The sequence below is a fragment of the Fringilla coelebs genome, assembly GCF_963513975.1.
Source record: "Fringilla coelebs genome assembly, chromosome: 3".
In the NCBI taxonomy this organism is placed as follows: Eukaryota; Metazoa; Chordata; class Aves; order Passeriformes; family Fringillidae; genus Fringilla; species Fringilla coelebs.
The window spans coordinates 10298555-10361652 of record NC_140030.1 but is presented as its reverse complement, the minus strand read 5'-3'; the positions used below and the strand labels follow the sequence as shown (position 1 = coordinate 10361652).

At 45.0% G+C, this 63098-nt stretch overlaps 2 protein-coding genes across 2 annotated transcripts; both read left to right on the top strand.

Moving 5' to 3' along the window:
• Positions 1-10292: 10292 nt before the first annotated feature.
• Positions 10293-19826, top strand: LOC311151476 (b(0,+)-type amino acid transporter 1-like; the record flags this gene model as incomplete). The annotated part of the gene is made up of 6 exons (XM_084201956.1): positions 10293-11036; positions 12617-12750; positions 15524-15653; positions 17873-17997; positions 18425-18512; positions 19593-19826. The coding sequence occupies 6 exons, from the start codon at positions 10293-10295 to the stop codon at positions 19824-19826; spliced, it is 1455 nt and encodes a 484-aa protein (XP_084058082.1).
• A 22444-nt stretch (positions 19827-42270) lies between these two features.
• On the top strand, positions 42271-44656 carry RHOB (ras homolog family member B). The gene has a single exon (XM_084202341.1). The coding sequence runs from the start codon at positions 42571-42573 to the stop codon at positions 43159-43161; it is 591 nt and encodes a 196-aa protein (XP_084058467.1). The 5' UTR covers positions 42271-42570; the 3' UTR covers positions 43162-44656.
• Positions 44657-63098: the final 18442 nt, after the last annotated feature.

Sequence of the window (63098 nt, the reverse complement as noted above, 5' to 3'; positions counted from 1 at the left end):
AAAATTAGTGAATCTGAAATGCTGCAGTCACTAGACATGCCGCTAGATGTATTGCTGTAGGAATTCATTTGTATTTCATCTTTTAGTCTGGCAATGACCATAATACATAGTCAGATTTACTGCAGTAAGAACTCTGTCCCACTGAGCCAGGGCTCCCCCTTGGCTAATCTGTAGCCAGAGCCACAGAGAAACAGCCTTAGGAGCTGCAGACTCTTTTCACAGCAGGCCTTTCCCATTCCTACATCATTTTAACCCACCATTGCTTCACAAGCACAGCCTTTCCCTGCCACAGCCGTTCATGGGCTAAGTCAGGGCTGAGCTTCTGTTCTATTGCTGTTGACTACTACCCTGCTCAGCCTCTGCACCTTCTCCTTGTACTGATAATGTTGTCTGAATTCCCTCAATCTTCACAGCCTGTCTCAACCCTCTCTTCTGATATGGAAACATTTGACCCACATTATGCAATTGCATCCATTGTCTAGTTTTAATGTTTAAAACTACGTTTTAAGCTTTTAATCCCATATGTGGGAAGAACTCTTCTGAGTTATTTATCCTTCAAATTTTCCATTTAACACAAAAACTGGTACAAAAAGGCCTTCCCCTAGTATTATTCCTGTAAACCCATTTGACAACAGCTAGGCTCTAAGTATGCTGAAAAGGCCAGTCTGCTCTCTTCCTCAAAATTGTGGTATTATTTCCATTTGTTTCCCCCTACCTGTATGTGCACCTGTAAATTTCTTGAAGGAAGGCCACATAATCTGTTTTTTTTATGGACTAGATAGCAACTGGCATAACATACTGAGCTAGTGCACGTTAGTTTAGCACCTACAGAAAATTCACAATTGTACTATAGTAAATTTTGTCACAAATCCCATTTTTTAATGACTCGTTACTATACTACTGTTCTAAAATGCTAGCTTGCCATTCAGTTGCACACATGGCCATTCCTTCTGTAGACATTAGCAAGATAATTATGCAAGAACAAGAACAAGATGTTTAAAAGAAATGTATGAGAGAAGGTGTCAGTGAGTGGCGTGCACAGACCCACAGCACAGATCATCATGAACTTGTCCCAGGAAAGAAATGTCTCTCCTGGAAATGCTTTGCTAAGTCTATGCTATAATGGTGGAGGAGACTTGTTTCTCTTGCAGAATGGCTTTGGTCCCCGAGTCATTCATCCCCTCATAATTGGCTGAGGTCTGAACAAACTTCATAAACATACCTCAGAGTCACGGCCAGCAGAGACTGCCATTGTAACACACCAAGAGTCACTAATGGCATCACGTCATGTGCATGAATGAATGTGAATCGCTGTGGAGTGCAAAGCCAGAAATAATGCCAGCTGGTTTTTATATTCACATTCACTTAATTCACAACAAAGTGCCATCAATGCTTATCTTGGAAAAAAGAGCCTGCGTGTCTTAACAAAAGTATATTTTTCTTTCCAGCAGAGAATTAAGTTACAGGAACTCTCCATGACAGAGGCAGTCTGTGGCCCTTAGAACTGAAGATTGAATATGATACTCAGTACAAAGAATGAAACCTCAGAGTTGGGCATCAAATTAGTTGTCACTCATTTCATATATTAAGTAGTAATGAGTAAACATTCTAATTTCTAAGAGAGGATGAAAAGTTTCTAAGAGAGGGTGAAAAGAAATATCCAAGGCAATGGAAGCAAGCACAAGAACTCTGAGTAATAGGGAGGGTTTTTTTTTTTTGCACACTTAGGATCACATAATTCAGCCATATCAGAAAAAGGAAAAGTGGGAAGAAAGCTCTCCTAGGGAAATACATTATAAGAACCCTAAGAGCATATCCAGAAATTCTGATTTTTTTTTTTTGCATAAAGTTTCACCAGCTTAACTTGCATGAACTAGAACTTGTCTGTATCTTCAAAAATGTGAAGCTGTAATGCAAAGGATAAACTAGAAGAAAGATCTGCAACAGTACTTTGACTTACATAATTTCATATCTTAGGTTCATTAACACCCTTCTACCTCTTGCCATATCAAATACTGATCCTCCCAATTGCCAAAGGTTCTTCTGACAGGGCTCTGAACCAGCAGCCTTGACACTTAGTGGACTTTGCTTAGGGTAACATTTGGACATCTGCAGTCATCTCTACTCTTCTGATGTAATCACTAGGCTACAATTTTTTCTTCTATCTTAACTGCACCTGAAGCTCACAAGAATTTCCTGTTCTTACACAGTGTCAAGGGGGCCCAACTGCAAGCAACAAGATGACTGGACACATTATTTAAATACCAAACTGGAGCACAGATGTATCAGCTCAGAGCTGGTTCAGACCTCTGTTCTGACTCATCATTATAGCATGAAGACACACCCACTGGCCCCCATTTCCACACAGAGAACCCAAACCTCCTTCTGTGCCGAACATGCCTTCAGAGCAGCAAGGCACAGCACAGTGACTATAGAATGCCAGACACAGACTGAGGAAGGGAAATTCCATCTTGCTTCCTGAGCATAAACAAATGGTTGAGCACTGTAATACTGAAAAGTAGGTGTTGATGTTATGCACATATTACATAAATAATAACAATGTTTTCAGACCTCTGTGGGCTTACCTTTAATTATATCTGCAGGTTTTACAGACTTCTAAAGTACTTCTCTTGTTTCTGATGCATCCTTCTTCCTAGGCAGTTAGTCAAATACAGAATAAAACAAGAAATTAATTGAGCTGAAACAATATGTTTTTGAAATATTACAAAATTCAAGTTCTTTTTGTGAGTCAGCTCTCCCTCTCTTGTAGTACAGGACCCTTGTCTTCAGCTAATCTATTATCAGGGCCCAACAGCTGCTTGTGCATCTGCACCCCCAGTGCTGCTGTGGGAACCCAAGGGTGAGCCAGCATCTGGAGCTGAAAATGGAAAAGGCAGGGCAATAGGGAAGAGAATTGCTTTGTTTTCCTGTGGGAGCTGCTGGGGGAGGACCCCACCACCCAGCCAACTATACCTTTGCAGTCTCTGTGACACCTGGAACAAAGAGCTTTGTAAATCGGAAGCAGAGATTAGCACTTCAAATGGGAATAATCAATTCCCATTTCCCCAGCACAGGAAAAGTAGGCATGAGACCACACCCTGCAGCTTGCTTTGCCTACTGGCTTGAGCTGGCTCCAGACAGAAATCCAGTTTGTTTGGAAAACTGCTTCCCTCGTAATACATCCTATTAGTGGATTGCAAATCAGGAAGTTTTTATGTGTAAATAAGAGGTGCCTTTCCACTCATTTTGGCAAAGGACTAAGAATGAGAGGACATCATCTGTAGATGCATCCAATTTTCATTTAAGAGATCAATACTACTTAAGAGTGATTCCTGTACGCCCATGTTACATCATGCTGACTGCATCACTGACAAGGGTGATTAAGGAGCTATGATCTCTAGACCAGGAAGAGTCCTCCAAACCTTTCTTTCCTTCTTTCCAAACAGTTCTTTCTTTCATAAGATCTCAGGTGAAAATTTACCAAGTGGAATGAAAACCTGGTTCCCATCTCCCACGCATACATACTTCCCCTGGAAGGCCAAGAAAAGATCCTTAATCCATTTCATCCTTCCTTTTATTTATATCTATTTTTAGCTTTAACCAAAGCTTACAGATGGGAGGAATTAGTCCCAACACATCACTATCTTCCCAAGATCATTAGTTTTTCTGTTGGTAAAAATGCACAAGATGAAGCATTAGTTGGAAAATACATGTTTGTTGCAACTTCATAAAGCAGCAGCCAGAGATGTTAAAGACTGTCATAACTTACTTGAATTTTCCAGGCAAACATTGGTTTTTCCTTTATATTTGACAGAGTCCAAGTGATGTTATAGTTTAACAGCATTAAAGTTACCCCCTTGTCCTAGCTCTTTGAGAAGCCAAGCAGTTACTGGACACTGGCTGAACCCCCTTGACCCTGGCTAAGCTTATCCCACGAGATAACTTCACAGGGCTGGAAGCATGGATGGCCCAGACCCCATCATCCAGTTTATAGCCACTCCACAAGGAAAGTGTTTTGGGCATGTAGGGGCAAACTCTGCCCTCACGGTGGCCCTGACTGCGAGCTGAAGCACATCCCACCCCTGCGCGGGGTGGGGGAGAGCAGTGGAAGGGTGATCTGCCTCACACGTGTTGACAGCAGCAGTGCCAGGCAGGGATAAGCCACCCAGCCCCACCCTGCGCTCCCAACTCTGGCCCAGGGAAAGCAAAAAGGTGGAGGCAACTCACAAAACTTTCACCAGCTGCTGCAAGCAACCTTACCCTATTTTCCTTTCTGGCTGATGTTCTCCATGTGCTTTTCCTAGTCCCCTAGTAGTAGGGCAGGTCCTCTGCTGTGCCACACTACCAAAGCTGGTGCTTCCCTCACTTTTGTGATTAAGAAGAAAAGAGGCAGGTGGGCAACGAGCCCTTCAGTCCTCAGGGTTATTGGGAAGACACCGCAGCAGTGGAGCAGGCTGGGGAAGGGAGCTGCTTCTGTGTGCCCTAAATGTCACTTCTGGTCCAGAGTTTCATTCAAAAATAGGGATCAGTTTCTGTGAAGTTTTTAAGGAATTCGGTTTAATACCTGCAGTTACTATGTCCCCTTTTCACATCAGGAAAACTGGAATTACTTGGGTCACGAATTGTACAGAGAAAACAATTTTATTATAGAATGCTACCTAACAGAATGAATATAGATTTACATGTTAAGCTCTAAGCATGTGTTGTAAAAGTTTATCTTAAAAATAATAAAACTATCTTGTGTTAGTGAAGGCATTATTGTGCATCTGCTCAGAAATGTAGGAATGCATTTCAGTGATTAAATAGAATTTTGGCATGTTTAAGTTCTATTTTTAATCTTGTTTGCTAGAAAGTTTTCATGAAAATGTTTATTTGTATTCTGGTAATGATAGCATTCATAGGACAAGATAATCTAATCTTGAATTTGTCTTAATTAATAAATGAAAATTAATTCCAACATTTAAAAGGCATTCTTAAGAATACAAACTAATGCAAATAAATTATTAAGGCTAAATTCCTATGAAAAGAAAACAGGACAGATTGAGGAAGGGAAATTCCTATCTCACACACACACACACACAGAGGCATATTGTATACATATATAGCTATAAACCCACAAAATACAGAATGAAGGAAGAAATTTGTATACTTTCCTTCAGTTGCTGAAAGAAAAAGTACCAATAGCCCTTGATGGATTAACTCGACCTGTGCAAGCAGCCGTGGGATCAGTATTTTTCCCAAGTTGCAATTATTTCTTTTCAGCTGCGGTTCTCATTTCATCAGTGTTTCATCTTACTCCATCAGTATCTTCTAGAGAGCTATTATCATAGAATCATTAAGGTTGGTCCTCCAAGACCATCAAGTCCAACCTTGGACCAAATACCACCGTGCCAACTAAACCCTGGCACTAAGTGCCACAACCAGTTGTTTCTTAGTCACCACCAGGGATGGTGACTCCACCACTTCCCTCTGCAGCCCATTCCAATGCTTATAACCACCTCTTCAAAAAAAGGGTGAAAAATTCCTCATGATATCCAACGTGTACTTTCTTTGATGCAGCTTGTGGCCATTTCTTCTCATCCTCAACGCTCTTTATTATCTTTCACAGTGGTGGCTAGATAGAGTTCTAGCTGAGCTTTCACCTTTCAAATTTTCTCTCAATATGACCCAATGACATGCTTGTATTCTTCCTGAGTTGCCTGCCCCTTCTTCCAAAGGTCATAACTATCCTTTTTTTCCCCCCCTGAGTTTCAGCAAAACCTCCCTATTCAGTCAGGCTGGTTTTCTTTCCCACTGACTCATCTTTTGGCACATAGGGACAACCTGCTCCCTAGCCTTTGAGATTTCCTTCTACCTGGATCCCATTGTTTTTAAGGAGTTCAGTATGGCGCTAGCAGCTTCCTCTTGAACATAAAATATTCAGTGTCTAATTGGAAACATGGGATACCAAATACATTTTAATAAAGAATATCTTTAAAACAAAAGCAGGTCTTTCAGTGTCTAATAGTTGCAGAGCCAGAATATGCTGAGCCCTTGCTCAGCAGGAGCAGGGAGGATCAAGCTCAGCTGCAGGCTGTCTGCAGACCCAGACAGGGAGCACTAGCTGAGCTCATAGTAAATTATTTGGTTTAAGATTCACTCTTAACTCCCCCCCTCCCCACTCAGATCCGCTATTGTTACATGACAGGGAAAGGGAGCTACTCTCAATATAAACAAGCTCAGTTTTAGTGATGATTCTTGTTGTGAACCGTAGTGCTGTCCTGCATCCTCAAAAATGTCATTTCTACCCCACCATCCTACTCCCAGTAGCCCAAGCTGTGTTTTTGTTTTGCTAGCTGTAGCTCACATTGGGATTTTTAAAATCCCAGCCAGAGCTCTGCTGCACAAGAAGCCCTGTTTTTATGCCAGAGGCACTGTTGCCTTGGGGGCAACCACACACTGCTGGCCCCTGGGCACATCATGAAAGAAGCTGGGGGGTCCAGGGAATCTCCAGTGGGGTAGGGGCCCAAAGCTGCACTCTTTCAAGGCTCAGATGTGAGAAGAGCCAGGATGCACTGGGGATGTAGAGCATTAGAGCCAAACCCATGGCGCACCCGTTCCCCAGGCAGATACCTCTCAATGAGTCCTCTTTCCTTTGTCTGTTTTCACACAGGATATCTGGGGTGTGTTGTCTGTCTGCCCCAATTTTTCTTCTGGGCTTGAGACGTAGTTCAGAGTCCACTTTCCTGGCCGTTATTTCCTCTCTGTTTTCACTCAGGCATCTCTACTTATATGGCAAGCACAAGCATCAAGATCTGCCTGCAACTGCAGTTCTAATCTTGCATTTTGGAGGTGAGAGTATTCAAGCTGAATTTGTGGGTTTCTATGTTCTTAAGCAGAGAAGGCCATCAAACACACATCTTATATCCTGAATGAATTCTCTAACCTTTAGTACCTCTCATCCAACTTGATGTTTGTTGTTTGGTGGTTTTTTTTTTAATTCAAAAAGAAAAAATCTTGATCCCTGTGCAAATTTATAGGTATAGTATTGGTGCCTACCTTCTAAGAAAGTTACGGGCAATGGTTTTGGCTGCTCCACCCTCAGATTACAGGTTATTTTTAATCCCATCTAGAGATTTGTAACTCTTTTCCAAGCATGGGACAGGGAAACCAAGCCCATAACTGTGTTCCAAATATTACTTCTGGGGCCTAAAATTAGATATTGCAAAATATTTGCCCACATGTTTTTGCCTAGTTTTTACATTGACCTTTACTTTAAATTAGTTTTCTCTACTCCTCATAGTTACTCCTGAGATAAAAAACCCATAAAGACATTAAGGAAACTGTTAATTCCCAGCTCAAATATAGTCTATTTGTGCTATTTTAATGTTGAAGAAGTAATACTTACAGTGGGCTTTCTTTTCAGGCAGGAATGCAAAATACCAAACCCAAATGCGGACTGAGCCATGTTGCATTATTGCTCGGGACCAGTAGATGGCAACCACCCATTGCAGTGTCAAAGGTAAGTGAGAATTGTTCAGGTAGGAGATGTATTAGGTGACAGCTTGAGCAGCAAAGCTCTGCTACTCCGCACGAGGAGAAGGCAGAACTTGTATTTTTTACTCCTTCTTATACCCCTTTCTTTGGGAAGGGAGCAGTGAATTGCCTTTTCCAGACTCAGTTTTGACAAATTACAATTGTGACAATTCATTTGACTAAACTATCTGCTGCTGCTCCTATCTGAGGCTGCTCCTCACTGCTAATATCAGTCAAAAAAAGAACAAGACAATGGAAAAAAAAATCCAAAGCAATTAGACTACCTTAGCTTCCACAGGAATAGCCTCAAGTTCTTATCATTATTAATTAGATTCCTTATTACATTAGGTGGAAACAGTTAGAACTCAGTAACAATGAATCTGGGATTGGAAATAGACTTCCCTCTAGGAATTGACTGAGGCTATTGACATACCAGTTAATTAATTATAGGAGGGGCCTATAATTATAGGAGGGGCCTTACAGAATTTTTATTTTACATTATTAACTTGGAAGACATTCTATTTTTTTCCCCTACAACATTAGATTAAAAGTTTTTCATTTCTAGGAGCAAAAACAGTAAAGGTTTGAAAAATCCCCTCCAAGAACCTTGCATTTACACTTCAGAAAAGAAGTTCCTTCATTAAAACAGTAGAAGAGTTAGAGAAATATGTGTATAGACTTACTAGAAAGATACTTAACTAGCTGTAGTCATATGAAATTTTCCTTGGGTGTTGATTTAACCATATTTTGTGCCTTTGTTTTCAATAAGAATTGGTATACATAATACATGTGTTGATGCACACAGGAGTGTCAGTAGTGCAGGAAAAAAACCCAGACCTTTGGACCCATAAAGCATTCCTGCATTGCCTTACAGTGTCATTTGCAATTTAAAGAAGAATACACTACAAATAGCTAAACCAGACAAGAAGAGCGCTGTCACTTAGTATGAGCAAACCAAAATACTCTGCATTACTGGGATGCCTGCCTCCAAGTTCTCAACCACTTTGCAAAGCATTAACTTGAAATGTGTTAATTTGCACCCTTGCAGTACAAGGTGTATGTTTATTGTCAGAACTCACACCTTTGCTGGGAAAGCTTAAAAAACCTACTTGACAGATAAAGTACAAGCTTTCGCTTTTGTTACAGCTACCCCTTGATCAGCTGTGAATTTCTATAAGGAACTTTGAAATTAGGAGAAAACCAACCGGCATCCATTTACTAGTGAATACTAGAGAGGTGATATTAGGAATAGCTTCTGAAATCCTTTGCAAAACCAAGCAAACTTTTTTCAATATTTCCTTAATCTAATAATAACATTTATACTCTAAACCCCTCTACTTTTAAATTAGGTTTGAGAGCTTTTTTCTTCTTTAGAGAACTTAAAAGTCCTTCAACCAGATGATAAAATTTGAGCATATTTATTTGCCTTAGCATCAGAAATTATATGACTTGTATGTGTTGTTTTTCTTGTGGACCCACGAGTTTTGTTAAGGATCCAAGAGTTATCCTGGACTCTTTTTGCAGAGAACTGCCAAGCTAGCTAGATATATATATTTCTTTTTTTTTTTTTTTACAAAAAGGCAAAGAAAGAGAAGTCTAAATGTTTTAGAAGGAGTTTTTAGAGGAACAATAGAAATACTGCTCTGGTTATAGTAATGCTTTTTTTAGCTCAAATATTTGAGAAGGACAGATAAAGATTCAAGGTCTGTGGTTGCCAAGAAGGGCAGAGAAAGGTCTCACTGCTGGTGCTTATCACAACAGAAGTTTGCAAGAGACCTCCAAGGACAATAACTCTGCAGTAAAGTTTAGTTCATGTTCAAAGGAATCCGTGTGGAAGTTTCCTTCCACTCAATACTTCATACACATCTCAAATCACAAAATACACCCTCATGCACTGTAATAGTCATATTTATGGCAGAACCTGCCTCAAGGTCTGTCTGGAATTTTATGTGTTAGATATCTAAGTAAGGGTCAGGGGTATCTTCAAAAGCTTGTACCACGTTTCTGTCATGTGTGCATTGAAATGTGTGTACAATGACCTGTGGCAAAGTGCTCTGAAGATTGTGGTCTGGTAGGAGTGTGCACACCCTTATGTACAATGTTAAAAAGACCCTGGAAAAATGTAATTGTAGCCTTTTATGCACCTCCAATTCCTAAAACTGGAAAAAGCTCATATTGCCCCCTACTGCTGTGCAGAAAAAGTGTCTTCGGACTGTTTTTAGGAAAACTTTTCTTTTTCTTTAATCAAGACACTGGAAATGTTCCTTGTTGAGCAAAGCCTTAGCATGTTGGCCAGCAAACTTGTTTGTTTGATCATGTTAAACGGTGAAGAATGAAAATATGATTGAGCACCAAAGCAAGTGCTTGAACATTGACTTTTCAGCAAAGAATAAAGTACAGATTTGCATGGGGACTTTGCTTACCTGATCCTTATTTCGCATGCTGTTTAAAGCATGATTTAAAGGAGAGATAACAGGGGATCACAGTCCAGTAATGTGCTGAGTGATTTTGAGGTCATGCTGGATACTATCCATTACCATTGTTTGCAATGAGATTCAGGGATAATCAAACTAGGCATAATAAATTACCAAGATAAGATGGGTAATGAAAGAATGTGAAATGCAGAAGATAGGTTTGTGCTTCTCAACAGCGTTCAGTGTGACTTTTGTAATTATTAACTTAACCTCAAAGCCTGAGGTAGTCCTTATTCAAATGCTTTAATCATTTTTCAGATTCTCTTCTTACAACAACGTCTCCTGTCTCCTCAGATTTCCACAATGAGGGAAAGGAAGGCAACAGATCCACTCCATTCATCCATGGATCTGACTGAAGGGAAGGAGAAGTTAAGACTGAAACAAGAGGTCGGCCTGATTAGCGGCGTGTCGTTAATTGCAGGTACCATGATAGGCTCAGGGATCTTTATGTCCCCTGAGTGGGTACTACACCACATGGGGAACCCTGCCAGCAGCCTGCTGATCTGGGCAGCATGTGGTCTCCTGGCCATGTTTGGAGCCTTGTCATACGCTGAGCTTGGAACAATAATTAAAGAGTCTGGAGGAGAATATATTTACATTTTGAGGATTTTTGGTTCCTTTCCTGCTTTCCTTTTCGCCTACACTTCTGTCATCCTGGTGAGACCAGCTGGTTTGGCAGCTGTCTGTCTGAGCTTTGCTGAGTACGCCATCGCGCCCTTCTACCCAGGATGCGCATCTCCGCAGGTTGCCATCAAATGTACAGCTGCCGCCTGCATCCTGATTTTAACTATCATCAACTGCCTCAACGTAAGGCTGGCAACATCTGTTATGAACATTTTTACAGCTGCCAAACTCTTGGCTTTGTTGGTGATCGTGGTGGGTGGGTTGGTGCTGCTTGCCAAGGGAGAAACTCAGAGTTTTCAGAATGGTTTTCAAGGCACCACTGCAGGTATTGGGGCAGTTGGAGTGGCGTTTTACCAGGGGCTCTGGTCCTATGATGGATGGAACAACCTAAATTATGTAACTGAGGAACTGAAGAAGCCTGAGGTGAGTGAGTGAGCAAGCTGGGTTTTCCCAGCTGTTAATATGTTTGATTCTATCTGTGATTGTGTTAAGAGGGGTAATCAAGGGATTTATAGTGAGGATGGTGAGACACTGACACAAGAGACATTGTCAATGCCCCATCCCCAGAAGTGTTCAAAGCCAGCTTGTGTGCGGCTTTGAGCAAATTGGTGTAGTGGAAGGAACCCCTGCTCATTGCATGGAGGTTTGAACTAGATAATCTTTAAGGTCCCTTCCAATCCAAACTATCTTGTGGTTATATAAGAGTCCTAAAATAACCCATGGACTGGAAAGAAATTGTTAGGTGGCACTTGGATGCTTTGGAGGCGAAGTTTTTTCTTAGTGTTTAGAGGATCTCACTGTAGACACCTAAATTTATTCAGAAAAGCGCTCACTGCTATAATCCATAAAGGATTCTTAACAACATGTATTTTCTTAAAGACTTGATCCATAATCTATGCTTTAGAAAACTTTATCTCTCCCTGTTGCATCGAGGGGCAACTTCAGAGCCAGGCAAGCCTCACTGGAAAGGGAATCTAACTCTGTGAATGATCCCTGTCTTTAAACATCTATATTTTAGCATTGTGCAGTCCATGCTATAGGCACTGAACTAGCTCACCTGCATCTCACATCAGCCTTCTCTGCACCATATTACCCATTTTCACAGATCAAACACTGCAGCAGTGAACAACTCTTATTTGCAAGAGTTGTGTGAGTGCAGAGTTTATAGAGTGTGCTTTGAACCACTGCAGCACACAAGATCCTACAGATCAAATGCAAATACACAGTTAAATATTAACCTAAATGGCAGGAAAGGTCCCAGGGCCACTCTTTCCCACAGGATCATGAGTACTGATATTCAGGCCCTTCCAGAGTGGAGACACCACCATTAGGAATTGCTGTATCTTGTCCTGTGTTGAGAATGGGGAATGCAAAAATTGATATTTCAGGTTCTTAGATGCATACAGTTGCCATTACCCAGTATTTTCAGTTGCATAAGACACTGTTGATTTTAATGAGTCTTAAAATAATCCTGTGGTGTTCTAAGAAGCCATCCTGCCACTAAGAAAACAGAAATATTTCCATCCTAGAGCAAATACCCTTTGAGATTTTGAAATCAACCCCCTATTTTGATTTAAACTGTAGAGTAGTTAAATGTGATACAACACACACTGCAACTTTTTCCATGGTAATGAGGTGTTTATGGGAAGATGCAGCACACCAGGAGACATAACATACTAATAACAAATAAATCAATATTAAAATAATCAAGAAGTATGCAAAAGGCATCTTGGGCAGCTACAAATCAAAATCTTTTAAATAAGATTTAGTGGGTTCTTTTTGTTTGAGTTATTTTGTTTGGTTTGTTGTGGGGATTTTTAGACTAACTTTGGAAATGTACAAGACTGGTGTGAAAGCTGCCGTATGAATCTGGATCTATGTCTTGTTCTAAGGAAAGGTTTAGGGAGTGGAGGAATTTGAATGAGAGATGTGGGTGGTGGCAAAACCAAACCAAACAGAAAAAGCACAGCGCTGCACCTAACACTGCTGTCATCCCTTTTCAGGTGACCCTTCCCAGAGCTGTTATGATTGCCATTCCTTTGGTAACGTGCCTGTATTTGCTGGTAAACGTGAGCTACTTGGCAGCCATGACTCCCTCTGAGCTGCTGTCTTCAGGAGCTGTGGCTGTCACCTGGGGGTGAGCTCTGCATGGGGCAGCATGGGCGATGCAGCTCTGAGAAACACTGGTTCTCTCCTGAGTTTCAGGACATTTAAGTGTTTTTCCCAAAGGGAATGGCAGCACTGCACTGGTCAGGCCAGGAGGACCTGTCAGACAATGTTACAGAGAAGAAGAGGGTGACAAAGATTCTCAGAGGGCTGAAGCACATTGCTGTCTGAGAGAGCTGGGACTGTTCAGCCTGGAGGAGAGAAAGCTCCAGGGAGACCTTAGAGCATTTTCCAGGGCCTAAAGGGTCTATAAGAGAGCTGGAAAGGAAGTTTTTACAAGGGCATGTAGAAGTAGGACAAGCAGGAATGGCTTCAAATTGAAAGAGAATAGAGAGTAGGTTTAGATTAGACATAAGGAAGAAATTATTTACTGTGAGGGTGGTGAGGCACTGGCACAGGTTGCCTAGAGAAGCTGTGGATGCTCCATCCCTGGAAACATTCAAGGTCAGGTTGAAGGGGGCTTTGAGCAACTTGGTCTAGTGGAAGGGTCCCTGCCCATGGCAGAGGCTTGGAGAGGATGATCTTCAGGGTCCATTCCAAATTGTTCTATGATTCTATGGTTCTGTGAGGCCAAGGCTGACCAGCTCCATCTGGCCATGGTCTCCAAGGTGCATCTAGGCTGCCAAGATGGAACATTCCTTACTCCCCATTCCCTTTGTTTACACTGGGAACCTGTAACTGCCCCAACTCGTGTTTTACCTCATGGAAAGTGTCCATAAAGGAGAGGTGCAGGTCACACCAGGAGCATCTGCCCACAGGCACTGGGAATGCAGTGAGGGTACATATCCAGACTTGGGACTGAGAAATGTTGCACATTTTAGATATTTCCAGGGAAATTGAGAGGGCAGTGTGCTGCCCTGCTAATGCAGAGGCAGTGGGTTGGGAGTGAGACAGGAGTCAACTGGCTGAATCCTGTCTAGTTGGGACCTGGAATTTAGATCAGACCAGAGTCTTTTGTCTCAGTTTCTCCACCTGTGGGGAAATGGAAAATAGCGCTGATCTCAACAACATCTTTGTGAGCTGTTATACACAGGTTGGGTAGCCTTTGGTAACTGTAACTTCAGTTGGCTTGTGTTTTTCCAGAGCTGCACAGAAACAATTTCTACCTTTCATCAACCTGAAGTATTTGGTGACATTAAACAGTTTCTGTACAAGACAAGAAATTTAGGAAGAGAAGGAAGGGACCATCATGAGAGGTATAGACACCATCAATGATCTTCCACCAGAACATCCAGGCTTAGTCTAAATATTTCCAAAGACACAGAATCCCTGATAGCCCTAAATGAGCTGTCTGGCAGAAATTATGACATGGTGTATCCACAGATTATGTACTACTCTTCCTGAAAAGTCAGCAGCAGCTTTGCTTCTGTGTGCATTTCACAAGATCTCCCATTTGAAGATCTGACTGAGCTCTTGCTGGATGTGTTCTCTAATAGCCTTTCACATCATTATGAGTAGGAGCTTTTAAAGGTCTAGTGCTTTGTTTGTGCATGTTACAAAGCCTTACCAAGCTGCAGTGTCATGAACTTCCCCTGCACTTCCTTTTCCATTATTCCTAATTAACAAGTTATTTGTGAGCTTCCTCCTTTGTAACACATCTCCTTTTCCTGCCTGATTAACCTTTTCACCCAAGAGTGCAATTCAGGAAGAAATATTGAACTAGTGACAGGAAAGCTAGGCACTCAAAGGCTGGGGAACAGGTAGGGAGCCAGTTGGAGGAGGCGGTGAAGGTTGTGGCTCACAAGCAAGACATGCAGCTATTCAGGCCATTAAGAAAGAATGGGAGAAGCATAAAGAAGCCAGAGGAGGACTTGTCACATTTAAATGCATTTATTCTCTATAAAAGAGGAAAACTGCCAGAAAGAAACATTGTTCAGTGGTGAGAGGTGCAGCCACAAAAGGAGCTCAGGAAATTCTTCCCAGCACTTCTTTATGACAGTGATTTAACAACAACCACAGGTTTCAGTTTGCTTGTAAATAAAGTGATCTAAAAAACCATTTGAGTTTTGGTTTTTTGCCAATTAGATAAACAGTGTTTGTGTATGTGATAATTTCCCCAAACACCAGCATTTATTACTCAATTAATACTCTTAATGCTGCTTCATTCCAGAAGAGACAATCTTCACTTTTAGGTGAGAAAATTATCATTCCTTCCAAATGTTTACCTTGAACTCTCTAATTCTGTTACTTCTTCTGTTAACTAGAAAGCGAAACAGAAATGTCTGAACAAGTTGTAGAACCAAACATCTGGAACTCAAACCATTGTTTTGGCTTAAATCAGATTCACAGAAGAGCAGTAATAGGTACATGTGGGATTAAAGGGTTAAAATCCTGTGCATATTCAGGAAGAGGTTGTAATGCAGAATATTTCTTCCAGTGTGATGGGAACAGTTTTTCTGTGATTTTGTAGCTAATATTATTGGTTGTGATAGCAGTATCTCCAGGCGTTTTGCCACAGCTTCAGTACACAAAAAAGGTGGTTTTACCTGTTATGACCTCTTTGTACGCCATTGCAGTGTGGACAGAATATATGTAGCAGGAAGAAAAGCTGTCAGACAAGACAAACTTACTAGTTACTAAATATTATGGGAATTGCAAGAAGACTTTAAATCACTGGAAAGGCTTCAGAAAAAGATTCTGTATAATACAGAAATAATGGAAGGATGTAACCTGTCTGGTTCTACCCTGGGTATTCAATACATCTACGAACTGCATCTTATGCTGTGAACTCTTTCCCACCTCAGGGACAAAGTCCTGGGCAGCTGGGCATGGCTCATCTCCCTGTCGGTGGCCCTGTCTACGTTTGGTTCCTCCAATGGGACCTTCTTCAGCGGAGGCCGCGTGTGCTACATTGCCGCCAGGGAGGGCCACATGGTGAGCACAAAGAAAAGGGTCTGGCTTGCTTTGAGCAACTTCACCTTCTTGTGACACTAAAGCAGAGAGGAAAACACTGTGTATGTTCAACTGGCAGAGTGACAGTTCTTCAAGGGGTTTGTTCCTTGCTCAAAGACTTTAATGCCCATCTCTTTCAAATGTAATGGGTATGTTGTCTCTGGGCTTTCTTTTTCAGTTAGGTGCTTTCAAAAACATAACATACTCATATCTAGCCTGAATTCTAAGAACAGCTTTGAAATGAACCACTCAAATATTGCTGCATTGGAGCACCAGGCGCAGGCTGTGGGATGACCTGGTCAATATACCTGCCAGGAAAGGAGAACCTGGCCATGCTTTTGTGTTGTAAGGCACCTTTGCTCACACTGGGAAGGTAGCCCAGCACCAGCCAGCTGCCTTTGCAGTTGTTATACTGACTACACAAGCTGGTCTCAGGGGTGATCCAGCCTTCACATGGGTAGTTCAGCTTAGATGCAGCATAGGCTATCTCTGCTCTTCAATCTTCATAGCAATTACAAGGTGACACCAAGCCTTACATCTCTCCTAGCTTGGGTTTATCATTGGTTTTGTTAGGTGGGCCAAATCTGGTAACCCAGTGGAGGTCAGGCTGCTGCAGCTTCTTCCTCCCTGGTCCATCCAATAAGTCCAGCATGCATTCCCAGTAGCCACAAACACACAAACACAGGTATCAAACATATTTATATACACACATACACATACATTCATGTATAGCTGTGTATATACGTACAGAGCCAGTAGGGAGCATAGAGCTCCACATACAGACATAGCTGGGGCTCACACAAATACCAGCACTAACAACACCAAGGGCCTTTCATTCCCTATCTGGCTGATCAGGGGTCTATTAGTGAGAAAGTCATATAAAACATATGTACAGTGTGAGTCCCTCCAGCAGCTGGGCTCAGATACTCAGCCCCTGGATCCCAGTCTCCCCAGCTGCTGGTATCTGGGCAAACAAACCCCCAAGATTGCTGCCACATCTCAGCTGCTGATACAGACCCCCTCACTCACAGGTACACCTCCACACACACTTAACCACACTGCTCCACAAAGAGGAGAAAAAAGGCTGAGCTGCATTTGTCCTCTGTTTTGAGCAGGCCTCTTGTGTTCCTCCTGAATCTCTGCTTTTTTGGTCCTTCCCACCCACAACATCTGGCATTTCTGTCCTCAAGTGTGAAGGCACTGCAACAGGTTGCACAGAGAGGTTGTGGATGCCCAGTTCCTGGAAGTTTGAGGCCAGGCTTGATGGGGCTCTGAGCAGCCTGGTCTAGTGAAAGGTGTCCCTGCCTACAACAGGATGTTGGAACTAGATGATCTTTAAGGTCCCTTCCAAGCCAAATCATTCTATGAATCTATGATTCCACACCAGCTCTGCTCCTGGTCCATAGCAGAGAATCTTTTATACCTATGAATGACCAGGTTGGTGGAGATGACTGGACTGGTGGTTGCTGGTTTTTGTGGTTCCTGGTTCCTCAACTTCTCTCTCTGAGGATAATGCCTGCTCTATCATGGCAAGCTCTGTGCTGAGAAGTGCACAAACAGTCTGAATCTAACCATACCAGACTATGAGCTGAACGCTTATGCCATTTCTCAAACACTCATCTCTAGCAAAGGTCCTTGCATGATATTTTGGTTGGGAATTAAAATAAAATAAAATTTAAAAAGCAGCCTTTCTCATTAAACTTTCCCGATGAAACAAACAATAAAGAGGCTACTAATCCTGAAACAAATCCTGGTGTAATTTGTATTTACATAAATGTTTCAGGACTAGTCCTTGTCTAATTTTCCAGTCATCCCAAGAGAAGTCAAGTCTCAGAGAGACATGACAGAGGGGAGAAGAGTGGGCTCATGGCAAAAGGTACTGAAAGCTCTAATTTGACTCATTAGAGTGGTCAGGAAAGCTCTAATTTGACTCATTCTGTCACATCAGTAGTTTTAAAACCTCATTTTGCCTGCTCAAACTGATCATATTTGATATGAAACCAGTGAGTCACAATAAAAATATCCTTGAAGGAGTTTCCTGTATTTACACTCCTCGGAGTTGGTCTGGTTTTATATGGCACTTATTTGCTGTTTCTGAATGGCTCTGGCTGCAGGCAAAGCTCCCACCAGCAGCTGAGGAGTTGATGTAAGGAGCTCTGAGTCCATAAAATGATGATGCAGGGCTTTGCTTTGTTTTTCAGCCAGACATTCTGTCCATGGCTCATGTGGGACGCCTCACGCCCTCCCCTGCTCTGCTGTTCACATCTGCCATGTCTTTAATAATGATAATATCAGGGAACTTCACCAGCATCGTCAACTTCTTCAGGTATGTGTGTGTAAGGTTTCTGTTTGCATCCCCTGTGCTCCTGGGTTTTACATTGTTTATAAGTATTTTCTTGCATTATCTTTTTGAGCCTGGGCTATTGCTTTCTAACCAATACTGGGGAGAGGAGGAGGGAAGAAGGAAAAGAAAGAGCTTGGGAACCAGCACCTTTGCAATGCATGAATGCTCCTGTCACTAGAGACTTAACTGAATGTGATTCATCCCCATTGAATCAGTAATGTTCAGATAATTTTAAAGTTCTCATTGTTTGTGCTAGAAAGGAAATTAATGGAAGAACTACTAAATTTATATCAATATTCACCTTTTTAATTGGAGATGTGAACATCTGGGATCTGCAAGGCAGGACTGACATTCCTGGATGACCTCACCCCAAGTTTAATGCTGTCTAATTTTTTTTCATTTCTTCAAGTTTAATGGCATGGCTTTTCTATGGAATGACTATTTCTGGGCTCCTGTATTTAAAAATCAAGAAACCAGAACTGCCAAGATCTTACAAGGTAAATTAATAACATGAAACCCTCAAATATTTTCCTATATTGTTCAAATGACTAAGAGAACATTTAGAGAAAAGAGTGAGCACTGGTGGTTTACAGATTCAATGTGGTTGTCCTTCCTTTTTTAATTTCAAGTTTTGTGTCAGCAAAGCCAACAAGGGGTGAGACAATGTGAACATACAGGCATGAGTCAAGATTGAATTCTCTGCCTTGATAAGCTAATAATGCCTTGCCTCCTCACTATGAAAATATATATCTACCATATCCTCTTTCTTTCTAAAAGATCTAAATGGTAAATGGAGGATGATTCTGATCAACATTGTAATCACCTGTTTATGCTCACAGCACAGACTTTGGGCAAACTCCTTGGAGGGTAGCCCAGGTGTAAGAACCTTGAAGAGGGAAAATAACTTAGGTGGAGTGCCCCAAGCTCTTTGAGATGACATAGAGACAGGTTTGTTCCCCACAAAACAGATAAAAGAAGGGAAATCAAGAGTCATGTGTTCTTCCCCTGATGCCATGAGTGAGTTGATCTTCAGTGCTCCCTCAGTGACTGAGGATTATTAATGAATGCACAAGCCACCCTCCTTTGAGGAAGGGTGGCTTCAAACTGAAGTTTTAATGCTTTCTGACCAGGCTTACAGAGACTGCCCTTGAGTTTGCCTGTCCACCTGTCTTCAATACATGGATAAAACTTTTTGTGCAAGGGTGCTGAGGTACAGTTGATTTCAATACAATTGCTCTATGTTTTGTCTACAGCTTGGCTTTTATATACCAGGTAGTAGGGAGAGCAAGAACAGACCTGTCACTAAGCCCAGTAGTTTGCATCTTCAGGTCTAGGACAGCAGGAAAGACCAGGGGTTAAGGAGTGATATGGTGGTGTAGGTCTTGCAGGGAAGTTCAACCTTGGAGTGGGGATAGGTTGGGAAACAGGATGTCTGGATTAATTGGTATTGCTAGGTAATATCTCAGGTTGCAGAAAGGTTTCATCTAAAAAGCCTTCTGCAGAAGTTCCAGAGCTGTCCAGACACACAGAGGCCCAGAACTGCATGAGTGTTTATGCTGATGTTTTGCTTTTTACAGGTCCCAATTTTCATCCCCATAATTGTGCTGATGGCAGCTGTGTACCTGGTGTTAGCTCCCATCATTGATCAACCCCAAATAGAGATCCTTTACATCATCCTGTTCATTTTCAGTGGCATCATTTTTTATTTCCCACTGGTTCGCTTCAAGTACCACCCTCGCTTCTTACAGAGAGTCACTTTGCACCTCCAGTTGTTGCTGGAAGTTGCTCCAACTACCAGGGATGAAAACTGAGATAACATCCTTCCTTCATGTGGCTGCCTGCACCTCATGGTTTATTCCTTGGTTTTTAAGGCTCAGAAAATATTCTTCTGTAAAGAGCAATGAGTAGAATGTGAGTGACACTTAGTGTCCAGGTGAGAAGGACTGCAGCTATGACTCCTCATGTTTCCCTAAAATTCTGGGCACATGTTTTTCTCCTTTTCAGCTTTGCCTTGGCATTACATATAGATTCCAAAGGAATATGTGGTTTTGTATTTTCCATCTCAAAAAGGGCTGTTTCTCAGGATCTTATCTCCTATTTCAAGATAAAATGAAGAAGAAGATAGACAATGAAACATTATTCATATAGCAGGCTGAGACCCATAGCCGTTCCTGGCAATGCCTTTAATTATTTACACCTAGTTCTGCCCACTGTGACTGCAGAGCTTCCAAATCAATAAAGCAAGGGCTCACCAGGGCCACAAGAAATAAACCCCTTTTCACTCAGGTATTCACTCTGGGAAGATAATGCTTCTTCCAGTTCCAGGTGTACAGTCACAAAAGTCCTTTCTCTGTCTCAGAAAACATCCCACATCTCCCACAGAAAACCCTCTATCATGAGACAAGAAGGGCTTTAAAGCTCTGTCAGTTTCCTCAGTTGAGAATGCACTTGGCATCTGGGATCCATCCATTCATGGTGAGGACACAAGCAGCATCACTCAAGTACCAACATTCACCCATGTGCTTCCTGTGATCCCCCTGAAGAAAAAAAAACTTATTTTGTGACAAAGAGAGAAAAAAAACCAACCAAAAACCCTAGAGCATATGAACCAGCAAAATACTCTGACCAGGAATTAAAGAAACCACATACTGGGCTGCATTAGAAGAAGTGTGGCCAGCAGAGCAAGGAAACAGTCTGTCTCTTTGGACTCAACTCCTGAAATCATGCATCTAGTGTTGGGCCCTGCTGTTCAAGGTGGAGTTGTGAAGATCACCAGGACCCTTCTTTATAATAGCAGCTCAGAGCACTGGTCACAAGTTGTGGCTTGAGATGTTCAGGCTGGACTTAGAGGAAATGTGCCCCATGAGGGCAGTGCAGCATTGGAGCAGTGTGCAGAAAGGTGGGGAGATCTCAGTTCCCTTACGTTTTCTACCACAGCCATTTACACCAATTTATGTGATTCTAAAGGCACAGCACAAAAGTCACAGGCTGTGCTCTCACCCACACCTAACACACTGAAGTCACTGTTATTTCCTATTATCCTGAGGCACAGCTGGTTTTTTCCTGCTCTTGGGGAAGGAGAGGTATTAGAAGCTGTTTTCTTCACATTTTTCCAGATGGTTCCAGGATGATACCTGTCATAGACTAAAAAGGTCTAGGAGCTAGTTCCTAAAATGCCTTGTTAAAGTACTGAAAGTTAACTTTCTGTCAGCATTCTTCTGTAGAACCTGCTACAATCCTGCTACCTTTTCCCTAACCTGCTATGATCCTAGAACACAGGTTACTTGATCCTCCAGGCCTCTTCCAGCCCATCTCAGAGTTGTGTATCTGATTACAATCTCATTCTGCAATGACACCCCTCCTGCTCCCTTGCATGGTGATACCAGAGCAGATACAGGGATACACCAACAGTCTGTTTTTCCAAGTGTTAGGTATGATAATGGAGAGGCCAGATGCCACTCATCCAAATCTTAGTTTAAACAGTGTTTGGGAGGATTTCCTTCCACTGATTTTTACTGGAGTTGCCAACAAAGGCCAATGAGGGAACAATTTTTCCTCCTGAATCCTCCTTGACAATATAAAATTCTTGGGATGTGTCTTAAAGGAGGGGATGTTCTCAAAAGGACTGATGAGGTTAGGAGCTCTGGGTTACCTTCCTCCCACAGCCCCAGGCTCTTCATCTGATGTCAGGGAAACTTCTTAAAGGAGCTGCATCTCAGCTACTTACCTGAAAATTAGAATAATACAATCTCTCTGATCATAATTTTTTTGAAAAAATCTTTTTCTTACCTATTTATGAAGCCTATCACATGGAGCTGTGCTCTAATAAAGAACATGAAAAGACTTAGCACTTTGAATAAATAGCCTTTATATGTTATTGGTTTGTGTATGGATATAGGGGAACTGGAAAGCTGCAATTATCATACTCTGCACCAATCTCATTTTCTATAGATATTATTGTAACAAGATGTTCTTTTTTTATTTATGTTGCCTAGGATTTGCAGGTGTTTATAATGCCAAAACAAGATGCTGAAAGCTCAGAGAATTGAAAGATAATTACAATAAAATGGGCATTACAATGAAGTGAGTTAATGTGTCTGTTTCTGTTTTTCACCCAAGAAAAACAATTCCATAGAAATTTTACTGCATGATCATAAACAATCAGCATCAGGCTTATCTCTCCTCGGTCAGAAGGTTTAACAACATGCGTGGGTGTTTATATGTGCATACACTCATTTTTCAAAATGATTGCTTATCTATTCAACCCCAGGATATGTAAATTGGAATCTCTTTTTCCTTCATGAGACATTTACAATAGAAGTGCCAGGAAGAGGCAACACATCCTTACCATTTATTCTTGCAGCACAGCGACAATGTGACAGTGGACTGAGCTCTGTACCTGCAGCTTGTACAGGTTATCCTACAAGATCTTATTGGTCCTGTCTGTTTCCAAAGCTCCAGATCCCTGTGACCTGTGCTTAGACCCTTTCTTCACAGGCTCAGAGGAAAAATGGACTATCAGCATTGACCCCAAGATAATCATAGGATCTCTACTTCACCTCTAGACCCTCAGTATAATTGAGTCCCATCCTTCAGCTGGCAACCTGTAACAAACCTGTTGGGAGCTTTACCTTGGTGCACAAAGCTGAAGGTATTCTGGGCTTTTTCCTGACTTCCTCTGAAGCATCAGAGATGGACTACACCTAGGGACAGTAAAGGACAGTCCAGCATGTGAGAGAGCACAGAAAATCCTCCTTTGGTGATTTTCTAGTCCTGCATGCTCATATGCCTAAGTTCAAGTGATTGCCATAATTTGTGGTTGAGGACAAATTCATGATTTGGTGGGACAGAGCAGAATTCAAGATAACTTTAATTTTCCTCTGTTCAAGAAACACAGTTCACTCAGACTGAGTGGGTTTATCTGAACAGTTCTCTGCCAGTGCAGAGGATTTCGTGTTTAGTCTCTCCTGCTCTTGCTGGGACATAGGAAATAAAAAAGACCTCACTGAACTCTCTCAGCAGTGTTAGCTTGCTCTCCAGGTCATCACACTTAGGGGATGAAATAAAAACAGTCAGCTCTGGGAATCACAGACAACTCCAGTGTGGGTTGGAACTGACCTCTGGAGGTCTCTTGTCCAACTTCCTTCTTGAAGCAGGACTATTATCATGTAAGGTTGTTTACCTGTGCCTCTGTCTCTTCATGTTTTGGAAAACACTGAGGATGGAGAGCCCACCATATCTCTGCACTGCTCTCTGGATGAAGAAATTTTGCTGAAGTTCAATCTGAACATCTCAAGCTGCAGCTTGTGGCTGTTGCCCTTCCCTGCATCATCTTCTACTGCCAAAATGGTTGGTTCTATCCTTTTTGCAACTCTCTTTTGTGGAGCTGTAAGTTGCTGTTATGTTGTCTCTTTCTCTTTGCCACACTCAACAAGCCCAACTCAAGAAACTTTTTCATGTAGGCAAAGTGCTCTGGACCTCTGTCTTGGGAGCTCTTGGCTGAACTCTCTCCAGTTCATCTGCTTTCCTTTTGAACAGGGAAAGGGTCAGAAAATTGAATGCAACATTCCAAGTGTGCCCTCACAGGTGTCAAGTCTACAAACACTGACATCCCTTGGTCTGATTAGGTACTTTTCCTAATGCAGGCCACTGTGTGTAACCCTTTCAGTCAGTCACTTCTGAGAGCTTCAGCTGACTTAGTTGAAGGCAGTGGAGAACCCTTACATTGTACAGTTGGTGTTCTTATTAGAAACTTTGTCTAGGCTGTGATAAATCCTGCATCAGGATGACTCACTCTAGCAGTGCAGGGGGATCTACATCTTGCACTTTACCATTTATTGATTAATTAGTTAGATACTGTCAGGGTCTTTATGTATGTGACTCATTTCTCATGGAGTGCTTTTGCTAAAAAAGGATGCACACCCACAGTCATACAATAAATGGGTGGTCTTAGGTTTGTGAGCTAGCAGTGAGATTAATGGCTAGTGAAATAGCCCATCTGTTTCTAGAATCAAGCTACCATGTCATGTTTGTCCTCAGAGACAGTGAACCCTATGGCTTGAGTGTCTGGCAGATAAATGATCATCTTTTCCTTCTAAAGCTTGGTCATAAGTTGTAATTGTTTAATTTAATGGACTATGCCCTGGTTTCCATGCAGTGACATGAAAGGTAACAAGGGAGCTGAGAACAGGGAAAATGAGAAGTAGCTTGAAAGAGAATTAGTGTACATACAAGTCTTGGCTTGTCTGCCAGAATTGCCTATATAAAATCCAACCATGGACAACACCCAAACAGCAAAGATGTGTGCCCAGAATTTTTGAAATGACAAAATAATTTTTTTTTTTTTTTTGCAGTAATTGATTTCCTTTCTGTTTGTACATTCTGGGCCTGTTTTTCAGTTCACAATCTGTTTTTCCCACAGCATAACTGTGTCATGAACAAAGCAGAGCAATGGTCTAGCCTTTTTTCATTGCTCAGTCTCTGGTTGCCAAACATCATCAACAGATTCATGATTCCTTTGAAGAGAGGGCACACAGATTTCCAGTAGAAGGCACAGACACCACCAGTTCCTGAATTAAGAATCCAGAGCTGTCCCCAGGATCTCTCAGGGTATTGGATCTGCTGTCCTCCTCCCTTTGCTGTGGCCTTACTCCAGGGCTCTGAGTGCTTGGTTTTCCACTCACATCCCACCCTGTTTAAAATTGGGTTAATGAGGCTTCAGCCTGTCTGAGCGGTTATGGATTTTAGTTCATTCATATTTGTAAATAAAAGGAAATAATCTCATCTTGCTGAAGAGGAAGCAGGAGGATCAAATGATGCCAATAATAATCTTTCTTCCTAGGCCAACTAGTCCCTCTTACCTATACTTTTACAATCTATATTAAGTGTGCAGTGGCTGCAGAAAATACAGAGGGTTTCATTCTGGCTGAAGGGCCACCCTGTAAGTTGCACCAGCTGAGCCACCCTTTTGGTGTCCCTCGATGGCTCCCAGTCCCCTGGGAGGGAGGAGAGTGTGCCCTTTCATGCCCAGCAAGAAAGTACAGAGGAGTGTGGATGTATTTGAGCACACCCAGGTGATGCTGCAAACTATCCCAAGTATCAGGGTCCCTGGGATCCCCAAAACCTGCAGAAATGTGTCCTTTGGAGCAAGACAAAAAGCTTGGACCAGATCCTGCTGCAGGTTCCTACCAGGATTCTCATGTACCAGGCACAAGCATGACCATGGGTAAAGAAACACATGGTGACTTTTCATCCCTTGGAGCTTCCTGGACTCCAGGCCACTGTGGAAGCAGAAATGGTCCTTAAAAATTCCCTGCAGTCTTCACCAGCTTCCCAAAGGGTCCTCTCACCCCATGTCCCCTTGGATCAATTCAGCTATAAAGAAGAAAGCTTTTACAATAAGGTGTTGAGGAACACTGGCAGGGTTACCCAGAGAGATGGTGGGTGCCCTACCCCTGGAAACATTCAAGGTCCAGCTGAGCAGCAGCTGTTGCTCTGAGCAACCTGATCTAGGTGAAGGTGTCCCTGCTTGTGGCAGGAGGGTTGGATAGATGGCTTTTAAAGGTCCCTTCCAGTCCAAACTGCTCTGATTCTGATTCTGATTCTGATTCTGATTCTGATTCTGATTCTTCCTTGGGAGTCCCCAGCACACAGCCTGCATTTCATGAAGAAAACAGGGCACTGAGTCCTGCTGTACTGACATGAAACGAAGCTTAAAGCTCACAGTGAGCAGACAGTGGAGCCAAGAATGGAGCCTGGGCTCCTTAAAGCCTCCCTGCACCAGAAATGATGATGAAACATTTATTGATTGCAATGAAACATTGCTGCACTGAGAGAGATGAGGCAGGAATCCATCTGGCTCAGTGTTTCAAATCCTTTGCCTCAATATTTTTCCAGCTACAAAAATGTATGTTTTTTTTCCTCTCAGGCAGACATTTGGCCGTAGAGTTAAGTGAACTCTAGGGGTTGTAATAACTTAGCCCCATCTTTGGGAGCCCAGTGATGCATGAGAAAGAGCTCTGTCTTTACAAACTCCTAAAAGAACATCTGACTACTTCATACTGCTTTTCCACTGAGACTTAGAGACAACTTCCAGCAGGATCACGGTTAGGTTGTGGGCAGCCTAACATCAGTGCTGTGTCATCTTGTCTGTTTATTTGGTGAATTCTGATTTTCATAATTAATGCAGTAGAGAAATTCAACAGAGAATTCACTTGGGGGAAGGAAATATGTCTGGGACTCAAAGGTTGAGGAATTTTAAACAAACTCTTTTTCAATAAAAGCAACCCATTAAGAGCATCTTGATTACCTATTTGAATATTTCAATTTAAAATGCTAGTTTAAAAAAGTAAATAAAATATGTTTCAGTTCTGCAAATTAAATTTGTCCTCAGTTAAAGTCTATTGAGAGATACCCCCAGGGCAAATTTTCCCTACTTCTCATTTCTGCCCTGAGGTGTTTTCATAGCAGTCTGAGTCATCCAAAGCTCCCAAGCTGAATTAATTTCTGAATCTCATAGTTGATATCCCACAGCCAAAGCATGTCTGTGATTCAGAAAAGCACTGATTAATACGGAGCAGGAGGAAGTCGGGCACTGCCCCGGTCCGTGTCCCCTGCCTGTGTCCCCTGCCCGTGTCCCCAGCCCGTGTCCCCTGCCTGTGTCCCCAGCCCGTGTCCCCAGCCCGTGTCCCCTGCCCATGTCCCCTGCCCATGCCCCCTGCCCGTGTCCCCTGCCCGTGTCCCCTGCCCATGTCCCCTGCCCATGTCCCCTGCCTGGCTCTCTGCAGGCCCCACATGGTGATTCCCCACTGGGGGAATGCAGAGACTGGGCAGACTGCATGGGAAGCCGCAGCAGTGGTGTGAGGGTCCTGCCCCATCCCTTCCCCATGAGCACCTCCCCAGAGGCAGCAGCCAGGACCTGGCTGCAGCAATGCCCTGTGAGCCCAGCCAGAGCTCCTTTGCTCGTGCTACAGATTGTCTGTCCTTTGCTTCATCCTTTCCTGGAGTTCAGTCCAGCCTCTCCAGCCTGTCCTGGCCCTGCACAGAAGGATTTCCCACAGCTTGTTGCTCCTGTCTGTTGGAGCAGCACTGAGCTGGGTTAGGAGGATGAGGAGGAGGAGACCCTTCCTCACAGGGCAGGTGGGACACTCACACCAGAGCCTCATACGGTGACAAGTGACAGTCCATAGCCAGCGAGCTCTGCCACGGGATTTCTCCATCCTCTGCATGTTGATGAGGCGCTGAGGAGCTGCACACAGCAGCAGTGATGCCTCAGGCATCTGGAATTTTCAGCATTTTTGACTCCTGTTTTTCCTGTGAACATTCAGCTGGTTTTGAGCACCAGGCTGAGGCACTGCCCCCAGACATGGAACAGAAATACTGAGGAGACATGACAGAGTCCTCCATGAACTCTGCACTCCCAGCCCCTAGATCCTCCTATACCTTCAGCTGGGCTCGTTTCAAATGCAGGGAAAAGTGCAAACCCAGCTGTGCCAGGGCTCTGCAGCCACTGAGGGGCCGTGGCTGGGCCCTCAGGCAGGGTGGTTCTCCTGCTGCAGTTTGGTAGATGGGCAGATGGTGCCATCAGGATGATTAACAGCACTGAAGCCAGCTTGCCAAGAGCCTATTGATTTTCCAGAAGGGTGACAAATCTTCTCCTTATGTACCAACACTGAGACTGAAGTAATCTGCTTACAGCAGGAGGGAAGTCAGCTTTCAGTGTGATTTAGGGAGGGCTGGATCCAGACACACACCAATATGATCTTTCCTGAGTGCTGTTACACATTGCCTTAATAATTAATTAGAGATAAATAACTTTTATGTTTAACACTAATTTGTAGCTGAGATAGGGCAGCAGACTAAGTGCCAAGACCAGATCCTGCACTGGGTGGATGGCTTCCCAATGAGTCAAAGTGAGTAAAGATTGTCCCAGGGCTCTCTCCCCAGGGGTCTTGGTGGATGACCACATAGGGAAGCCCTGTGGTAATGACAATTAATGTCTTTATATTATTGTCTTTTCTTGACAGACTGAGAATCTGGGGAGATCTCTGGTTAACAGAGTTTATCAGATGTGATGATTTGCCATGGTCTTAAAGCAGCTGGGTTGTGGTCAGACAAACAAGGGACATCACAAAACACTGTCACCATCAGGGGCACCTCCCTCTGCTCTGGGATGGTCCAACCCCTCATGTTTGCCACTATATGAACACAAAACAAAAAGGCAGTGCTGAGTTTGCAATCTCATCTCTTGATCCATACGGCAATCATCACAGAAGTGTGTCCAAAAAGGCTGGTAGGGGTTACCATGAGGCTTTTCCATATCAGTCTAATTATAATGGGAATCCAGCTGTTTGGGTTGTCGTGGGAGAAAATAACAACCTTGTTTTTGTGATGTTGGATCCTGCTCATCCCCAATCCCTCACCCTTTCCTCTGTGGTCCCTGCATAAGGCTGAAGTGTTGGTTTAGTGAGGAGGATCATGGTGATGCTCTGACAACCATGGCAGAGGCAGACCAAGTGCTGTGGGTCTTGATCTCCAGTTGCTGGGAAAGAAGCCAGTGTGCTCTTTCCAATGAGACTGGGATGAAGAGAAGAAAAAGTCTGAGCTGCCTCCTCATATTTTCAGAGCATCATAATCTGTTGGCAATTTACTGCTGATGTAGAGTGTGCCAGGTTTACAGCAGGTCACTGGAAATGTACCCGGGCCCATTCATTGTTTTTAAAAGCAAAGCAATGCTTAAGTGCAACATTAATTTAACTTTACCTTTCTGCAGAAAACTGGTGGACAGGGAGCCTTCTAAAAGATGTATTTTTATTATCTTTCTCTTCTACCTTTGGCCGTTGATAAATATTTATTTAGGCTTTAACCTGCCAAGGGCTTTAAGCACAGCTACATTTCACTTCCCTCCAGGGTAAGTGTTGGCAGGCAGCGGTCCATGATGGGCAGAGCCTGTGGCACACCCCAAAGTGTCTTCCCATGGTGGCTGGGGAGTGTGACACAGGAACATGTGGATCAGAGGCAGTGGGGGGTCTCGGGTTTCTGTGGTTGAGATGACCCCTGAGGAATTAGAAAGTTTTTTTCCCATCCCCGTGACCAAAGAAGAAGTCGAGATTCGTCGGTTCTGCTTTTCAAGGTTGTTTATTTTCTCTTATCTAATTCATTCTTTCTCTGACCTGCTGAGATCTGTCCAGCAGGTCGGGTTGTGGCACAGCCCCTGCCCTTGGGGTGGTATGAACTTTTTATATTACAAACTACATGTACAGTATTTACAATAATTTTCTAATACCTATCACCTGTGTTAGACAGTCTGTCTCTACTCTAAACCAATACAGAAGTGTCACCATCCCAGCAGGAGATGGAGGACAAGAAGATGGAGAAGAAGGACAGGACACACCCAGATTCCTCCATCTTGCTTCTTAAACCCCCGTTCTAAAACCCTAAAATTCTACTTTTTTACCTTGTGACAAATTAACTATCAGTCTACTCAAACTCTTGTGGCTTGTAGATCTTCACACAAAGTTGGTAATTTTTTCCATGGGCTAAAATCAAAGGCACAGCTGTTTTTGACTCTGTGCCAAGGTCTCTGAGCCCCTTGCCAGGGTCTCGAGTCATCCAGGGCAGCCAGAGGAATGTCCTGGGTCCTGATGGGGGAACCCCAGAAACCCCCAGGAGGGGACATGAGCCCCAGTGCAGCCCCTCTCAGGGCTGTCCTGGGGGTCTCAGCCTGGGGCACTCCTGAGCTAAAGGGAAAGGCTGTGTGGACTGAGAGGGGAAAGGGGTACAGGACACAGTATGGGACACACAGGAGGAGCATCTGAGCATCTCGGAAATGTATAAGACTTACTATGGGATCTTTAGAGGAGGATCAGTGCAGGGGGAAAGGGAGGGATCTTGGTTTGGAAAGGAATAAGGGTGGAAAACCACAATGATAAGGGGATAAAAGGGGTTGGCTGGTTGCTTTGTCTGGCTGGCCATGCCCTGCATCTGGTTAGAAGGGCTTGTCTTCTCCTTCTTCTCCCCCTCATCTTTTTCAGAGGCTTTTCATGGGTGGGAGACTCTGCTCTTGGTGCACATGTGTGTTGGGAGCCTAGGTGAACCACTGGGGAATGTCAAGCTGGAGTAACAGGTCAGTGCGGCAAAAGGCTTTGGCAGACAGGTACCAAAGCAGCCATAAGCCTGGTCTGGATGTTGGAGACACCAGAGATCTCTGTATTGGCTGCTGGAGGGACTAGGGGGTCCTGGCCAGCTACTGGGGATATTGTGGAGCCTGGAAGTCAGCTGAGAGACCAGATTGTGTGTGTCTGTGCAAGAGCCAACTGGAGATGAGAGGATTCAGGGACCAACTACTGTGTGAACTTGAGTGTTTCAGGATAGTGGCTGGAGGGATCTACACTGTATAGATGTCCATATAAATATATATAAAATATATTTTAAAAAATATATTCTATTGATGGAATTTCATCATGATCTGCCAGAGAGCAGAACAGGATGAGGCCCTTGGAGCTGGTTGTGTTTGCATGTGCGTTGAGCATTTCTGTGGAACAGATCACATGTGTACCCAGATATGAGTGTGTTTGTGCTCCTGTGCCTACTGGGAACACACACTGAGCCCCACTGACAGCTGGCCCTGGGGCCAGGGACCTGCAGCAGCCTTGCCTCTACTGGGCCACTGGATTTATCAGCCTGGGATAGTGACCTGTTCACTTGGGCCTGCAGTCAGCTGGGAGCCAAGGATAGTCTCTGCCAAGACTGTCCTGCTGCCTGAGCAAAAGGGTTGAAGGAGAGAAAATGCTCCTTTTAATGTCTTCAAGCTTACAATCTCCCTCTCAGTCAAGGCTGGATGATGACAGACAGCTAAATCCCCCATTCCCAGCACCCAGGCATATACACCTGGCAACACTGCTTGGCTCAGCCACACCTGAGCTAGCAAAGTTGCTCCCAATTGCATCAAACTGCTCAAAAACCAGTCATGGGTGTGATTCATGAGCTGAATGTTTGTCTACCAATCTGTCCCCTCAACAGGCACAGCCTGAGGGATGTGCTGAGACAAGTCCTCTCCAAAAGCTGTGTCACCCTGACACAGGAGGTAGCTGTCATAAAACATGTCTTGGGCAACTGAGCAGAGTGAAATGTGAGCACATCAACAGTGTAGAGGTAGTTTTAGTAATGGACAAGTCCACTAGCAGAGATGAAACTTTCAAGGCCTCAGAGAAACACAGAATTTAGTTTTGGCAAAAACTTGCAGTCTTTCCTCCTTTTCATATGCTACTCTGAGTTGCTGTGGAGGAATACCATGATCCAGCCCTGTATCTCTATCAAAATATAATAACAAACTCCAGGCTCTTGTATCACTTTGACATTCTCCAAGAGATTGCAGAGGTACAAGATGATGAATTATTTAAAACAGATGCAGTACATTTCACAAAATTAATTTGATTGAGTGGCAAGACATTATGAAGAAAACTGAGACAAAAGCCTAAGAGAATCTATTTTCATAAAAGAGAACATGCTTCCTGTCTGAAGATAATTTTGAGTAAACAGATGAATTCGTAGGTAGACTGATAGATTGTCCACTAGGAAGACCTATTTACATAAGAAACTAATGCAAAATGGAGAATGGTCTTGCTAAGACATATTGTCCTCTCCCCACTGCATCTGCTAAACAGGCAATGAAAAGGAGAGAACACATGGGGCTTTTTTAGTTCCAAACTGCTCCTCCTTCCAAAGCCCTGCACTGGTGCTGTGCAGGGAGGTTTTTGCTGAAGCACTGTTCATATATCACTCTGTAGACATCTCTGAAGCCTACAGGTTCTTCTGACATCTCTGCACAAAACACATTCTAGATTGTCATGGCTTTTGTGGCTTATCATGAGCTGTAGAGCTCTATGGGGGGAAGTCAGGTCCTTTATCAAATGGGATCTGGAGGAGGTGTTTGAAGACTTGAGTGTCCAAGAGCTTCTCCATTCTTTTCCCAACAAAGTCAGCTTGTCTACAAACCTTGTCTTGATGACGTTCTTAAGCATGCAGGCTACTACAACACTATTTCATGGAATGCATAAAGTATCTTTGCAATGAAAATGGAAAATTGCTCTCACATACTGTTTTCTTATTGTTATGTACTGACTTTATTTATTTATTTATTTATTTATTTATTTATTCTTATTTCTGCTGAGTACATCAATATAATTTATTTGCATATTTGCTTCACTGAAGTCCCAAATTGTACTGTATAACATCATATTCATCTAATATAGTATGAATTCCCCTGCTGTTTCAATTGGACAACTGTGGTGATGAGGAGCAAATAGTGTTTTTCATCCTAGAAATGGCCCTGTTGAATGATATGTGAGCTTCATTTAATTTCCACCTTTCCACAGTACTTCTTTCCTTTGTTTTTTATTTTCCTAATAAATACTCATATTTAATATTTAAATACACAAAAGTAAGAAAAAAAAAAGGTTAATAAAACAGTTTCCTCTCCTTCTCTTTCTTCTCCTTTCCCCTCCAACACTGGCAGCATGACTTCCATTAGAGGAGAGCACTTTGGCTCAAGCTTAGCCTGGGTATTGACTGCTGGCAGTTTGCTTCTGCATGGATTCATCACTATTAATTTTTGTTCCAAGCTTAAGATACAGGCATGTATCACTTTCCAAGGATCAGTCTCCCACAGACTTTCCAGCTCTTCAATGGCTAATATCTGAGTTCTTCCACAGGTAAAGTCTGAGCTCTTCCCATGAGTGAGTACAATACCCCTGCCAGCTGGCCTGTGGGTAGGAGCCCAGTGTCACCTGGCAGGTGTCCCTGCACTGGGGGCTGCACAGGATCCTGGGGACACATTCCCAAGAGGGAAAGGTGAGCTAGCACCCTGCTGCCATGGGGTTCTGCTTCTTTCCAGCCTCTTGGCAGGGCAGACATGCACATCCTCTTGTGTACAGCCACACAGACATAGCCTGAGGTGGAATAGAGAAGCAGCCCCAGATACAGATGCCTTAGGATAATACACTGACTGCTGGATCACAGAACAATGCTAAAATACAGAACAGGAAACTATCCAGCCTGGATTTCTCTTGGGAGACAGACGCCCTAAAATATGGACTTCAGCCAAATCAATTCCTTAGCCACATAGTAAACATCTTTTGAAGAAGTGCTCTGAGACAGATACAGAGGGAGATTGTTGATTTTTTCCATAGAAGTGGCAAAAAAGGGAATTTATACAGGTTAAGAAAAGAATATGAAAAACCTCCCCTGAGTTTCTCTTTTCCAGTTGCAGAGGAGTATACAGTGGAAACAGATTGCCAACTTTCTATTTCCCATTAAAAAAAACCAATAAAAATATTAATGTTAAGAAACAGAAACTAAGGTCAGTGTAACAACAGTTTAATTCAGAGATATGTACAGTGAACACTGGGAGTGAAACCAGTTACCCTTGAACAAAACACCCTTCTGGAGGAAAGCACTTGTTTATTTAGACTGGAAACAGACACCAGCCAATATGCTGCCCAGTGTCTTACTCAGCATCAGGTAGTGTGAGCTCTGATTCACCCAAGTGGTCTGAGCTTTCCGAGTAGGGGGAAGCTGTAAGTGCTGAGAATCTTTGCAAAACTGCCTCTCTCCAGTTCAGCGCTCCACATCAGAGGCACCTGAGACACCTGTGCTCTTTAACTTATCTGCAGACTAATCCTCCCCACCCACACATGCACATACAGGATGGAAATAACAATTTAAACCTATCTACATAAATACAGCTCTTTGAAAGGCTCAATTGATGCTACTCCCTGAATCAGGAGAGCACTTCTGCACAGCACACAGGCATGCCCAGGCTGTACTGGGTGGGCGGGGGTAGGAGAAGGAGAGTTTTAAAGTTTGGGTACAACATCAGGTTGCCGAGGGGATTATTATAGACAGAGAGGAGAGGAAATTGAGGTTAAGAATGGCCCAGGAGACAAAAGGGAAAGGGTATGGAAAACAAGAAAAAGAAAGCTCCAGGAAGTAGATGATTCACAGTTACTTTAGGCAGCAGTTTAAATTTCTCAGTTTGAAGATGGAAATAACACCTCCTTATCACCAAGAGATGGGCTGATAATTCATGTTGAAAAGCACTCAGAGATTCTTGGAAGAAAGGTACTTTTGCAAATGTCATCCTTGAAGCATTTGTTGTTATGGCACAGTGTGATTGGGGACTTCAAACTGCTACCAAAAAGTGATGTAGGAGGAAAGCAGCAATCCATCCAATACCGAATACTTGGCCAGCAGCAGCATTTCTACCCATGATATCATCAGTAGACAAATAATGGTGGGAAGAGCGCATAAGCAAAAAATCTTAATTGTGCATTTTCCTAGGTCTCTCACCTGGGAAAGCTCATTTGCAAAGTGTACAGCTCCAGGTGCACAATCAGTTTAGAAATTTGTCTTTGTTCTCATTTTGATTCCTCCTGGGAAACTTTAACCAGGCTGCCAGAGTGATGACTCCAGCATCAAGGAAGGCAGCAAAACAAAGGTAGAGATTTCCATGTTCTCCTAGTTCATGACAGTTACACTCAATTAGTGCTGTACCTTCAGAAGAGGTTTACCTTAGAATATTTCTCTGTCCATTTTTCTGTCCATGTGTTTCAGCATGTGCCTTCAAACCCTGCAGTCACATTACTTGCCTGCTTCCAGCTTGTGCCTTTTATTTCAGTTCATAACTCAGTTCTTTGGGCTGCCAGGGCTCAGTGCTTCTTAGAATGGAGGAATGGGGAGTTGCACCCAAAATCTTTTCATTTTGGTCCATCTCTGTGCCTCTCTGAGATGTTCTGCTTAGGTTGACAGTATGGCTCGGTCTCTTTCCAGATTGTTAACGACTTGCAGAGTTGACAGCATGGTTGCTGTCATTCCCTCTTCTTTATGACCTTTGCCTGCAAGTGCTACCAAAAGACAGAAAAATTTAACATACATTCAGATTATAAGAACAAAGAGGTGTAGAAATTGAAGTCTAGTCTTTTCTTCTGCTTTTAAGGTAGGAGTTCAATCATGAACTGGACTATCCTACCTCAAATCCAGGCTGGTTTACCCCAGTTTATTCACCTGTGCCTGAAGAAGAGGTGGAGATAGCACTGTCTCCATTGTACTCTATGCTATACATTGCATTCCTGATGCATAGATGGAACCAAGCCTGGGCCAGCTCTGCAAATGAATCCTAGAGAAAGTCAGACCTGCTCTGCCAGCCAGAAACCTGCTGCTATTAGCACAGCAGACTATTGGACACTTGTGTGGTGACACCCTTCCCTAAGGACACCCTTCAAGGAAGTGTATGGAGGGAACTTTGTCAGCACAGCTGTTTGCCACTGAGTCTTACAGCCAGAACCTAGGATTAGATTCACTAAAACCCATGTTCTTATGCTTGTCCCAGTAATGCTGGTTTATGTTTCTGTCCTAGCCTCTGTGTAACTCCCTTGACCAAAAAACCTCCATGGAGAATGGTAGCTTGGTCATTTCCATTTCTCAGGACTGGATCCACATCTCAAACCTAGAATTGTTCTCTTCAGCCTCTATTGGAGGTGGAGAAAGAAATAAATCCAGCTTTCAAGTGTGATGCTTTGCAGATAAGGGATGTTTTCCTCCTATAGCATATAAGCAGCCTTTATAGCACAAAAACAACAGCAACAAAGATATCTGTTTACCTTTCCACATGATGAAATCCAACCACAAAATAATGTTCCCTTCTCACAAAATGTGGCAGTGCCTATAGTGTTTTTTCTCCTCCTTTCCTCATGTAATGCACTTGGTTAATGATCTCCAGGCCTCTATCATCACCTTCTTTTGCCTTGGCAGAGCAGCCCAGGTAAGCATATGCCCCAATGTTGGCAGCCTAAGGTTTTCCTTCTGTAGTGTTAATTGTCTCGTTGCCTGGAGTAGTTTCTTCTTAATACCTTAGTTCTATCTTGGCTGCCACTGGAATGATAGGTACTGTGAGGCAGAACACTTTGATTTCTAGAACCCAAAAATCAAGGATGTTTTGCTGTAAGCCAGTCCTGTCCATGTAGAAGCACATTAAAGTAACATCTGTAGATGTCTACATCCTTGTGGACCACTGGGCAGAGATCTCAGTAACCCACTTTGTCCTTCCCTGGCACAGCCAAGAGAATGAGTTTCATCTCTCCCCCTTCTATCTCTGTGTCAGCAGTGTCAACATTGGCTCTCAGGACTTGGGAAGGTGTTCATGGCACAGAGCAAAGATGAAGCATATTTTACGGGGGTGATCTCTAGCTACAGCCAACTTTCTCCTAAAAGCAGCCACTTATTGAAAATGAAGATTAAGTACAAAATGACATATTACCAGGATGTGTTTGTTTTTGTTTTTAAGCTTTTGTGAAGGGCAGAATGAGGAGAGCAGAGAAATTCCATTAGTTTAAAATTTCCCTTATCTCCTTTTTTCTCCCCATACTCTTGTCTTACCTTTCTACCCTATTTTTTTCCATCTTTTAATTCTCTGACATCAGAATTTTCTGAAATTGTGACTACCCTGTTCTTGCCTAATATTATAAATCAAAAAACTAAGGTATAGGCCAGATCTGGATGTAACCAAGACTCCTGCAGTACTCTATTTCTGTTTTTTCATCTCAGATATGGTCAGTGTCCAGTCCATAACGGATTTAATTTTTTAGATTGAATGACTTAATTTTGTGAGTGAGATGGAATGCAAAACACTGTAGTGTATAACTTTCCAGATTGGTTTTATAGACATTTTTCCTGCCATGATCTGTTAGTGGAATTCTACAATGGCAATAGCTCTTCTGTGTGCACCCATGCTGCTTTTGCTCACAGATCAGTTATCACGTGGGAATTAAGAAAGTGTTCTCAGTCTTCATAGAGTCATGTTTAATTTATATGAAATAGAAGTTTGTTACTTACAGGACAGTAATTTCCACCATCAACTGCCTTCCCTCAGATCAGTTTCTTCTAATATTATTGCTGCCTTAGCTTCCTCAGGTCACAGGTTCCCCTGCAGAGAGAAGTGACCACCCCACTTCAAAAACCACCACGAAGACCACAGAAATTAAAGGAATAGGTTAATGTATCTTAATATAGCAAATAAATCTACATGGAGCACCATATGACATCATTGTTTTTTAAAGAAATCTACTTTACTGCCAATAAAGTGGAAATTACACAAATCACTAACAAATCACAACATGTTTGCTTCAGAAGTTTCCTTGTTCCTATTGCGTAAGACTCATCCTGTGTGAGCACTTCAGAACTGAGTGTGCCAAACTCCCTGCTGGAATGTGGGCTGACAGTGCTGGAGTGTGAAACAGAAGCAGACCTGCCAGAGAGACCCTCCAAACATCACTTTTCAGATCTGCTGAGGCATCACAAGTAAATGAATTGCAGAATCAAAGAATGGATGAGGTGAGGACGGGTTATCTACTCCACCCTGCTGTCCTCAGAGCAGATCAACTACAGCAGGCTGCTCAGGACTGTGGCCAGCTAAGTTTGAATATGCCCAAGGATGGAGACTCTACAGTCTCTGTGGGCAGCCTTTTCCAGTGTCTGACCATCCTCAAAGTAGTGGAATGAAGTACATCCACTGGAGAGTCTAAAGATAAAGAACTTCCCGCTGTTAAGGATATGATCTTGAACTCCAGATAGAGACTGAATTCCCTGCTATCTTGTTGGCATTGGACAAGCAATTTTTACTGTCTCAGCTTTCCTGGTAGACAAAGACTGCAAGGTGTCTGCAGTCAGTAAAAACTGAGAGCAAAGGGAACCAGAGGGTGACAAGTTTGGTCTCTCTGCAGAGAGAACTGTTTCCAAAGGCATTATTGGTGATGTAGATATGTAACATGATTAGTATCTATAATAGTTATGTGGTCAGCTCATTTATTTCATTCAGCTACAGAAGGATTCTTTAACTGAGATGAGGGGTTGTAGGTCTAAAAATTCTAGCCTAAGGATGAGGAACTTGTTTTTATTTAATTCGAACTCAACTAGAGACAAAAGGCCGCTTTAATTTACTGTAGTGGTATAATTTTACTCTGCCAACCCATATTTCCTGAGTCCTATTAAAGTATGAATTTTATAGTCTTGCTATAAGAACTGGGAAAAAATGATAACAGCTTCTAACTGACCTCTCTTATTCCCTGGAAGAGCAATGCCAGTGGATCCCACACAGCTCTTTAGTCATGAAAGCATTTCTTTTTTGGGGTGGTGTGCTTTCATGTGCACTGTACATAGCATAAACCTCTGTATGAAAACACACAGGTCATTTCACCTTCTCCTGCTGTGCATTGGCATTCCAGTTTCTAGGCAGACCAGTCTGGATTGTCTGTTGAGGGCACTGATCCCAAGGGGCTCTGAGAGTTAAACTCTGCTTTTCTCCAGGAATGCTGGAAAGCAACGGACGGGCAGTGATGCACAGCAAGCTCTGCTTCCTAAGTGTGCCACAAACTCTTTACCTTAGGGAGACAGATACTTGCCATTTCTGCCCATTCTCTCACATCCACCCAGAGCTTTTCCTGTGCTTTTTCACTAGCTGAGTTTTTTCACTAGCCTGTGAACTGCTCATATTTCACTGCCTCTTGCCTTCCTCACTTTGCCTGCACGAGGACTGCAGGATGCCTGATGCCTGCCTTACAAGCCAGCATGCAGGACTTTGTGTGCCATTAGAGGACACATGGCTCCCTCAGCATGCTATGCCACAGCAGGCATGTACTTACTTGCCTGCTTATTGACAAAAAGGAGAAAGATTGCCTTCCCCACTGAGCTTTCGTGCTTTTGGTACAGATTTACACTTGAACACAAATTATCTGAGTTACAGACATGCCCTTTGGAAAATCTGCTTAGAAGAAGAGCAAGAGGGGAATATAATCTCGAAACAATCTCCAGGAATTGACAGGAATCGTCTTCTCAACAAAAAAATGCCACTGAATTAAATAATAATTTTAAAACCCCAACAAAATCTGAGTTTTAATCTCAAAACCATCAGCACAAGCAATAAAAGCAAACAAGTGGTGTCTTCTGTCTCCTAATTCATGCTTTCTTCATCAATCATACAGAGGCATGTGGTGCAGCAGAACTAATGGTTTAATGCTGTACTTAGAGAGTGCACATTTTGGGATAGCTAGAAGAGAAGATTCAGGCTGCTTAAAGAACTAGAGTTCACCAAATCATGCAGATTCATGCAGAAAATATAAAAGCTACAACATAAGTTAAAATTCAGCCCTAAAATACATGAGCTGAATACATTGGCTAATTACAGATGTGTAATAACCAGAGTGAGTGAGATGCTCCCCACAGAGGCTGTTGCTGGAGTGTACCCCAGAACAGTGAAATGTGTGATCTCAGCCTGAGTTGGTCCCAGGGCTGTCTCATGATATAAAGCTTCTGGAAAAAGACTTATAAAGCATTTGAAACCCTTGGTCAAGGAGTTACATAGCCTTTGCTGAAGTCTGTCTTGCAAGGTGAGAGATGAAACATCAGGCACTTTGCTTTCAGTGCAACTGTGTGGAAGACTAGAGATGTGAGACTCCACTTGAAAATGAAGCAGTTATGGCTCAGACCATAATTGGGTGCTGCAAATATATGTGTACTGCTCAGTTACAAGAAAAATTCATGCTGTGGATTTAACTTGGTTAGCTGGACACTTGTGGAGCAATTCCTTAGCACAATTTGGAAGCTGGAACCAGTAGACAATTTGGATGAGGTCACTCTGCTTTGAAGCCTTTAAAGAGTTAAGCAGTATGAATGTGGGACACTTGAGGCACACCGGTAATTGCCAGCAGCACTCTGGGCAACAACAGAGCCGTGTGCTTTGAAATGAATAAGCTGCTTATTTACCTGCCTTCCGTGGCACAGCACAGACCAGTCGACCAAAGTAACTGCTCATTTGCATTATTCCTTTTTCTGTTTAACAAAACACACGGTAACTGCTCATTCGCATTATTCCTTTTTCTGTTTAACAAAACGTTTTGCTCCTGAAAAGACAAAACCAAATACCCAGGCATGATTCAAAAGTCAAATACAAGCGGAATCAGAAGTATATTTAAGCAGCACCTCTCACGCCGGATGAAGTAGTCGCAGCTTCTCCTGCTGCTGCCGCAGAGGAGGATTTTTGCAGCGGTGGATTTTTCCAGCTGTGGATTTTTGCAGCGGTGGATTTTTGCAGCTGTAGGTTTTTGCAACTGTAGGTTTTTGCAGCTGAGGGTTGTTCTAGCTGCGGGTTGTTCCAGCTGTGGGTTTTTGCAGCTGCGGGTTGTTCCAGCTGCGGGTTGTTCTAGCTGCGGTTGTTCCAGCTGTGGTTTTTGCAGCTGCGGGTTGTTCCAGCTGCGGGTTGTTCTAGCTGCGGGTTGTTCTAGCTGCGGGTTGTTCCAGCTGCGGGTTTTTCCAGCTGTGGTTTTTCCAGCTGCGGGTTGTTCTAGCTGCGGGTTTTTCCAGCTGCGGGTTGTTCCAGCTGTGGTTTTTGCAGCTGCGGGTTGTTCTAGTTGCGGGTTTTTCCAGCTGCGAGTTGTTCCAGCTGCGGGTTTTTCCAGCTGCGGATTGTTCCAGCTGCGGGTCGTTCCAGCTGCGGGGCCGCGCGGAGCCGGCGCAGGGCGGTGCAGGGCGCAGCGCAGCCGCCAGAGGGCGCTGTGGCCCCGCGGTCAGCGCGGCGCGGCCGAGGGCGGCGCGGGGAGCGCGGGTCGGTCAGAGGGGTTTCCATGGAACGGGGGAATGTTCCGCAAATTCCCTCTTGTCTGCCTCCCCGAGCGGCATTAACCTGCTTGGGACTGGGGAGAAAATAGCTACAAGCTGCCACTGCACCATCGTCAGGAGGACACGGCAGCATGGGGATAATTTCCACACAGTTTTGTGAAGAATTGAAGCCTGTGAGTAGCGACAACGGATTTAAAGGGACGATGCACGCCAGAAATTTGGCCCGCTCGAAGGCCACAGGTACTGAAGAACATCCATGTCTATGTCTACACTTTATTGCTGGATTCTTTAAAAAGTCAGTTTGAAATTATTATGTTCACATAAAATGTGCTGTACAAACCCCTGTAAGATCAATGTACAGATTTGTCCGTCAGCATCCAGGCACCTGCTCTTTTGACTGGGAGTAATGGATATTACAAAAAATAAAACAGAAATCAATTTTATTTCAATGTCCAGGATTAAACGAATCTTTTGTCCTATTGACACACACCCCTCTGTAACAGTCTGCTGCACGTAACTTGCCAGGCAATTTGATGGACTCAGTGATGCATTCCCTCTCCAAGCGGGTATTTTTAAAATACAATTTTTAATAACAACAGTATTGTACAAACCACTAATTTTTGTTCTAGTCACTAACGCCAGTGCTGGTTAGGCAAACGGGACACTTTGAATCCAGCCCCGAGAGGTAGTAGCCGCAGGACATCGTCTGTGTGGGAAAGCTCGCAGGGAAGAAGTTTGGGACACCACCCGGCTGAGCAGCGATAGCTGCGCCAGGGACCGAGCGCGTCGCTGCCGGCGGTGTCCGTGTGTCCCCCGGCACTGCGGCCGCCCAGCCCAGCCCAGCCCAGCCCAGCCCAGGCCAGCCCAGCTTTGCCAGCTCCTCCCGCGGAGGGACTCGCACCCTGCCCTCACAGTAACCCCGCACTACAGCGCTTTGCGCCCCTTTATTTTCCACGTTCATTTTTTCACGGCTGTGACTTCCGATATCCCTGTAAATGGAGACCCTAAGGCCAGTTCATTTCAAGCCTGAACTGAAGCCTGCTTCTCCCGGTTTACAATTCCTCCGCTCCCTTTTGGCCAAGAGCTGGCGAGAGTCGAACATGACGATTTTTTTTAAGGAAGGGAGCGCTTTTCCAGTAGCACCCAGCGGACGCTTTCATTTCATTTTATTGAACAGCCTGCAACACTCTGTTCACTTTGCCCGGGCTTTAAAGCAGCACCGGGGACGCAGCGGCGCCCCCCGTTCCTCTCGGGTGCCCGCCCAGCCTCTTCACACCGGCCATCCCGAGCGGCGAGACTGCGGCGGGGACCGGCCCTGCCCTGGCGCCGAGCCGGGACCGCCCGTGGCCGGGAGGGCTCAGACCGGGGCAGGAGCTCCCGGCCGCCCCCGGCGCGGCTCCGCCCGCCGCGACCCCGGGCCCGCTGCCCCGCCCGCCTCGGCCCCGCCTCCCGCCCGCGGCCGCCCGCCAATCGCAGCGCTCTCCGCCGGGGATGATCTCACTCCTTGCCTTCCCATTGGTCAGCTATATTAAGAAAGTCGCGAGCGCCTTTAAATAGCGGCGCCGGGCCACAGCTTGCGGCAGTGGCTGCGCGAAGTCGGCGCTGTGTGGGTGTGTGCGGTGAGGGCGAGAGCGAGAACCGGGGGCACCGCTTCCACCGCAGGGCTCCGAGGCTGAGGGCGCTACCCTGCGGCCGTAGCGCTCCCGCGAGGCAGGGCACGGCGGCGCGGTGCCGGTGAGCAAAGAGAGCAGGGCGCGCCCGCCTGCCTGCGCGGGCCGGCTCGCCACGGTGCCCTGTGAGAAGCGAGAGGGAGCGGGAGGCGGCGGCCGCGGGGAGGAGGGCGCTGCCATCGTCCTGCTGCACGGCAAGGCCAGCTTGGCGAGCCTGGCCATGGCTGCCATCCGCAAGAAACTGGTGGTGGTGGGGGACGGTGCCTGTGGCAAGACTTGCCTCCTCATCGTCTTCAGCAAGGACGAATTCCCTGAGGTCTACGTGCCCACCGTCTTCGAGAACTACGTGGCGGACATCGAGGTGGACGGCAAGCAGGTGGAGCTGGCCCTGTGGGACACGGCCGGCCAGGAGGACTATGACCGCCTGCGTCCCCTTTCCTACCCGGACACCGATGTCATCCTCATGTGCTTCTCTGTGGACAGCCCGGACTCGCTGGAGAACATCCCGGAGAAGTGGGTGCCCGAAGTCAAGCACTTCTGCCCCAACGTCCCCATCATCCTGGTGGCCAACAAGAAGGACCTGCGGAACGACGAGCACGTTCGGAACGAGCTGGCCCGCATGAAGCAGGAGCCGGTGCGCACCGAGGACGGCCGGGCCATGGCCATTCGTATCCAGGCGTACGACTACCTGGAGTGCTCGGCCAAGACCAAGGAGGGTGTCCGGGAGGTCTTCGAGACCGCCACCCGGGCAGCCCTGCAGAAGCGCTACGGCACCCAGAACGGCTGCATCAACTGCTGCAAAGTGCTATAGGGCGTGTCTGGAGCGCGGCGCTGGGCACAGCGCCTGGGTCACCTGTTGGCAGGTGGAGAGGAGCAGGGTTATACACGCACACGGCATCTGCCTGTCCCCTCCGCTAGGGACTGGCTGTGCATGGGGTGGGGGCTGAGGGAGGGAGCACGCTCCTTGAGCCTTGGCCAAAAAGGGTTGTGCTTGCTCAGCCGTGGGGACGGACGGAGGGAGGGGGGGATTGCATGCCCTGAGTCTTGGGAATAAAGTGGGGAGAAGCCTTCTCCTACCGCTGGCCCCTGCGAGTTAGTCGTGGACTCAACAACAAAAAGCTGCTGAGACTGGACTGAGCAATCGCTGCACCCGGTTCTGCCCCTTTGCCAACGCCTGCTGCTCCCTGCTCCCGGGCAGCCTCCTCTCTTTTGCAAGAGGAGGGCGGTGGAGCGGAGATGCTCAAAGGGACTTCTGCCTCCTGCCTGCATGTGCCTCCACCCAGGCGAGCTCGGGAAAGGGGCTGCCTCTCCCAGGCTGCCTGCAGCATCCTTGCTTCTCCCTCACGTGTTTCAGCCTGAGCCTGACCTGCTGTGGAAATTAGTGCCCTGAAGACCGAGACTGGGAGGGGAGGGGAGGGTCATCCCAAGCGAAGCCTGTATATATGTTACCTTTCTTGTCTTGTGCAAACTGGGGTAGTGCAGGGGTTGCTTACTTAAAGTGAGGTGGGGAGGGGGTGCCCAGGTGGGACTTGTGTTGTGCAAAGGAACTTGCCCTGAGTGACTGATGCCTGCTGATAACAGGAGCCATGACCTGACTCCAGCTGCAGAAGCCACCAGGCCAGAAAGTAAAGCCGAACTGTCCTGCTTGCTGGATATCCACCTCCTGACAGATGAGGCAGGGTGAGCAAGGGGATGATATTGCCATATTATGATTTTGGTGCCTGCTCCTTACTTTTAATGCTGTCTCCTGCAAGTGTGTTGATTTGGGTTTATTTAAAAGTTTATTTTCAAAAGACGTTACTTTGCACAACTCGGTGGATTTTTTATGTTTAAATTAAACACTCAATGCACTCATCATCTGCATACAACACTGTAGCATTGGAAACATTCTTACTCAGTAACCTCATCTGGGTCTTGTTTAAAACTGATTTCAACACAAGACAAAATAAAACCACTGTATATTTTTGCCTTTGAAAAAAAAAATGGGTGAAAGCACTGTTACTTATGCAGTGAGTACATCAGACTTTAGTACTAAAGGGCAGTTTAAAGAATCAAGGTTTATTTAAAACTTATTTTCACAGGGTGGTCAACCTAGGTGAAAATAATTTCTGTTTCTCTGGTTCAGAGAACAAATGTATCCATTTATGTTTGTTTACTTTTCTCCCTCTTCCCTCAGCAGTGGTACTGAGACTGTTTTTAATAAACTGACATGGCAAAAACTGAGATGTATATGATGTTTACATAAAACTATAGTGTATGCAGTTTTTTATGTAAAGTATTAAAAGATTCTATGCTGACACTTGTGAGAGCAGTGTTGTGATTCATGGAGACAGTCCTCTGTGTGCAGCAGTACACCTGGATAGAGTTGAACTAGACCAAAGTTTGCCCCTTGCCTACACATGCTTTTATTTGTTTTTTTTCCACTGGGTGAAATACCTGGCAGCTTTCAGAGGATGGTTTTAGTTCCCTTTGGGGGAGCTGCTTCCTTAGTTTTTTTTCTGTGTGTGGCATATGGAAATATACTCAAAAGCCAAGGTGGTGACTTGACTCAAAAGACAAGGTGATCCATCCTTGTTGCCTTGAGCATGGGCAGCCTCTGTGGCTAGTGCTTGTGCTCCCAGTGAGCTGGTGTTGCAGCAGGACAGGCACAAAACTGAAAAGTAGCACTGGCTGTAAGGATTATTTTTCAAGGAAGTATTTAGATAAAAGCAGTTTTTGTTAGCAGGCTCAGCTTTGCTTGAAGTGCACGGCCCTGCCTGCTGCAGCAGGGCATGGGGGCAAACACTGCTGTCTGTCGAAGCAGGAGTCTCCAGGGCTGCCTGGATGGACTTCCCAATTGCTGGCCTCATTAATTCCTGTGGCAACCTGAGAACTCCGGGCCTCTGTGTCAGGGGATCCTCAGCAGGGCATTGTGCCTGTCCCTTCCCTTCTCTTGCCTGGGCAGGTGCCCAAGGCCCTGTGCTGCTGCCTGTGGCTTTGGCTCCTGGCAGGAAGAGGTGGCCTCATGCAAAATTTGATTGCTACTGAACAGTAAGACCTATGCCCAAAGTGCTGGTGTCTCCTATTTTTTTTTCACCCTGGAAAAACTTCCTTGGATACTTTCAAGGGAAATCTCAGGGCAGGTTTCTATTTTCATAAATCTCTACTACTTTTGCAGAGTTGTGAGAAGAGAGTTGAGCTTTTTCTGGTTTTGACCTATGAATATCTGCTTGAGTACATATAGTTCAGAAATGTTAACAAATGTTAACAAATACCAAAGCAAGGGAAACAGATGGAGTGGCTTTTGCTCATTTACTTTCAACCCTACCCATTTAGGGCTGAAAGTGATGGGGCTTTTCAGGCAGACTGACATAGTAATAACAGGTTCCTTGCTCAACACCTGGGAAGTCAATCAGCTATAACGTGAAAATACTGGAGTACATGCTCAGTCCATGCTGTGAGTTTATTACACTGTTTCCTATGATCCTTAACAAAAGAGAGATGCATTTTCACATAGCCAGTTTAATCAGGATTTCTTGAAAGGTACTAAGTTCTAGGTTTTGGATATCCTTCGCAATTCTCCTGATATTCAAATTTAAATTTCAGTCCTCTGGATAGTCAGTGTGGGAGTTTCTTATCTTCAATTTGAGAACACTAAAATCAAACATCCTTTGAAAGACATCTCAGTTTTGGATGCTTAAAGGGCCATGGCCAAAGGGGCCTTCAGTCTTGCAGGGGCACTCAAGCCCCAGCTCTGTGTAGAATAACACTCTTCCACATGATGCCAGCCATTGATGTTAAACCTGCACTGGAAACCTTCTCATTGAAATGATTGCAATAGCTGAAAACCTTATCAATTCAGTTAGACTGCAGCAATAACTAATCTTCTCAAAACCCCACAGGAGAAAGCATTAATATTTGTATTTTAAACACTGGGAAATGGGTTAGCATTGCATCCCTGTATAATTAACTATACCAATATTTTCCACTGAGGTGCTTACAAGGTAATTACATTCATTATTTCCAATTGGATCTTTGCCCAAGTCAGGGATACAGCCTCTGGCCCAAGGGGGAAAAGCTGCAAGAAAGCACATTTTGGTTTTAACCGAGCATGACCTTTCCCTGCTACTTGTGACGCTGAGTAAGGCGTGAGGGTGAGATCACTGTGGGAGTCCACCCACTGGGGTCAGATAGTGGGATTAGAGCTCTAACATAACTTCTTTACTTTGTGTCACATTGCTGGGCTTGCTTTGGTGGAGGGGAAACAAAAGGTGTGGCACATCCCACCCTTCATGACTCAGACACCCAGACAGGGCCAGGCTGACATCCCACAATGTGAATGTCACACTGACCAGCTCCATCTGACACCCAGACAGGGCCAGGCTGACACCCCACAATGTGAATGTCACACTGACCAGCTCCATCTGACACCCAGACAGGGCCAGGCTGACACCCCACAATGTGAATGTCACACTGACCAGCTCCATCTGACACCCAGACAGGGCCAGGCTGACACCCCACAATGTGAGTGTCACACTGACCAGCTCCATCTGACACCCAGACAGGGCCAGGCTGACACCCCACAATGTGAGTGTCACACTGACCAGCTCCATCTGACACCCCACAGTGTGAGAGTGTCACACTGACCAACTCACCCCACAGCTGCATCTGCCCAAGTGAAGCACTGGGGCCAGGCAGGCACCTGAGCTCAGGGCAGGTGCCTGACAACCTACACCCTGTATTCAGACAGAGGATTGGTTTCATCTGGACCTCCTCTTGCTTATCTTCATCTGGTCCCCTAATTCATATTCATCTGATCCCCCTCTGCCTGCTGTAACCTTCTGGCAGGAGAAGCAGTGATGCTGAGCAAGTCAGAGCATCAAAGGAAGGTCAAGCATTGACTCACCCCACAGTCCCTGTGCCTGCTGCTGGGCACAGAGGCTTTTACCAGCTGTGTGCACACACTGCACAGATGAGTAAATTGAGGAAGGTTGTACCTTCCCTGATTCTGTTCAAAATGAGTTCAGATTCTGCTAAAGTTGTTTCTTCTCATGTGAGCCAGAACCCTGTGTTGGTGCTGTCACATCCTTAGCAGCAAACTGGAAATGTAGAGGCACCTTGCTGAAAGGCCCACTCATGATCTCCATCATTCTCCATGCAAGAGAGGAGACCACTGGTGCCCTCCCACAAGTTTCCCAGGCTGAACCCTCTGGCTGTGTGAGGGTGTCTTGTCAGGGCAGACTGAAGATGAAGCCACCCAGGGAAGGTCAGAACCACCTTTTGCTCTTTGCTTTTTACCCACAGCAGCTGTAAGTAGCCCTTGCATGGTCAAATAGAGAATCTCTGTGTGGAAAGCACACTCCATAGGGTACGTCAAACATAGAATAAGTCATCTTTGGTGGGAGAAAGAAGTAATTAAATCTCCTTGGCACTTTTGGCAGAATATTTGTTGAAGCACTTGTTATGCATTGGAATTAGGCTCTTTATGCTTCCTAGTTTTTTTAACCCTCACATAACTCCAAACACTTCGGGGGGTTGCACAACCCCCTTTAAAGCAGCATCCTCTTAATGGCTTTCTGGGTTTGCAGCAATAAATTAGTTTAGCCCCATTTGCCTTACATTATGTTGGATGGGTTACAAATCTTTTTTAGCAACTCAGTATGATGCCTTAAGTTTTAGCTTTCATATTTTCCAGATTCTGTACTGCATTTGTGTAACTCTGGACTTGATATAAAGTGTTAGCAAGTTCTCCTAACAGTTTAGTCAGACAAAATAATCCTTTTCCAGCCTGAGAACCAAGAGCAGCTTCAAGCCCAAAAAGTTTAAACAAGAGCGAATTGAGGAGAGCAAACTGGGAGGATGGGACTGCATAACCTGAGGCTGTAACTGGAGAATTGACCCCAATATGTAAATGGACCAGAACTTATAAAATGTGAAAACGTGTGACCCCTCATCCATCTTGGGTCCATCTTGGGTGCAGCCCCAGCTAGGCTCTTGCACTGCCCAAGCTGTATCCTTTGAAAGCCTTTTAATAAATACCTACTTTATTCTCTTAGCACTGTCTAGCCCTGTTCTAGGTAGCCTCTTAAGGCATCAAGTAAAGAATTGACACAAACTTCTGCAGTAAAAGAAATTAAAAAAAATACTCTAAGGGACTCCACAAGCATTTTATTCGAATCAGTGTCACTAACACTAATTCAGTCACAGATTTTACTCCTTGGCTGCAGAACTGGATGATGTTTAAGGTCCTTTCCACCACAAACCACCCTATGTTTCCATGATTCTATGTTTTTAAATGCTTGATTTGAGTAGCCTGATGTAATGGGTGGACATTTTCTTCAATGCTACTAGAGGAAAGGAATGAGTTGCCCTTCCCTCCTCCTCCCTTGAATTTGTCCAATTTTGTGTTGAGAGCAAGTTTTCTTCAGGCTTGCTCCCACTGGCAGAGTTAACCCACAGTCTGTGAAAAGCAGTAGACAGGTAAATTCAGTTTTGTGGCCATGCACACTCTGCACAGGACAGACCTCTCTCCAGTTCTGTCATAGGGGCCATGAAGTGAGAGGCTTTGAAAGTCACCTGAGAGCAGCAGGGTATTATCCATCCATAACTCAGAACTTTATACCATTTGGTGTAATAACAGCTGTGGGCATGTCTGCATTTCTTACATGATCATCAAACTGGTGCTAAAAGGTGGGGTTGTTAGAGGGGGGGTCAAAGCCGGAGGCACTGATGTGACACCTTACACTGAGCTGTAGCTGCAGAGTAAGAGCATTAGGCCGGTGCCTACAGCACCAACTCACTCAGTGTGTACATTTCCCTCCTCACTTGCCAGTCTGTGTGGGTTTTGTCTGTGTTGCTAAATCTTGCTTTCCAGTAAAGGGGACCAGTGGGTGGGATTTTATGCTAAATGCTTAGTTCCGTTGTTTTTAGGTCATCCATCCGCTTCTGCATTCAAAGCTTGCTCTGGCAGGGCTGTAAATATGGATTTGGAAACAAAGGGGGTTTCCTGGTGGGAAATCGCCCTCATTTGCATGCGAATGTCCCCTTCCCTCCTGCTGCAGGGACAGGAGGGTGGTGGCAGTGGGGAGCCCCCCAGGCTTGGGGAGTGCCCAGGGCATGGGGAAGTGGGAGGCAGGATCTGCCAGGGGTCTGCCCTGGCGGAGCCTTTCCTCTGCTCCTAAGCTTTTGTGCAGCGGGGTTTTTGTACCACGAAGTTTGACCCTACAGCCCTTGCTCTGCGGGGCTCTTCCCCCTGAGCGCAGCAGCACAAGTCGGGACTGCAGGATCCGGTCCCACTTTGCTGGATTCTCTGGGGTCTGACGGCAGCAGCCTGACCCTTCCTGCTGACAGGCAACTTTCTCATCTGGTGAAAACCGAGTGAGTTTTAGACCAGGAGTTTTTCATAAGGTGTGTGCAAAGCTAGACGTAGTCACACAACTTGTGTAAATGTATAAAAAGATGAAATCCAGGCTTTTGCGTTCAAGGTTCTTACAAGAGTATTTGGACGCTTGTTGTATTTTTGACAAATGATCAGCTTGGAAAATTTTGAGGAAAATCACTGCCTGGTGTGCAAGTGTAAGAACATCAGAAAGATAAAGATAGATATGTATCTTTTTTAGGGGTTTAAACCAATCAACCACGAGTGTCTGAGAGAAATTCCCAAGTTTCTAAATACTGCTTTCTAAAAGTACTCACAATAATTTCCATTTTCTCTGACAGTCATCTTGGAAGGACAGTAAATTGTTGGCATCTGGAGGCACAAGGAAACTTGTCATGCCAAGACAGCTGTACCAACACACCTTCCCTGAGGTGATGGGCAGGAGGATTTGTCTCTCTGTGGAAGTGTTCCCAAACAAGGCCCTTCAGCTGGGGAGCTCATTCCTTCTTGATGGTGATAGAACACTTTGCATTGGCAGTGATTGCTGCATTTCACTCAAAACACTCCCAATGATTACTGAAATGAGAGGCTGAAGAAGACACACAGACACACACACACCAGTGAAGTGGTGACAAGCAAAGCAAATTGCAGTAATTATCTTGTAGCCAGGAATTTAGCGAAGGTGTGCCTAATGCCTGAGCTCTTTGCTAACAGCCCTGGCTCCCAGACACCGGTGGCCTCTCCTCTTGGGTGGGCTCAGATCTAACACCATCGTGTGAAATGTGTGACATTCAGAGCAAGTGTTCCCAGCCTATATTCATCCGGGAAGATTTCAGACTGGAAGAAGGGCTTTGATTCCTGAGGGATTCTCTGTCTTTTCCAGTGGTACCTCTGGGTTTAATAAAAAGCCATTCCTCTGCACATTTTTCATCTAAAAATGCTCTTAATTCTTCATCATTCCAGGAAAGCAACTAAGGATGGCAGGATGTTTCACTTGCACTCTTAGACTGACATTACTGTAGCAATTGTAATATTATGCTAAGACATTGGTTCCAGACACTTTTTACTCTCCTTAGCCTAAGCATGTATTTGAAACCTAAACTTCTGTAATTTTACATCTCACAAATAAGGCAAAGGAATAAGCCAGACATACTTCTTCCACCTGATCTCAAGAAACTAATGACCACAGTCATTTAAAGGAGTCTATGCTGGGCCCCTGAGCTGGGTGCAGGTGCCTGGCAGGTTTAGGGACCCCCACTTCTCTGCACACCCTGCAGAAATGCCCAGGGAAGGAAGGTTTCTTCCCTAGCTGACTGCTACCCACACCATGCTGAAGGGGTGCAAATGCTGGGGAGGGCCCAGGGCAGCTGCCCCCAGGCAGCTGAGGGTGGGTGTGTTTGGTGCCAGGGGACAGCCTGTCTCTAAGGGCTGGGGGGCTGGTGCACAGTCACCTTGCAGGGAGATGGCCTCCCTAATACCATGTAGCAGACAAATTGTAAAGAATGCATTGATTCACTCTGCTGGTGATGTTAATCCTCTGAACCCCTTGTTAAATTTTGGGATTATACTGGTTTGTCTCAGAAAGTCAGTTTATCAGCAGAGTCATTCCATGTCAGCATGACTTTTTTTTTTTTTTTTGCACTGGTAAAATTCCTCGTGTGATTAGGGGCAAGGTTTCCCTTTTGCAGGTTACTTTTCTCCCGACAGGACTGTGCTGTGGCAGACTGCCGGCAGGATGAGGACATGAGGCTGGACACAGCAGCACGCCCCGCAGGGAGCAGCCAGGGGCTGGGGTTGAACTGGAGACCCAGCTCAAGCCACCATGCCTGAAATTTCACTGCAAAAGTTTCTTGTTTCTCCTTTTGCTCCTTTGATCCGTGTAAAGATCAAGTTTCAGGGGAAAATCGGCCAGGACAAGCTGCAGAGGGCTAGAATTACAGCATGAGAAGCAGCAGCGCCAGACGAGATCGCTTTCAGGCTGCAGCCAGTCCTTACTCGACTAAAGCCAGAGCCCGGGACCGAGGGAGGGCCACGTCAGCTGCTCCTATTGTTGCAGATGCAGATGTTTAAAATTAAAAGCAATTGTTTATTAGGCATTCCCAAATGACTATTTCATAAAGCAGTCACACACTGGTTTCAGAACTTGCAGATCTTCCACTAACAGACTGTGTTAAGTCTGTGCATGAATGGTTTTAAAAAACCCAAGAAAAATATGCATTCTTCCGTGTTAATTCTGCAAGCCAATCCAGTGGCTGTGCTTTAAAAGTTGGCAAAGGAAGAAAAGCAAGCCAGAAGGTGCTCACATGCCAAAATTTGTTGCGTTTTTGGATGATTTGGATGAAGAGGGGAGGCCGGTGGGCCCTTCCAGCCCTGGTTGGTGGGCTGGCCATGGCTCCCCCCTCTTGGCATCGCTGCTGGGTGGCACTGAGCAGCACTGAGTGCTCTGTGGTGGGCTGGGGGCATACCCAGCCTTCAGGCACCAGCTGCTCAAACCTACTGCCCTCCCACTGAAGCAACTTCAAGTAAAGGTTGAGTGTGGATTGCTTCCCTCTCCAGAAAGATTTGTTGGGCAGTGTATTCCTTTGAGGCTTTCTGGGTGAAGGAACTGTTGCAGATAGGGTTATCAAGGTGTCTCAGCAACTGTGGATAGCACAGATGGGGGACATTTTTTGTGGAGAAAAGGTAGGTCTGCAAAACCATGTGCACATGGTTATGTTCATGGGATTTCATCCATAATACTGGCAGGATTTAAATTTTCCAGAATTTGTAGCTTTGATAAATGTCCTGCAGAATTTCCTGATGTCTTTCATGAAGATCTTCAGCCTTTTTTAATAAAACAACTCCAATTAGACAATTCCTGTTGTGCTTGAAAATAATGCCATAAAAATCACTAATAGCAAGAAAAAAGCAAGGAAAAAACCCAACAAAACTATCAACCAAAAAAAACCCCAAACCCAAAATCCAGGATTAGAAGTTCTCTCACAGTGTGACAGGCATCATGCCAGCGCTCAGTCACACTGTCTGGGCTACCATGGCACTCTGGGAACAATTCCCAGCAAGCTGAGTCCCTTGGCTAAAGGTTGTAGATCCTAGAAAGTAGCAGTCCAGCTTCATTTGCTGAGAGGTTTGTTAACCCCTTCTTTTCCATGTGAGCCAAAGCTCTTCACCCAGAGGTGGGGCTGTGTCCGAGGGGATCAGAGCACCGAATGCAAAGCTCAGCCCGTGATGGGAGCCAGGATTGTTGTTTGTCTTTTTCTTTGCTGTGTGTGTTATTTGTCACCAAGCAGAGGTTTGATCAAGCAGAAGCTGCCTGTGAATTCAGAAGAAATTAATGCCAGTGATTTACCTGGACTAATGTCAATGTTAGCCAGCACTAACCAGGGGACCTCCTGAGGTCCTTCCAACCTAAATTACACTGGTTCTGTACATCAAAGCTTAGCTGTCACTCACAAAGTTGGGAGGAGGTCAAACTCACGTTTCACATGTTATTTCCTGAGTAGACCTATGTTTAGTGGTCTCCCTTCTTTGAGGGACAGCTTGGATGTCTCAGTGACTGTCCTACCCACCACGCTGCAGCTTGCACAGGTAGTCACCAAGCCCGCATGATCAAAACTGCCCTCTTTCCATCCTGCTGAACTCTGAGGACATTATTTAAATTGAGGGATGATGAGTGAGTGTGACAAGAGAATCCTGTCCTCACCCAACGGGACAGGAGATGAGTGAGTGCTAGTGCAGAGGAGAGGACCTTCTCCAAGCTTGAGCTGTCCAGTGACAGGCCTTTTCCTGTGCTGTGGCTGTGCCCTGCACTGGGACAGTCCTCACTGACCTTTAGGGTTTGAGACTCCATGGCTTGTGGTCTTGCTCCTGTTTCTGTGCAGCTTTGTGCAGCTCATAAACTGAGGTGTGCTCACAATGCTTTTGTCTCCCAGATGGCAGCCAAGCACCCAGGGGAACCTCACCTGGTTTCTGCTTTGCCGTGTAATTCTGATTTCCATGTGTGAAAGTGCAGTGCTGGCAGCATCCCAGTTTTCACTGGGATGGACAGAGATCCGTGTGCTCCAGCTGTGGCTCCTGCTCCAGTGCTGCCCCTTTGGCAGGACAGGATCAGATGGGATATCAGCCATGCAGCAGACACAGAGGTCAGGACTCTCCCCAGCCCACCCACCAAGCTGCTGGGCACATCAGCCTGGCAGCTCCTCTCCAGCCACAGTGGGCCCTGCTGTCCCTGGCACTGCCCCTTTGCATGGGCATTTGCAGCTGCACTGAGAGCCCTGCTCCCTGCTGCAGACCTCACCTGGACCTAGACAGAGGTGCCTGGGAGCTCTCTGCACCCAGGGCATGCTGATTCCCAGTGATTGTCCCTTATTATCCAAATCTCTCTGGAAGTCCATCAGATTTTGGTTTTTTTCCTCTCCTGACCTCTACTTCTGGCATCAGAAAGCTACTCTGAGCATCACCTCCTTGCACCTGAAATCTGATCTCCAGCCTATTTGTTGCTAATAAATGCTCATTTATTAATATGCCAAGATTAATGGACCTTTTCCCTGGTATAGGAAAACCATATTGCTACATTACTGAATACAGGTCTTTCCTGTCTGTACTAACTGTGAGGAGCTGTTGGATCAAATCAGCTCCTAAATGGGAAGCATTTAAGTCTCTTTGCTGAGAAGGTTGTGTTGGTTGCTAGGATTCACATCTTGCTTGTGCACCTCCCAGTCATTCCTGTCTGCCCATGACTGTTGTTCCTTATTCCACTCTTCATAAATGAGTCCGACATTTTTAGAAAGAAAGTAAATGTCCTCTGTCCTGGAAAGCACCAGTTTTTGGTCCTTTCTTAAAAAAGTTTTGGTCCTTTCCTAAATATTCTTAGAAGAACTGGAGTCTGGTGAATGCTCTCACCTTTACAGATATAAAATTTTCATCTGAACTTCTCCTATGGAGAGGTTTCAGTCCCTGTTTTTCTCTTGGGCATCACTAGGGGGGATTCATGGTTCCTGTGATGCAGCAGCACATGCACAACATTTCCCCGTGTATCATGAGCAAGAACTATTAATTTTGAGTATTACCTCCAGCCTTTCTTTTGGCTTCACGTGGAACCCTCCTGCCGGTGCTTGATGAATCTTTTGTCATGGGGAGCAGTGCAGACACAAAAATAGCACACTCCACTCCCCCACCGCCCTCTGCTCAGATGTGGTTTTGGGGGACAGCTGAGGGAGCTGCAGGCTGTCCCCCTGGCACGCAGGGACACGTGCAGGGCCGGACACAGCCCTGGGGAACACAACTCCAGGGCTCCTGTGAGCACCTCTGTATCCATCCCAGGGCGCAGCATCCCTGAGCCCCCTCCAGCGCCTGCCCCCCGAACGCCTCGGCACCAAACCTGCACTGGGGACGGTGACAGGGAGCTGAGTCACTGATGGTTCTCACTCATTTTTGTGGCCAAAACAATTCACTTTATTTTCCACAGCTGTCAGTTATGGAAAGCAGCTTTGTTTTTTTCTGTTTTCAGTGAGGAAGGAAAAACATGGGTGAGAGTCTGTGACCAAGTATTACTGATTAGAACTGATGGAGCTGGGCTGCTCCTGCAGAACATTTATTCCTCCTACACCCTCAGTAACTCAGCTTCATGCTTCAAGATCAACAAATTACTCCTACAAAACTGCACTGGCAAGGCCGAGGTGCGTTCTCTCCCTGCTCAGGCTCTAGTCACTGGCCTAACAAAGGGATTCTTCCTAGGTGAGCTCATGGATTAAATGTGTGTAGGGCACTGCTTGTTCTTGTGCTTTTTGAAGCTTGCTCAACAGTTTAATCAGCTTTGGAGGCACTTTGCACAAGCTCTTTTTTATTTTTTGGTTTTGGCTTTATGTGTTTTTTTAGCGGAGGAAAATACTCTGCCCCTCCAAAGGCAGCAGTATTTTCCCCAGGCTGGACAGATTATCAGCTAGAAGTGAGCAGCCAGAGTGGAGGGGATGTGGGGAATGCCCTCCTTTTATATCAAACACATGGTGGGGAATGCCCTCCTTTTATATCAAACACATGGTGGCTGTCACACTCCCAGACTGCTTGATAACTGGATAAGAAATGTCACCTTTATCTGACTCTCTGCACAGCTCTTATCTGATCACAGACATTCCCTGCACCATGCTTGCCCTTCACCCGTGCGGTTTCTGGACAGCTGAGGAAACTCTCAGCTCTCCTTGCTTATGTTTTCACCCTTGTAGATAAGAAGTAAATGAGGCCAAGGAGGTCCCAGGGACACCTGACTCTTCTCCCTCTCCTCATGCTCCTTTATAGCTGACTCACTAAATATTTTTTTTTTCTCTCTCAGCATTTCTTCTTCTCCCTTTGAAAGCCAACTGCCTGCTGTGTCCAGGACCCAGAAGATGTAAGGCAAAGGAGATACCACCATGCTCATCAAATGACCAGCCTGAAAGGTCTTGAACTTGTGACTGTCCATCCATTTTACACTTACATATATTTTTGTCCAAACTGTTTTCCTTCCTTACAGAGTCTTTAAATCCTGCCCTCAGTGTCCTTTACCAACAGAGGCACCTCTGTCCATAGCTAAATATTTAACAGTCTGAGAACATCTTTTTTTAGTCACAGAGCTTGTATTTCTTGGAATTACCCAAAGCTAGTGTTTCTACACAGTCCGTTTAATCCAGCAGCTGATTTCAAAGTCTCTGGAGCTGTCACTGACTCACAGGCTCTGACACTGCAGCACATGCTGAGGTGTTGGTGGGAGGGTTTGATGCTTCTGAAGGGGTTTACTGGTGAAAATATTTTTCTCAGGAGAAATAAGTGGGGTGTGAAATGCCCCCTCAATCTCTTCATATCTCATGGATGTAGGGCTAATGTTCCTTATAAAAGTTCCTCATTATTGGCTTGGTTGTGTCTAAAAGCCTCAGCCACCCTGAACATCTGCTCTGATCTGCATCCCTCTTGGCAGGCCTGGGTCATGGTTACTACTGGGATTAATTTCATGGGAAAAGTGTTTGAAGCAAGGAGGTGATTTAGAAATCCCTGAAATAGCACTACCAGTGTGTCTCAGAGTGTGGAGGTGCCATGCAGCAGTTAGCTGGTTTCTATCCCCAATAAGACTAGCTACAATCACATATATGCCTGCATCACTGTTTCTATAATGTTTATATTGCTTATTTATTTTAATAAGCCCCTTTCAGGCAAGAAAAATGTGTTCTACTATTGCACTACTGCATAGTGTTAAGAGGCTTCTGCTGTGCTTCTGGGCTTGCTGCTGATTCCCTGGGCAAGACACATTATCCCTTCAGGGCCCCCCTCCCCTTACATGATTCTGAATGGTTCCATCAGTTCAACTGGTTCCTAAGAAAACTGGTCTCTTCTTTTTTGAAGGGCCCAATGTAAGGCACAGTAAAAACACTGAGGTAATGCATTTTTCACAACCAAACCCTCCTACTGTATGAGCTGATTTATTAAGTGCATAGCTTGGAAAGGACCCTTCAGTTTATGGAGTCCACCATTAACCTAACACTTCCAGGTCCAACAGTAAACCTTGTCCTGGGCTAACCAGGACATCCACATGTCTTTTGAACACTTCCAGGGATGATGACTCTACCAATTTTCTGGGCAGCTTGTTCCAATGTTTGACCACTTTTCAGGGAGGAAAATTTTCCTAATGTACAATTTAAACCTCTCCTGGTGCCACCTGAGGCCATTTCCTCCTGTCCTGTCACTCGTTCCTGGGGAGAAGAAACAGAGCCTCACCTTGCTGCAGCCTCTTTCCAGGGAGTTCTAGAGAGTGAGAAGGTTCCCCCTGAGCCTCCTTTTCTCCAGGCTGAACCCCCACCCAGGTCCCTCACCAGACTTGTTCCCCAGACCCTTCTGGACATGCCCCAACACCTCAGTGTGTTCCTTCTCTGGACATGCCCCAACACCTCAGTGTCTTTCTTGTCGTGAGGGGCCCAGAACTGAACCCAAGACTCTTGGTGTTGTCTCACCAGAGCTGATTCAGTTTGAGGAGATTTTCCTAACTTTTGTCTTGCTGGTGTCTAGACCACCATGGCTACAGCAATGCTACTGCTCCTGCCCATGTCTCCATTCCTCCTCTGCAGCCACAGCAGCACAAGGACATTAATGAAGGCATTGTAGAGCCCAGCCAGGCTTGTCGCTTCTGGACAAGGAGCTGCACCCTTCTGTGAGAAACATTAGGACTTAGGAAACTTGCATGGAGATATTTATAGCATGGCTCCTTCCTGGGATGGAGAGAAACTTATTTTTGAATACCAGAGAGCAGAAATAGGCCAGCTCTGAAGGTGAAAAGGTATGAACTTCTATTTGGGGAACACTGCATGACTGCAGTCACATGCAAAGGAAACTAGCAGTGGGTAGAGTCAGTTCAGGTTCTGCCTTCCTTGCACTACCTTTGAGACCCCCAAGGCCAGATTCTGCTCCTTTACTCAGTGCTGAAACCAAACCTGAAGATAAAGAAGGCAGAATCTGGAGATTTGTTTTGTAATTCTGCCCATTTTTGCACTGTTAACCAGGTATGTGCCAGGCCCCAGATGTTCCTTGGAAGGGAATCTGAGGGGTAATAGGTGCTGATATGAAGTGACAGATCTGCAACTTGTGATCAGAATGAGTATCCAGGATTGTGGTGGAGTTTATCCCTGCATTTTTGAGAGAGCATGAAATGATGTATTGAATACAAACTGCCTTTCCATTAGATATGCTATTATTGACTTGGATCAAATTAGCCCTTTAAGCAAGGCCTGCTTGCCATTTTCACAATTCTGGCTTTTAATCATCGCCAGCTTGTAAATTCCTCGTTCACAGGCTAGGCCTGCTGGAAGGATTTCCATGGAGCTGACAGCAGTGCTTTGTAGAAGCGGCCCCTCTTTTGTCCGGGGGAATTACAACCCTATAAGTCTTCATTTTACTTGACATTCCAATTTGCAGCTTGGATGCCACAAGAAATGCCTTGGGTTTTGGTTTAGTGATGAAATTTGTGATATTGCAAGTGTAACAGAAAAATGAAGATCTGTAAAGGGCTGGGTAAACTTTCCTTTGTACATAGCCAGCCTGACAGGAAGAAAAACCTCTCTTTAGCTGAGATATGTAGATATATGCTTATTGTCAAACACAAAAGTCATGGAGATGAGGTGTTGGGTTGGTTTTATCATGACTGAGATTGCCTCAGCTGGTCAGAGCATGGTGCTGTTAACACCAAGCTTGTGAGTTTGATCCCTCTGTGGGCCATTCATTTCAGAGTTGGACTCGTGATCCTTGTGGGTCCCTTCCAACTCAAAGTATTCTATGATTCCATGACAACAGAGGGAAGAAGAAAAGTGTGGAAAGCCTTATCTACCTCAGAAAGGGTCTGCTTTGCTGCTCTGTTTTATATTCTCTGTGTATGGGGATGAGTGCCAGTTTATCAGCTGGAAGAGCTGGGGTTTTCTGGGGTGCAGTAGTAGATGCCAAATTCTTACACGTGTGGAATCATAGAATTGTTTAGGTTGGAAAAGGTATCTAAGGTCACCGAGTCCAACCATGAACCTAACACTGCCAAGAATATGAGAGCACTTCTTGCTTTCTGTCTAGAAGACCTTCCTCACATCCAAGTGAGTGCCAAGAAAGTTGCTGTCACACAACCATGGTTTGGCTTCCTCCCTGGCCTAAGGGATTCATTCTATTTTCATCTTCCCTTCTCTTCAGTCTTCTGAAATTTGTAGAGGGAATGACACCTCAACTAAAAAGGCCATGAGTTTACTTGTGTGGGGAAAAGAGCTCTTACAGGCAAAATTTTCCCAAGAAGCCAAAAAGTTGGACATCTGGAAGCTTTCTTCTCCATCACTCAGAGTAAGGGTGGTTTGTTGCCTTGAGTAAGAAGAAGCAGAATTTGATTTGATCCATAAACCCTTCACCTCTTCTGCACTAGCCCTGGTCAGCCATAAACCAGCTGGGTGGCAGGGGCATCCTACTGTGCCTCTATTATTTTGTTCTCAGCCACTGACAAAGCAGAGAACATAAGGGATGATTTTCTAGTCAAAGAGGGGGTGCCATGGAGGTGGTTGTGCCATTGTGGAGATTTATTTGTCACCTTTTGCTCATGTAACAGGGGGAAGTTGATGCATGGAAATAATCATTTTTCTCTCTCCTGAATAGCTCAGTTCAAATCTGAAGAAGGCTTTTTGGGGATTCCCTGCTTTCAGCAGTGGGCCTTTGGGATTGTGCACAGAGACAGAACAATTTTCTCTTGGGACTGGTTTTGCACTTTGTTTCAAGGCTGTCCAATGTGGGAACTGCACCAAAGAAGTTGGCCTTGTAAAAAATATTCCTTTTAGCAGACCTACATTTCCCCACAGGCAAAGGGAGCTGCAAGGTTACTCTGGCTGATAAGTTCTGGGTGGGATGAGGGAAAGTGTTGTAATGCTGTAGTTCCACCAAACTCTGCCATATCCACTCACATCTACCAAGGCTTTAAGTGTCACAGATATCTGCTACCCATCTCTGACCTTCATTTCTGCAGACCACCCTTATTTTCTGCAGTGCAGAAGACACAGGAGATTACATGGCAAATAAGCCAAGAGCAGGCTGTCATTGAGACACATGCACTGGGGACCTTGTCCTGAAGGTGCACCTTGCATTTTTCATGCTCTTTCCCTTTAGTCTGAGGCTTCCCCCAAGTATGGCTTGAAGCAACAGATCATTAAAACTGGGATAACACTTTGGTTTTCTTTTCTCTCTGCTTCCACAGGCTGAAGAAGAAAGCTGTGTTGTAAGGTGAAGTCCTGGGGCTGAAGCTGGTAGCCAAGAATTAACTCAATGCCTGTACCAGCTGTTGCTTTCTAGGCTTCTCTTAGCAAAGGCTGGTGCTGCCTTTGCTGTGCACCAAGGAGGAGGCAAGGTGCTTTTTAAAACTCCTCATACTCTTTAACGTGGCTGATGATTTGTGTGCGTGTGCTCAGGTGCTAAATGACTTTCCTGCAGCATCTGAAGTTCGGTGAATGAATAACCACCTCTCACCTGGGCAGAGCAGCACAGGCTTTGCGCTGTGCTGAGGGCAACAATAAAACCTGGTCAGGCTTCTCCAGCATTAAGTTGACATGAAGGCAGGCTTTCCCCCTCTGACAGCAATCCTAAAACATGTCATGTCCTTCATGCCTGCTTCTGAAAAGCCACAGAAATGATTTTTAGTGCTTTTGCTCCCTGCTAAGCTGTCAGACCTGGTGCAGTCTCAGTTCTGGCATTTCCAGGCTGGAGGTGAACCCATACAGGTTTCCCAGCTCAATTCTCCATAAGCCTTCAAGGAGGAGCAATCTCTTAGCTAAAAATGAGAGGAAGGTGCTCTCTGATAAGACAGTGCTGTCAGCCAGGGCAAAGCTCACATCTTCCCTGAGGAGAGGGTAGATTGTTTCTTTATTTTCAAGGTAACATCTAGGTTTATGCATTCAGGGCTGAATCCTCACCTTTGGGTGGCCACAAAGCCCTCAAGTCCAATGCTAGCTGTCTGTACACTGTAAGGGATGAGCTTGCCTGCTGCTGTGAAAGGCCTGTTTTTCCAGGGAAAGGCAGCAGTCCCGTGTCACAATTCCATCAGGTTGTCCCCAGCTCTCGGTTCCCTGCAGACTCTGGGGGAGTGCTGGCTGCCCTAGCTCGCTGACCCTCCACTGTCTCAAGCAGCCTTTTCCAGCCAGATCTCTGCTCTGCTCTGGTGTGCAATGTGCACAGCAGCAGACACCTCACCCACCCTGGGAGCTGCTGGATTTATGCTGCTCTTTGTGCTTGTGAGCCCTGTCTGTGAGCACAGCTAACATGTGAGGAGGGCTTTGCCAGGAGCTTGGCCTGAGGGTGCTTGGTGCAGCAATGAGGGAGGGCACCTGCCTTCCCCAGGCAGGTTACAGCCAGCTGCAGGCTGTCTGTGCTGCCTGGTTGGACACTGGGCTGTTGCCACTGAATTGGTGCCACCAACAGCCCAGCTGAGCTCTCAGAGGCTCCTGAGTGCAGGTGCCTGTGAGAGGAACAGGCTGCTCAGAGAGGCTGTGGATACCCCGTCCTTGGAGGTGTTCCAGGCCAGGTTGGAAGGTGCCCTGAGCAATCTGATCTAATGGGAAGTGTCCCTGCCCATGGTGGGGGGAGTGGAATGGGATGCTCTTTAAGTTTCCTTCCAATCCAAATGATTCTGGGATTCTGCAATTCTGTATTTCTGTGATTCCACGATTCTATGACAAATAGTTGCACGTGTTCTCATGCCTGAGATCAGTTGCCTTTCTCTCACCACAGGCTCAAAAATACTGCTCAATCTTTTTGCAAACAGAAATTGCCAGTCTCAAACAAAACACACCGCTTGATAACTTAGCACTTACACAGAAAATTTGAGCTCAGACAAAATTGACTTTCCTGCTTCTGGGGTCAGATGGCTGTGTCTATATTAGATGAGTCCTCTGTTGCCATTTGGGAATGTTGTAAAAGAGGAAGATGGGAATTGTTTACTTCTGACATGGCAGAAGCCAGTTGCTTGCCCTCAGGAGCCCAGGGGAGCCCTGTGCCATAGGAAAGCCTCTCAGGCTGAATTTAGGATTGCAAAATCTCTACCTGCCTTAATTAACAAGTTGCATAATGCTTCATTGGGCAAAGAATGCCTGAATTGTGAGTTTGCACAGAAAAAAAAGCAAGTAGGTGGGTTAAAAAAGTGACACTTCATAATTACCTTCAACATCTGACATGGCAATTTGAACACATGTGCCTAATTTCACTGTGCTTTTTTCAGCCTCTCCTACTCAGTCATGTATAACATTAATACTGGCAGGTCTGTGTTGCACAGATGTTATGGAAGTGCCTGTGAGGAAATTCCTGTGTGTCAGAGAGCTGCATGACAGACATCACATGTGCCATGGGCTGCTTGGAGCACCTTTGGTGCCAGGCTGATGTTGGGAAAGGAGCCCTGGAGCTCAGTCATACACACAATTCCTACCTGTTCAGTCCTCATCAGGGATCACCTTTGACTTCCTCCTGATCCACACAGTTGTGCCCTTCCCCTCATTCTGGGCGTACTTGACAGGAAATCCAGTCTGAAAAAAAGAAAAGCAAACCACAGGAAGCTTCTTTGCTCAGCCCTTCCAAGTGCTGCTATTTTTTAGCATGTATCTATATAGCAACATAACAGCTTGACCTTCAGTGCTTTTGAAGTTCAGAAGTGGTCAGATAACATTTGCCTTTCAGTTTTGTTTGCTTTCCTGGCTAGGACTGCATGAAGAGCCGCCCTGTTCACCAGGAGAGGTTTCACTTGTGGCATGTCTAGCCAGGAACACACACAGCAGTGTCAGGGGACTCAACAGGAAAACCCAGTTGTGTGAGGCTGCCAGCCTGCATTTGCAAAGAGACGGTTCAGAGGGTTCAGACGGATCTCCAGGTCTCTT

Coding starts and splice junctions, on each gene's coding strand:
- RHOB (XM_084202341.1), top strand. CDS start 42,571: ATGGCTGCCATCCGCAAGAAACTGGTGGTGGTGGGGGACGGTGCCTGT.